The sequence below is a fragment of the Thalia democratica genome, chromosome 8 (genome assembly GCF_965202585.1).
Source record: "Thalia democratica chromosome 8, ktThaDemo2.hap1.1, whole genome shotgun sequence".
In the NCBI taxonomy this organism is placed as follows: domain Eukaryota; kingdom Metazoa; phylum Chordata; class Thaliacea; order Salpida; family Salpidae; genus Thalia; species Thalia democratica.
The window spans coordinates 18612009-18684097 of record NC_139172.1 but is presented as its reverse complement, the minus strand read 5'-3'; the positions used below and the strand labels follow the sequence as shown (position 1 = coordinate 18684097).

Genomic DNA, 72089 nt, shown 5'->3' with positions numbered 1-72089 from the left:
TATTAAACTGCTCGACGCTTTATAAATAAAGCGCAGCAAAATTAATTACAGTCACCTCTCGCGAATCGACGCACATTATATCCACAGCAAAAGTGCGTAATTAAAAGAGAGAACGTAACTAAACGAGCACTAGCAAATATACCTACTTTTTTGAGTGTTTTATTATAATGCATCTGATTAAATACATTTTTTTTTTCTGTGTTTATTAGATAGTGATTAAAAAATAACAACATTTTTTTGTGTACAAAAACAAGTTTAATTCAAGTTGTAAATGTGTATAAAATGTATTATTTTCAATAAGGTGAAGTTTGAACGATATATAAATACTCGATATATACGATATATATCAAAAACACGTTAGCTTATTATAAACTTTATGAAACTTTATCATGTTATTCTTATAACCTTGATGAAGTACAAGCAACAAGTTTAAACTCATTATTTATAATACTTGAATAACTAGAGAGCTTCAATAAACGCAAGTTTTCGTACTTTTAGACCTTAACACTTACAGTTATTATTTATTTTGAACAAAAACCATCTTAAACGATTCGTCTTTGTATTTATAAAAGTTTTATCCAGATTAAAGAATTGCAAATAAGTAATAAATATTTAAATAAGACTTATAGAACTCAATCAAAAAAGTAAGAGTCTTTAAACTTTAACGATGCACTTCGTGATCTTTTTTTTTGCTGCTTCTTTCTTTATTTCATCTGTCAATGAAATTCTATAAAACAACTATAACCTTTTTTTTTTCGTTTAATCTTTTTTTCTATAATACTTTTTCAACTGTTACAAACCTTCAGCTGCTAAAATAGAGATTCCAACTCCAACTCTTTTTTATCGGATTGGATCTTCGTATGGCTAAATTTTATTTTTTCATTTGGTATTTTTGGAAATACTCTCATTATCTCTTCAGCCATCTGCACATAATTTAATAAAACATTGATACTAAACTAAAGTTAGAGCCTTTTCTTGTTTATTTAGAATATTACATTTTTTAACCTCAATGACATGAATTTCTTGTTGCTTGTACTTCATCAAGGTTTTAAAAATCAATGACAAAGTTTCATAAAGTTTATATTAAAATAAAGTACTAACTAGCATTGTATAAGATTACGTGTTTTTGATATATATCGTATTATTTATATACCGCTCAATTTCTTGCCAACCTAAAATTAAACTTGTTTTGTATGGTGTTAGAGAAAACTATGGTGTATGGTGTTATGTATGGTGTTTTCTCTATTACTTTGCAAGATAAGTTTACTCGTAGGTAAGCAAGGAACAAGTTAGCTAAATATAAGAGAATTTTTCCGTTGATGTGAAACTCTATATCATTAATATTGCAAGGAATTGAACATTGTACCTTTTTTGATTTAAAGGTATAAAGGGGACCAAGAAATTTAAAATATAAAAAGCAAAGCCATAGAGTCAATAGGTTCCTTACCGAAGTTGCAAACTATAAATGCAAAAATTTCAATTTTATTAAATACCTATCTCTTCCTATTTTTTATAAATTAAATATATTCTAACTCAATAAATACAATAAATTAACAAAATGAATAATTAAAAATATGTTTGTTTTGTAATTTTTTAGAGATCAAAAATGCATAACTAAACGAGATTGCGTAACCAAACGAGTGCGTAAATTTGCGAAAGGTGACTGTAAAAATAAAATTAAACATTATTTTGTATGTTTTTCAGGACTTGTCTTTGAAAATGTTTGCTATAGATGGTTTAATATTCAACTAAACAAATGAATTACATTAGTTGCTTTTATTTTAATAAACTTTATATTGTATATATATTTCTATAACATTTTTATTTTAACTGAGTAATAAAATATGATTGAAAAATGTTTTTTTAGATACTCTTAAATAAAAAATACAGTCAAGTTTAGTGCGTGTCTTTTCATTAAATAAACTTTTTTACCGAAGCTTTGAAAAAAAAATTGTACTAGAATAAATATTTTGTTAAATAAGTAAACAATATAATTTTAATTTATTAGCTACATGTTTTTAATTGAGTATACAAGTACTATTTTATACTTACCTAATTGCATTTTTATAAATTTCAGATTAGTAATTTAAAATTAATCTAAAGTATTATGTAACAAAAAATCAAAAAAATAATAAAATACATTAAAAAGATTCAATATATTATGAAAAACCTTAGAGCTACAATTTTCAATTATTACTTGATAGTATTTTAGTAAAAAACTCAAATTATAAACTATTTCTTGGTATATCAAACTTATAAAAGTAGTAAAGGTCTTATTAAAATTTAGTTTATACTTTTTAGTTATTAATGGTACTCAAAAATTAGTAAGAACTATTATTTTTAAATTTATTTACTAAAAATAAACTTGTACAGTATACTGAGAAATATAAAATAACTTAACGAGCATAAAGTTAATTTTATAGGCAAACTTATAAATTTTTCAAAAAACATAAAACTTTAATGTCAATTATTTTCCTTATCTTAAAAGCTATTTAAAAATTTTTTTTTTATCTTATAGAACGCACCTTTGTCTTTAATTTAAGAAAAAAAAAATTGGTTTGGGGTTTGAATTATTTCATGGGGTCCCTCAAAAAATAAAGGTTTTTTTTTTCTTTTTTTCATTCAAATTGCTTTATAACCAAAAATATTAAAAAAATAAAAAAAAAATTTTTTTGATTTCCCTTAGTTTGCATGTTATATAAACTCTTAAATAGTTATTTTATAAATAATGTTAATATCTTTTACGATTTGGCCCCAAAACAAAATGATGTATATTACACTATCATTTGCCTTGGCCGTTTCCTAGATAAAAAATTGATAAAAGGAAAAAAAACGATTAATAAGAATGTAAATTACAACAAATTTAAATAAACTATAATAATTTAATTAAATTTCTTGTAATTCACATTCTTATTAATTGTTTTTTTCCTTTTATCAATTTTTTATCTAGGAAACGGCCAAGGCAAATGATAGTGTAATATACATCATTTTGTTTTGGGGCCAAATCGTAAAAGATATTAACATTATTTATAAAATAACTATTTAAGAGTTTATATAACATGCAAACTAAGGGAAATCAAAAAAAAAATATTAAAAAAAAAAATATTTTTGGTTATAAGGCAATTTGAATGAAAAAAAGAAAAAAAAAAACCTTTATTTTTGGAGGGACCCCATGAAATAATTCAAACCCCAAACCAAATTTTTTTTTCTTAAATTAAAGACAAAGGTGCGTTCTCTAAGATGAAAAAAATTTTTTTAGATAGCTTTTAAGATAAGGAAAATAATTGACATTAAAGTTCTATGTTTTTTGAAAAATTTATAAATTTGTCTATAAAATTAACTTTATGCTCGTAATAACTTAACACACAATAGTTGCAGCGCTTGTCTGGATAATATTTGCTTAGCACACTGCACGTATGTGTCATATGAAAGGCACTTCTTTCTTATCGCATAAACCAGTGCTTCTGAACCTTTTTTTAATGGCGGAACCCTTTTCCAAAGTTCAACTTTTCCGCGGAACCCCTAATTTAATTTTACATAAAATGTTTAATATAATATTTCCTGCAAAAAACAAAATAATTTCAGTGAAAAACGAACTTTTTAGCAAAACTATATAATTGTTAGAAATCATACCAATTGTAATAGTATTAAGTCGAGTCAAACTCAAAGTGCGACAGAGGCAATAGGTATTTTATGATTCTAAAATAAATAAACTAAAACAAACATGATTAATCGCAACGTCATAAAAATCTTTCCTTGCATAATAAAAACAAAATGAGAGATACAAACAATAACGAAATGAACATGATGCTAATCGAATTCACAGATTACTGTAATAAACGGGTAAGATGCCTAACGAAAAATAAATAAAAAACATTTAGTGCGAAACTTGAACTTGTCTCTTAGCAACAAGCATGTCAATGCGCGGCTGGATTTTGGATAGACTGAGACGGAGACCGGCAGATAAGGTTGGAGTCAGCATACAGTTTATTTGCTTCGTTTTAATGTTTGTTACATGCGAAAAGCCGGACTCGCAAAGATAAGTGGTGGTGAATGGTAAAAGAAATTTTACTGCACGCTTTACTAAGACTAAGCAGATCAATGAATGCTTTAATTATATGTGTTTTCCATTTTATGTGTTCCATTTTTTTTGAAGTTTTACGATTCATTTATTTTTTTTCTTTCAAATTTTTTTTTTTAATTTCGAAAGGCTTCGCGGAACCCCTGAGAGGCGTCGCGGAACCCTAGGGTTCCGCGGAACCCCATTTCAGAAGCACTGGCATAAACGGTTTACTGTTTCAAAACAGAAATACTTGTGGTTGGTTTTTGTTCGATCGATACATAAATATCAAAATTATAGTCTTGTTGTTTTAATTTTTTAAAGCATTCAAAAAAGTTTTATCTTAAATTTGCTAAATAAAAAATAAAATAAAGTTTAATAAAGATTATTTACATTGTTTAAAAAAAAAGCAAATTAATTAAAGATGCTCTTTAAAATACAATTGAAGTAGTTCTAGTAGTTCAACAAAACCTACATAAAAATTAAAAATAATATTTTGCAGAATAAATTTTTATTATCAAAATCAACTATTTACATTATATTGAAATTTTTAGAAAACTTTAAAATTAAGTTTAAAATATTCTATAGTTCTTGATTTACATACTAGCTGAAAAATATTCATTATAACTTTTTCTATATATTTATAATTCTTATAAATTTTTATTAACATGTATAAAAAAAAATAGTTGTAACTAAATTAAAACAATAATGTTTCTTGAAATCCTTGGAGTCTTTTCTCTATCCATTTTCTCCCTGGCCTACTAGGTTTACTGGAACAACTTCAGATTGAAACAGCTGCCAGTGGTCCCTGGCCCCTACTGCCCCATAAGAGGGCACGCCATAGGTCTTCCAACTGAAGAAGACCAAATTTTCTCGTATTTCATATCAAAATGCAGGGAGCTCGCCAATAACAAGATGAAGTTCGGTGTTCTGTGGTTCGGTCCTGTGGCCTACATCATCGCGGCCCACCCCGACGCCGCCGAGGTCCTTCTGACCAGCTCGACCAACATAACCAAGTCGGACGACTACAACTTCATGCGGCCGTGGGTCAGGGACGGGCTGGCCTTTTCCACGGGCAAGAAGTGGCGCAGGAGGAGGAAGATGATAACGCCCAGCTTCCACTACGACATTCTTAAGGACTTCCTGTCGGTGATGAACGAGCAGGCCAGGGTTTTCACCGGCATCGTTGGAAGGTTGGTGGAAAACAGTGAGTTCATCGACATCCGCCAAAGGCTGAAGCGGCTCTCACTTGACATCATCTGCGAGACTGCGATGGGAGTGAAAATGAACTCTCAGTTGGAAGATGAGAATTGCGAGTACATCCACCTTGTTGAAGAGTTAGTTGTTTGTTTGATAAAAAAAAAACTTTAAAGTTAAGTAGGTTGTTTTACCTAGCTTTACTAGTTATGTTTTTTCTATAGTTTAATTGTTGTAACCAGTGTTTTTGAAATTTTATTTAATTAAAACAAAGTGAATTTAATTTTGAATTTCAAAAATAGCATCAATTGGCATCTTAAATGATAATAAAACTATAAAATAAATCTATGCTGTTAAATGATTAAATGTTAGCAAAATAGTTTATAATGATATTTGTGGTTATTAAATATATAGTTTGTTTAAATAATAATTTCTTAAAATAGTATGTTTCAAAATTCACTCTGCAATAGTTTTGGCAACTCTATAGACACACTTTAGCTAGTAAATTTTTTTTGATCAGATTTGTCTAGTTTTGTTATTAAATATAAAAGCCTTTTCAATTTTGTTTTGTCTTCAATCAGACGTATTATTATTTATTTTGTAAGTTGATTTTTATACTTGTAATTTGGAGTATTTTGGTTTAATTGTCGTATTGAAAATATTTAAAAAAAAACAACTACTAAAATCAAGTTTTAATTGCCATTAAGCAAAAAAAATCAACATGCTTTTGTATAAAACTTCACACCTAATGTTTCTTAATTTTTAGCTTTTTTAAAGATTGTTCTGAAGTTATAAATCTTATTTGTTTTTGTTATGTAAAAATTTTCTACCAAAAAATTGTTTTTCCAAAATTATGAATTATATAGGTTAAAATAATATAACTGTTTATCTGATATTTTAAGTCTACAAATAAACATTTTTTTGATATTTATTGTTTATGGAACGACAAACAAAAAGTGTTCAAAAAGCTTGGTCTAAGGATCTGGTGTACGAAAAAACCTTTCGGTTATCAAGTCGTTAACCTGAAACGTTTACAATTTCTTACGAGCTAATAAAAATTAAATTTCTATAATCTAAACTTTTAAATCTTAAGAAATAAAACAATCAATAAAACGAAAGAAAATAAAACTAAGTTTTGTGTTTACTAAAAATATGTAATCATAATGTACTCAAAAACTTGTCTAATGAACGAAAATCTAAAATAATAGAGTGCTAATATACAACTTCAATCTTCTAAGGAAAAAGTACAAGCTTTTTTATAAAAGTTAAAAGTTTTAAAAGTGTTTTTCAAAAGGGATTATTATCATATAAATGTATTATAAAAATATTTTTACACAAAATTTGACCAAACCTACTTAACTTGTTTAAATTATTTTAGTTTCTTTCATATTCTTTCAAGGCTTGTAAATTGTTTATCTTAAAGTCAAGTATGTACAATGCGTAGTAAGTTTAAACTACATTACCAAAGTTATATCATACAGTCATTGAACAATTTCTACTTTTAATAATTGTTTTGATAGTTTTACATAAAAATCCTAAGTATAAAAGTTTAATTTATTATTAGTCATCTTAAGTATATATTTTTTTCAATTATATGAGTACATTATAATGAAATACAAAAAAGGTTATAGGCTTTATTAATCGTACTAAACGATGTCTCAACACAAATGTTTTATGTCCAATAACTTTTCCATGAATTTTTAGTTTTAACTAATAAACTGCTTTAAAATAAAAACTTGATAAAAAAAATATAACTAACAACTTACATAACTATGAAATATAGAATGAACAAAACAAATACAGAACGTATGATTATTTAAGAAGGAAAAAAACTGCAACAAATTGTATTAAGCCAGATATTTTTTACTGAATACAAATATTTTGTATAAAATTTACATATTAATAATACTCTAATATGTTAACTTATTGTTTATTATTTATAGATTTTCTACAACATTTTGATAACTTAATATTTTTGACTTTTATTCATAAAGTTAATAGTGTTCTTCAGAAATTTTAATTTGATAACTGTTTGTTACAATTATTTGTATACATACACTACAATTTGGTTGTCTTAAAAACAATCATAAACTTTAATGTATGCCCCTATAAACTGAATTTGTAAACTAGTGTTATAAAAAAATTAATTTAAAAAGCCCATGATAAATGTAATGAATTAACTAAATGAAACTCTGTTAGCCTGAGTTTCAAAAGACATATAAATGAGTTCGCTTGTGAAAAAGCAAACGGTGTAAAATAAACAAATTACTTACACAGGATGGGCATCTTCATCGGCAAGCGGATCATGAACCCGCTTCTTGCCTCCGACCTCCTCTTCAGTATGACGTCACTGAGCAGGAAGCAGCAAAATGTCGTCGAAAAGATGCACAAGTTCACCCGTGACGTCATCGACGCGAAAATTTCAAGCAGCCACCCAGAGACGGGCAGCAGGAGAAAGGCCTTCCTGGACATGCTGGTCGGAGCCGTGGACGAAAATGGCCGAGAGTTGACGGCGGAGGAGATCCAGGAGGAGGTGGACACTTTCATGTTCGCCGGCCACGACACCTCCGCTCTGGCCCTAACCTGGGCGTTGTACCTGCTCGGAAGGCACCCCGAAGCGCAGGAAAGATTGTTTGACGAGATCAACGAAAGCTTTGGCGGGCAATTGGATTGCGATGTGTCCCTGGACCAGATTTCTACTCTCGAGTACCTCGACCTAGTTGTTAAGGAGGTTTTGCGGCTCTACCCTCCCGGACCGGGAATCGGGAGAAAACTGGACGAGGACTGCGTTATCGACGGTCAGGTAATCCCCAAAGGGTCGAGCCTGTGGCTTTTCATTTACTACGTGCAGAGGCACCCGGACGTTTGGGAAAGTCCCGATTCGTTCATCCCCGAAAGGCACACTGCTCAGAGCAGGTTGGAGCAGAAGAGGTCCAACTTCGCGTACATTCCGTTTTCGGCGGGACCCAGGAACTGCGTGGGTCAGCGGTTCGCGGTTCAGGAGATCAAGGTGGTGTTGGTTTACCTGGTCAGGAAGTTCAGGATGAGATCGGAGGATGAGGAGGAAGATGTGAGGATAAGCGGACTGCTGACGATGAATCCCGCTCACAAGCTGAACATCCAGTTTCAACCGAGATAATTTCGTTGATAATTGCGTTTACTTTGTTTTAATACCTTCACCTGATAAGTCGATGTGAAATAAAAAAAAGATATTCGGTGAGTTTCAACATTTTAATTTTCAAATATCAATTTCATTCAGTTGTTTTATGATAAAGTTTAATAACAAATTTTTTCTATTAAAATTTGAAAACAAGCATTTTTATGACAAGGTACAATAAAGATTTATATTTCAATGCATAAAGTAAAACTTTTTTGTTTTGTAAAACCATAAAAAATAAACCCATTCAAACAAGCTTATTTTTATAAACTACCTATGCATTTTTAAATTTTTTTAACAGTTAACGTTTTTACTTCGTTATTTTATCATTGATGCTTGATCAATAGGTTGTTAAATGTTATTAATTTTAACTGATTAAAAAAATTTTTTATGTAGTTATTTAAATTAAGCTTGAAACGGTTGTTTACAGGACTAATAAAAATAAATAAATTTGTTTTTATATAAGTTTTATATCAGTTTTAGACTTGGACAAGTAATTAAAAAAAAAAAAAAAAAAAATGTTTTAAAATAGAAGGAAATTTGTTGTTCTTAATATCAATTTTTTCCTTATTAAAAGCATAAATTTTACAGTATTTATCTTCATATTTTATAAAAGTTAAGTTCAGTTGTTGTAAAAATCATTTCTTTAAAATTCTTAATAGAGTTAGAGACTTAAATTTTTTTAATTAAATTAGTATGTTTATATTAAAAGCCTTTTTATCTATTAATTAAAAAAAATCATAGTATTTCGAAAAAAATATAGAACCTAAGTGTTACTGCCATGCCTAAAATAAAAAGCGATAACAAATACTAGGTTCAATTTTATTTTTTACTAAAATTATAAATTTATCTTTTCTTTTGTTGATGAAATTCAGTGTGTATTTTCCCCCTAAAAATGGTTATTAACTTTGAGTTTGTTCTAAAAGTAACTTCAAACTATTTTTTAGTGCAGTTTGAGAGTTGACTAGTAAAATCTAATTTTGTCATAGAATATAATTAAAATACAAAGTATAAACTTTAATGAACTAAACATAAGCATTAAAGTTTTGTTTCCATATTTAAATAAGACAAAAAAATAATAGCTTATCTATAAGTTAAATATTTTTTTCTGTCTTGAGTTTAGTCTTAACCTAAAAATTTAAGAATTTAAAATTAACACTTATTAGTAAGAACAGTTTTTTTTTAGCTAGTATTAAGTACAAATAGCGTATAAAGCTTATGCAAATATTTTATTTACTAAATTTGATCGATCGTTTTAGTTTTATGCTGAGTAACGGGAAAAAATAATATTTTCTTTGTTATAATAATTTTTTTAGAAAATACAACCTTTTATTGTGGTTACATGTATTGTTATTTTTTTAAATTTTTAAACTAAAACTTTATTTCTCAAACTAGCTACCCTTTAAATTATTTCAAATATTTTTACCCATGGATGTTCAATTAAGTATAAAAATAAATTTTTGTAAATACTCAATTCAATTATAAATATTTTCTAACAAAATTTTGTTGATTTTCATATAAAAGATTTGTATTTTAAACATTTTAAACTTTTACTGAATAAATTTTCAGTTAAAGATGATTTATTTCAATATTTAAAATAAATAAGTTTCTTAGCGAACTAGTTTTAAATATGAAGGGTTTGTGTTTAAAAGACTCTAATGAAATTTTTTCATCAAAAAAAGTACATTTGTAGCCGTGCAAAAACAGTTAAGAGATATTGTTACTTTTAATAAAATCATCGCCATTTATGCGTAGCAATGTTACTAAAAATGATAAATAAAACATTTGCTATATATTTAGAAAAAAGTTAAAAAGTAATACAGCAAAGCACGTTGGCTATTAACACTTTAAAACAATTTTATTTTGAATGATTAAACTAAAGCACCATTTTTGTAATAAAAATAAAACCCATAAGTTGTAGTCAAATTGGAATATTTTTGAAGCACAATAAAGAATATATAAATTTTACAGAAAAGTATTTAGTATATTTCTATGTTCCATTATAATTGAAAATAAAAGCTTCATAATACTTTTTTTTCTTAACATTATGTTGAATCATAAGAAACTATACTACTGTTATATGTATGCTTTAAGTCCTAAGTAGCAAATTAGACAAAGTATTTTTGTAGAAACAAGTAAAAGTATTTTTGCTTTTTTGTGCATTTAAAGATTAAAAGACACTTAGATTACTTCAAAAAGTTTTAATTTTTCATAAGTTTTTATCTTTATTTTGAATACAAATTTTCCAAATAAACCTACTACTTAGTTAATTTTCGTTTAGTTTTATTTTTGTTTATGTTTTATTTTGTTTAAGTTTAAAACTTTAAATTTAAAAAACTTTTATTTATTAGGTCATAATGGGTTCTAAAAACATGTGGTGTACTACTCGTTAACAAAACGGTTATTTTGTACACCACTCAGACATAAAATTTTTGAGCGCTATTCTTTTGTCCTTCGATAAATAATATTTAATATAATGTATTGGCTATCATATAATCAGCTGATATAGTTTTCACCACTCTACAGTACAGCAATATAAATACTGATCAGTTTTGAGCAGTACATATTCGAGCAACAATTTTCTGCAGCTAGTACGATTATCGACAAGTAGTTTCCAGAAAAGGAGCCTTATATCATTTCTATTATGTTATACAAAGCATTTGTTTAACAATGCTTACTTCTTAAAAGTATTTTTTGTAATATGAAGTACAAGCGCTTAATTCTTATTTTAGTTTGAACATTCCTTAAAACTTATATATACCTTAAATTTTATTACTATGTAAAAGTTTAACTCAATTTAAAGTATTTTCTAGTACAAAGTTCTTTATATCTGTACAATTTTATGTCTTTATACAAAATATAACCACTAATTTGTTGTGCCGAGTTTGTATAAGTAGCATATCTGGTAGGCCTTAGGTATCAAATAGTTAGGTCAACGTTCTTGTTTATTTTTGGTTAATAGTTTTTGTGTAAGGTATACTTTATATTGACACCATACACATTCTATAACCACACAATTAAACAACCATAATATTCTCTTAAATTAAGTAGCCTACTTACCCAGGTAGGTGACAATATGTGTTCTAGCCTAAGAAAAAAGAAACTAGGTTTCTCTAAGCTTTTTGAGTTATATTATCTTCAGTATACAATACTCCATTAAATTGCCATAAATCACCATTTAGGTTTCAAAAAAAATTAAAAAATATTAATTGAAAAAAAGTACTAAAAGTTTTGAGTTTAAAAAAAACCTAAGACCGAGGGTAAGGGTTAAGGGTTATAGTGATTGTAAAAAAAAAATTAAAAAAATTAAAATAAAAAAAACTTACCGATCGAGGGTAAGGGTAACAGTGATTGTAATTAGAAAATGGAAATATTGTGTCATCGACAGTTTTTGTTTTTCATTTACTTTTATTACTATCGTCTTTAGATTTAACATAAACAACCATAGCTTCATTATGATAAACGTTGGTGTCTTTGATGTTAGACTTACCATTCATATTTTTAGTTGAAAATCGTCTGGTATCAGTTTAATTTCATCGCTGGATAAGTGAGAAATATATGGGGAGTAAAAAATTGACTTCTAAATGACTTCTAATTGTATTCTAAATTGTCAGAAAAAACATTCAGAATAATGAAAAAAGTTTACGTTGCCTATTTAAAAAAATACCATATGCTTTTTGTACTCCGTCTCGTGCCTTTTTAATATTGTCTGTTTCTGATTTTTCTTTTTTAATTTAGAGGAGTTTTCTTAGATTTTAGTCCTTTTCTTTTATTACTAATCATTTGTAGATTTAACATTATCATCCATAGTTTCATCACAATGACCTTTGAAATCTTTAACAATTGATTTATTATTTATATTTCTAGTTGATAGCTGATTGATATTATCTAGCTTTAGTTTAATTTCATTGCTGGAGAATGAACTTATCAAGGCAAGTTCCTTTGCTGCATATCTTACTTGATTGCAGTTCATCATTAGCAAGCTCATTCAAAGCTCATCATTTTTCATATTAATTATAATATCATGTAAATATATAAATTTATTTGCAAAAGCTAAATACAGCTGAAACAGAATTTGTTATAAAAAATAAGTTTTATTTTAATACTTTTTATTAAAAAAACCTGTATAAATACAAAACCAAAAGTATTATCTTTCCTCAATAAAAATACACCAGTTGACTTTTATTAGATTTTTTTGTCATATCTAAACATAATGTATATAATTTTTATTTAACTTGGGTTATTTTTTAATTTTAAAAATACCGATTTTGTTTATTGTAAAGTGATTAAAGGCTCATTTTATAAAAATAACTCTAAATATACCTTAGTTTTTATAGAAATAAATAGTCTACAGTTTTGGATAAGTTAAGTTAATCAATAAAAGAACTACAAATAAAGGATGAAAAGATTACAACTTTACGACTATTAGGTAATTAATTCAAGTAGACTTAAATATTTGTTTACTAATTACTTTTAGTAATTTTATAAATTTAAAAACTCTATTGAACAGCTAAGACTAATGTTGTTTAAAAATAGTCTTATTTTGTAGTAAACTTTTTAAAATTCTTTTTTAAGTTTTACATTTACTAAGCTTTTAGTGAATTTAAATATAAGCTAAAAGAAATTAAATTTTTTATCTATACTTAGATTTAACTAATTTTAAATTTTAAACTTTTATATTCAAGTGTTATACTATACAATAACTATCTTAAAAGCATATATTATTATCCTGTTTAACGAAACTGGCTATTACTTAAGAATAACAGAAACTATATGTTAAAAGAAAAAAAAGTGTTCTGTGTAAAAAACGTGAGTATAAAAAATCTTGGTCAAAAGAAGCTAAAAATTTCAGTAGGATATTTTGTCTTTTTACAAACTTAAATTAAGTATTTAAAAAGTGTACAATAGTTAACAATAATATAATAGTTCTAGCTAGTGTACAAAAAATTTTCTTAAATTCTAAATTGTGGCATAAAGAATCGTAGTTGTAATCATAATTTCTTTTATTGTATATGTTTAGACCACTGGGTTTCGTTCCTGAAACGTTCAAATCAGAAAATTTTTAAAGCTGTCATTAAGATCCCTATTCCATCAGATCACACATTTTCTGTATAAATATAAAAGTAAACTAAATAAACATATTTATACATTGTTTATAAACATCTTTAAAAAATAAGATCAACAACATAAAGTATTTTTGATGTTATCATCATTAAACTAATATTAAATTATAAATAACCTATCATGGTCAAAATGTGTTAAAGAATTGATTTTTAATCAAACAAAATCTAGATTATTTTTAATGGTTGCAGGATATTTGAAAACTGGTCAATTTAAAAATATTCTCTGTCTTATTTTACTTATACATAAATCTCTAGACTCTAACTACTTTTTTTCATCTATAAAGAATATAATGCTTACTAAAACTAAAACTTTTACCGCAAGTTATTTCTCTTTTTCTTTTTTCAAAGATTGTAAATACCCTTAAGCAGCAACTGTTTAAATTTAATTATATATTATTGTTATTTTTAAAATGCAAACCAACAATTTATACTTTACAACTGTCCTTTTACTGCTGTCAGTTGCAGTTGTGCTGATTTTATCATTGTTATCTCCTTCATGGAAATTTACAAGTTTAACTCCTGAAGATGTAGCAAAATACAATTTTTCTGAATTTTTAACTAAAGAAGAGTCCAACTTATTTGCAAACCATACATGGCTTGCTCAAGCAGGGGTTTGGAAACTTTCTTTTGAAGTAGGTGGTTTTATAAACATTAGTATTTTTTCAATAACCTTGGAAGGGTGGCTGTTAACTGTTGGCTTTGCTTTGTTTAGCCTGGGAGTGATTTTGTTTATTTTTTCATTTTATGAAATGAATTTGGACGAGATGAAAAATAGTACCCTTGCCAGCAAACTGCTGTGTAAGTCTGGTTCAGGTTTGACCAGAGGTGGAGCAGGTGTCTTAATTGCTGGCATGATTGCCTTCAGTTTTAAAAGGAAAGATTGGAATAAGTCTAGAGGTGTGTTGGATTACGTTTTCACTGAAGTTAGCAAACTCAACTTTATTTTAAACGATGGCGAAGAAAATGAACTGATAAAAAAGCTGATGTTAGATTGGGCTTATAAGCCAGTTCAAAACGGTTGGGCTTATATAGTTTGCTGGCTGATGGTTGTAGCTTCTCTGGTGGTTGGCATTATGGCATATTTTGTGAGTGATAAAATGGGAAAAATTGAAGATGAAGACGAGATTGAGTATGATCAGCCAAGTGAAAATCAAGTATGAATCAAATAAGGTAATTAAAGAAAATAGGTAATTACCTAGGATGATATTGCACCAATATCAAGCTGAAATTATGTCTGTTTTGATGTTTATTTGATGTCTGTTTTAACCATAATTTAATGCTAAAAATTCATATTTTATAAATAGAATAGTTAAATTAAACATCTTTATCATAAACTAATAAAAATTAAATATTTATTCGCTATTAATTTACAATAAAAAGCGATTGTATCACAACAATTATTTATATTGATTACTATATTGTAAGGTTAAATTGATTAAATATTCTAGTTTATGATAAATAAATTAAATTTTTACTATGCATTTACATAGCTTGTTTAAAACTAAGTATCTTTTTAGATTAAACATATTAGGCTTAAAACATTGATTTTTAACCTATAGTTATGGTTAAAAAAGACATCGATTATAATATAATTTCAGCTTGATATTGGTGCAACATCATCCTAGGTAATTACCAGAAAATATTATGCATGATTTTCACATTAAACAACATTTTTATTTATTAATTTGTTAGTAACTAAGCTTCAATACCTTTTTACAAAATCAAAATAAGTTTACAAGAGACTCAATTTGTTTTGGGTTAGTTTAAAGCTTTATAAAAATTCTGGCTTGCCCAGGCTGACTTAGGCTGGTTTAATATTATTAAATACTGCTTGAAAAATCTTTCTAACACTTTTCTAATACTTTAGCAAACTCAGGATAGTTTTTTTAAAAATCTCAGTCTAGTTTTCAGATAAATTAAGTTAGAATCAACATGTTTTCTTACAAATTAAATTTTTACTTTAGGAATTAAGTCCTTTTGTAAATATTATGATTTTCTCAAGTATTCAAGCTTGATTAGTAGTATTTATCATTTAGCTTTTGCTCTTACTATATAATTTTTCAATAAACTCATAAACTAAGGCTGATTCTGACCAGTCTGAAGTAAATTAAACAAGGTTTTGGTTAATAAGGCTGTTTATTTTTCTCTCAAACCCTGTCACAAATTAAATTTAGTTTATAACATGATTTTGAATAATTAAATACCAAAACATTTAAACTTAGTTGCGAAAAAGCTTTAAAAGAAACTGTTTTTTAATTTTATAACTTTATAAAAGAAATTATTAATTGTTTCATCTATGCTTTTCTTAGAGTTCATATTTATTCTTCATTAACCATTAGCTATAAATTTATACAAATCTTTTTATTTAAGATGATTATCAAAGATTTAATGTAATATTTTTATAAAGTGTTTGTAAACAAAAAACATATTGATCATAGAACATGGAAAGTCACAAATGGTATGATAAATATTTTTTCTTTTGCTTTGTAAAGGTATATAATGTGGTTTTTTTGTATTGTAATAACTGATAAAGTAGTATTGATTTTTGCTTTACATTTTTTCTATTTTATACAACTTTTCATTAGTTGTTGTTACAATAAAATCTAGTTTTTAGACTGTTTTCTGTTATGATAAGTTGTTTTCAATTTTGTATTGATTTTTTTGCTAAAATAAAAAGTAATTATAGTTTTAGTTTTTTTTTTAACTTTTGGAAAAAAATTGTGTAAATTTTATTAATTTAAAAGAACAATTTAAAAGTTTGTTTCTGTGTTTGTTTTTATAACATTTTCTTATATTTAAAGTACATATGTAAGTTTAGTTTTTTCTGACCTAATCAAAATGTTTTGCAGCTATTATAAAACGATCTTTTTATTGTTGTAAATGTCTAAATTGACCATTGACTGCCTACATTCAAAATGTATACTTAGAACTTATTGTTGTAGTCCTGCCTAATTTTACTTATGTTTTATTCTTTAGTTTGTAAATAATATTTTCTATTCTGCATTAGTGATCTACCGAATCCAAGATTCGGACTCGGATGCGGCCGAATCCTAAATTTCAAAATAAACTCGGATTCGGCTGAATCCAAAATTTTAGATTCGGTAGACCACTTTAAACTTTTTGACTTTTGCTTAATTGTTTGTCAAAAATTAAATGAAATGTAAAATTAATTAATGATTTAATGCTTGAGTGGATAAAAAATAACTTTTCACTCTTATTAAAGCCTTATTAATTTTGATTTAGAGTTTTGCACACAGTATTAAAACTATGATATTTGCTAGATTCTTAAATAAATTAAGTACATAATTTAGGCATTTAATCTCAGCTTTTTGGATAACCGCTCTTATTTATTCATTATATGTTTAGATTTTTATGTTTGCTCGTTGTAATGAACTGCTGCATTATTTATACAAAGAAAAAAAAATGCAACTTAAATATGTAACATTAAAGCAGATGCTTGCATAATTTTAGCTATACACTTTTTGTTAATGTTTTATTATTTATTTAATTGATAATTTTAATTTATGACATATATGTTATAACTTTAAACATATTCATATTTATTTTAAAAACAATGATCTAAAGAAAAAAATTTGTTAAAAATAAAATCTAAATTAATTTGTAATGAACTGCTGCAACTACTTTGATTATTCATTGTTTAACTCTGAATATTAAGAGAATATTTAGAGCTTGCTGCAGTTATGAGAAATAAGGCTTAAAATCAATGATGCAACATTTGATCAAAAAACTTTTGCTTAGTTATTTATAAAAGTTTTAAAAGCAGCTTATATTTTTTGAGTAAGAAATTTTGTAATATTGTTGTGTAATTCTTTTGTATAACATATACATCACCCAAACTGTCTTGCTTAATTTATATAAAGTAGTCTAGAATAGTCTTTAGTATTGATAGATAAAATTCACCGATACATTATAATAAGTTAGTATAAAAGCACTTTATATTTATTATGTCAAATTTAAGAAATACAAATACCAAGCTGCCCGCAGAGGGTCCTAAGCACAAACGTGCTAGAAAGTCACCCTTTCTGCAGTTAAAGTATGGGCAAAAGGGTCAGGCCCACCAACATCCACGTCTCACAAATTTTTATTAAATTGTTATTTAATTTGATGCTCTATGTTTATAATCACAATAAGAACTAACTCTTAAGTTACACGTAAAAAGTTTTAACTTTTTTGTGAACTGTTTTCTGCTTTAAGCATTTATTAAAGTCTATAGGTTATTTATTTTGCATAACAAAAGTACAACTTAATTGTTAATGTTGGTTGCATAGGCATCAAAATATTGAAACTAAGTTTTGTGTATGTAGCTTAATTTTTTTTCTAGCAAGACATTTGTTTTTATATTCGCTTTTAAAATAAATTGTTCTAAAATAAAAATGTATTTAATTATTAACACGTTATAAATATTGTTCAAACTTTCTTTACGAAATAAGTGACAATCTGATACGTAATTATTATTTATAAACTTATTTGGTATTTACATAATAAGCAGGTTAAATCTTTCGGATTTGAATTATTAAAACTTTTTGACTCGGATTCGGCCGGATCCAAATTTCAAAATTGAGATTCGGATCTGAATTCGGCCGAATCCTAATTTGAAAATAAGGTTCGGATTTGGCTGAATCTTAATTTGAAATTAAAACTCGGACTCGGATTCAGCCGAACCCAAAACATTTTTGATTCGGTAGATCACTTTTCTGCATCACTTCTGTATTTTTATTTCATTACTGTCAATATAAATTAATGAATAAACATAAAGTTTGCTTGTTTGTACTTAAAAATATTTTCAATTTGGTTTTGTATTGTAATTTTTAGATATTTGTAATGTAAATTATTCTATTTAATTAAGATATTTTACACATACATTATTTATAACTCTAAATGTATTATACCTTTTCTGATTTCTAAACCAAACTTTCTATAGATCTAAACTTAAGTTAAAAAAAAAGTGTTAGGTTAATATGAGTTTTTAATTTCTGCAGCAACAATAGTATTTGTTTAGTCTATATCTATTTTAAAAGTATAAAATCTTGAAAAAATTACTTTTATTTATTTTATTCTTTTGAATTGAAAATATTAATGATTAGGTATATATGTTTTTGTTTTTATTGTATCATTTTAAGACGTATTTTTTTAAAATTTTTTGAAATAGTTGTACCATAAACTTATGTACTTTTTATAAAAAGTGAAGGCAAAATTATAAATATATATTTGTACAAAATTTAAGATAATATTTTAAATTATACTTTTAAATAAGTTAAAATAACAGAACTAAAATTTAAAAATATGTTTCAGTACTGTATGAACAAAACCAAACCACAAATATTTCTGTATTGAAACAGTAAAGTATTTATGTGATAAGAAGTTTTTCATATGACACATACGTGCAGTGTGCTAAGCAAATATTATCCAGACAAATGCTGCAGTACTGTGTTTAAATCGAACATTTTTTTAAATATTTCTAAGTGTACTGTGCAAAAAATTATTAGTAAATAAATTTAAAAGTTGTTAGTTTAAAACTAATTTTTGAGTAGTTTTAATAGTTATATAGTTTCAAACTGTTTAAATAAATCTTTGTTTCTTTTGTAAGTTAAGTTTCCAAAAATAAAAATTTCACTACAAATACTATAGAGTAATATGTTAAAGTTGCGGCACTACCATATTTAAGTATATAGTTAAGATATTTTTTATTGATTTTTGTTTCCTTTTTATAACAATACTTAAAATTAATTTAAAGCTATTAAAGAATTAAAGATTTATACAAAAATGAGGTAAGTTTAAAGTAGTACTTTTTTATCTTATGAAAGATATGTAGTTTAAACATTGTGTAATGTACTATATAACACATTAGAACTGTATGTTCTATTTTGAATGTTAGCTTTTTCTATTTTTTGAAAGTAATTTGTTTTTACTTTAATAGCTTGACATTTATACTTTCACCAGTATTTATTACTGAGTTTAAAAAAAGTATATATATACATATAAAATACGTTTAAGTAAATTTAAAACAGATAATGTTTATCATATTTTTCAGGTTAAATGTTTATTCATAAAAACATCTACAAAAAATTTGTTTAAAGACTAAACCTGAAACATATGTCAAACAGTGTTTATTTTAATTTTAAGCTTATTTTTTTGCGCTTTATTTATCCACAACATTAATACCAAAATTTGACAACACATCGAAAAATCTAGATATTGTGTATGATACTCTTAGTTTGAGTTATTATTTTAATCACATTTAGAGACATATATCAGTCTTCTTTCTGTAGTAGTTTTAAGACGTCAAAGAAAATTCAAGGGACCTGATACATAGAAAGACCTTTCGGTTATCAAGCTGTACATCACTTATTTACTTAATCTATTTTGAGCTAAAAAAAAACTAATGGAAAAACAAAATTGAATACGAAATTTAACTCAGAAAACATAAAAACATACAATTTTTTAATATTGAAAGTTTAACTTTTTTTTTTTAAATAAAAAATAAATAAATACAACATATTGCTCTGAATAGCCTAACTTGAAATAATTAAATAATTTATAAAAGGTATATAAATTTTTCCTTAGAGTTATAAAATTACGCATATAACCTTGTTATTGATTTGAAATTAGATAAATATGTATAAGTTAAAACATACTTATATATAGAATAAAGAACATTTAGTCTGATTAAAACTGATAATTTATTTAGTGAATAAACTTTTGATAAAAAATACCTCAAAAATGTGTTGCCATTGGCGTAAGTTTCTTTTCTTCTTGAGTTTATATTGCTTTGATCAAATAAGTATCTAAGCTAATTTATATTTTGTATACTAAAGACAAATTAAGAGAAGTATTTACTAGTTACACTTTTTATTTAGTGACTTTAATAAATACAAAAAAAAAGTAAACTTTAAAATCCGAAGTATTATATCTAGGGGTTGGCAATGGTAATTTATTACAATTTTAATATATTATATTACAAGATTTATTATTTAAAACTGTTTGGTCAGAATTTTGTTTCTTTTATATTTCACCTATTGTTTATTGAACAACAAAAAATACGCTCAAAAGGTTTGGTCTAAGGACCTGGTGTACAAAAAACCTTTCGGTTATCGAGTCATACACCAGAACAGTTTAACGTGATGCCCAGGACAATATATATACTTAAGTTTTTTTGTAGAAGTTTATAATATTTTAATAACTAACAAAATAACAGAGATAATTGAACAAAGCTTATAACTAGATCAAAAAGCTTTATAGTTTTAGAAAAAAAGTTACTCAAAACATATTCAAAGTCTAACAGAAAATTTATTTATCTTTTTACTTTTGTAAATTAAAAAAATAAAATAAATTGTTTAAAAACAAAGTATGGTGTATCCTTTTCTAATATGATTTAAATTTTTCTTATAGAGTATTTGTTAAGTTTTAATACACAAAATATATATTGAAAAAAGTTTTAATTAACATTTTGAAGAAATATTAGTTTTTAGCACACTATCAAACTTAAATTAAATTAAATTTTGCGTTAAGTATACTTTTTTTGACATAAACACAAACATTGGCTTATTTTCTAGACAATAACGTAAAAACTTCTCAAAATCGTCAGTTATAAGTTTAAAATGTATCCATGGTGTGCGACTCGATAACCGATAGGTTTTTTTCGTGCACCAGGTTATAAAACCAAAAACACTTAGCGTATTTTTTGTCGTTTGATAAACTATGTTTAACAACTTTTTTTTGGTTAACATTTATTATTAAACGACAGGAAAAATTGTATTTTATTTTATAACCTCTTTTTTTAATTTTTTTTATGCAGTCACCTCTGTTTGAAAAAATCATTTGATTAATTAACTAAGCTTTTACAACTTGTGTTTTAAACATTGAAACCCGAAAGTTTCATGTTTTTACCACTTTTAAAATTTTAGTTTGCATTTAAGTATATAAAAATTGCCAAAAAAAATAACTACTTCAAAATAGTTTAACTCATTAATCTTATGGCTCTATTACTACTACATTATTTTCAGTTAAGTTTTATAAAAAAATAAATAAACTTTTACTTTTTAACTGAAGACGCGTGTAATGATTTACCGGATCCACTATTAAGGATCCGGATCTATCTTTTCAAATTAAGATCCGGCCGAATCCGGATCGTAAATGTTTTAAGCTTTATGTAGTTTCAATAGAGAAAAAACTTATAAGTTTTAATTATTATAATACACTATTTTTAGTAAAAATTGTTTATAAAAAAATCATAACATCATTGTCTTAATATTTTGTTTGAACACTAGAAAAAAGAAAGTTGTAAAAAACAAAGAAAAAATCTACCTATATGAAATCAAATCTCAATTTAAATGTTAAATTTCAAGCTACTTATACGACTAAACTTGAATTTTGTACCTTGTTCGAAGTAAAAGAAAAATAAATTAAATGTTACAATGCTTTAAAAAATAACAAACTTTATTTATTTTTTTATGATAAGCTTTACGTTGTACTTTTATTTACAAAAGTTCAAACTATAAGATGAACTATAATTTATTTAGCAACTGTTTACACATATAAAAGTAAGTAACTTAATAAATAAAGTTTATTCATATAAACGCCATTAAGCTACAAAGAATTCTAATTTGTTTTTTAAAGTTGTGATGAAGAAATAAAAAATTTCGCCGATTTTTAGAAACAATCGATTTTGATTTTGTTCGTACAATTTACCAGCTTCCGAATTAGTTTTTTTAAACTGGAGTTTGTATTAATATTTTTATTTAAAAGTAAACTAAGTTAACTGTAACATTTCAATGTTTTTTGTCTTTTTGTATTTAATTTCGTTGATTTTTAGGCCTGAAAACTGTGTTTAAGTTTACAAGTTCTTTTTAAATGATTTATTTTGCTAGGTAATTGTATCATTTTATCTCCTTTGTAGATAAAATATGGGAGGATATGTATAAGTATTTACCTAGTTTTCATTATATTTTGTTTTACAGACTTTATCATTCTTGTAATTAGTTTGTGAATAAACTTAAACAAGAAAGATATTTATTTAAATACATCTTTTCAAAACCTCTTTTTGCTTTGTTCATATTGTTTATACTAAACCTTTTTTTGACAAAGTCTCCACTTGATTTTAGTAGTTAAGTTTCTGTATTTTGGAACTTTAATATATAACAATACTGTTTTGTTGTAGAACACATAAAAAAATACTTATAATTGAAATAGTGAATGTCTAAATAATTTTTGCTCAATTATGCTAATTAGTATTAATTTATTGTTTTTTCTGATGAAACCTCTTACTATTTATTTACTCAAAATTTAATCTTAAAATTAGTTGCTAACAAAAGTAGTTGATAAGCGTCAGCCAAAATCGACTTTATTTGTTGTTTGTTTTAATGAAAATGTTTTTAAATGAATTCTGTCTTACATTTCTATGTAATATATGTAGAAGTAAAAAGTTATATTGTAATTAAGTAATAATAAAAAAGATATTTGATGCAAAAATTTAAAATTTCTTAGCAATTATAACTACTTTTTATCAAATAAAAACTATTCTGGTTCTGCTCAAGTTACCCCCGCTCGAGTTGTCCTTGCTCGAAATACTCCTGCTCCAGTTACCTCTGCTCACGCGAAACTTGTCATTACCTGTCTAATTGTTCTCGCGTTGTAATGAATTTTTAACAACGATCATGATTTTTAATAATTCACTGGGTGCTGAAGTTCATGCCGATCCTGCATTAAGCCATTTTTGCACGAAAAAACAGTTTTGCACGAAGCGTTTTGCATAAGGGGTCACTTTTTCACGAAGGGTAACTTTTACACTAAAACACTTTTGCATTGGTTAAAACTTTTCACTATTTTTTTTCTTAATTTTATTTTTTTATTTGTTTTTTTTTTGCTTTCACTGTTACCCCTTACCCTTACCTTTGGTCGTTATTTTTTATGTATTTCTCATAATTTTATTTTATTACTTAAATTATATTTTTGTTATAATTTTTCTTTATTGTTTTCAAGTTCTTTGTTACCTCTAACTCTTACCCTTAGTTGTTAACATGTTTTTTACTTCTAGCTATTTTTCTTTTTACTTTTTTTCTTTTTACATTTATTTTTATTTTTATCAAATTTTGTATAACATTGAAAAAATAACTATAGTAAAGGATATACCAAGTTTTGTTTTAAGAAAGTTTAGTTTTTATTATTTTAGATTGAAAAATTGAAAACCTTAAACTTTTTGTGTTAAACTTTAAATATTATTTGAGTAAAGTTGAATAGAAATTTGGATCACTTATCTCAGATATTATGTTAATTATGAAAATTCAATAAGCTTCTACACCAACACCTAAACAAAATAAAAATTTTGGAAAATAAAAAATTACTATAGTCAATAAGCCACTTGATTTAATAATTAAGGTCGATAAACATTATAATTTTTACGATAAAAATTCTAAAATAAGGGGAAATTTAAGTAATTTTTCTTAACTTAAAAATAAAACATAGTTACTTCTTCGTGCTTTGTTCTTAAATAATACATTTTACAGAATATAATAGCTAAAGAATACAGCAAATCAAATTATGCTTTGTTTTTGAGTTTGGGTCTATTGGGTCGGTGCTAGAGCGCATAGAAAAAGTGGGACACTTTGGCTTTTATTTAGTGTTCGAAACATATCTCAAAAAAACATACATTTTTCAACTAGTTAGATATTTTTTAGGGAATTGACTTTATTACTTTGTTAGTTTGTTTTTCATATAAACTGTATGAAAAATGGTTATTTTTGGTTTTTTCAGTTTTGGTCTTTATTAATGGAATTATTGTTAGGTCAAAAATATTTTTTTTAAATATAAATTCACTGAGTAATAAAGATATTTTAGTTAAACAGTAAAAAAAAGTTTATTTTTATCTTTAAAAAATATATGTAGCGAGAACATAGAAACACTTATAGACCTTTTCTGTATTTTAGTCACTACATAACGATTATGGCTATCAAAAAATTCTCTTAATTTAACTTCGGTAATACATAAATAAAAATTAATTTCGAAACTGATTAAAGTAATAACCATTCAAGATGAAAGGATTAATTACTTACGCCTAAGCCCTAAAGAAACACGTTTTAAATGTATTTTTTACCAAAAGTTTATTTCTTAAATAAATCCTCAGCTATATTCAGATTAGTAATTTTTTTTATATGTGATTTAAATTTAACTTTTACGATTTTATCTATTTTCTAATCGAAGTTTTTACGCGTGAATTTATTATAATAAGAAAATTTCTTATACCTTTTATAGAATATTAAACTATTTTAAGTTTAGTTAATCACAGTAAAGTTTCATATTTTATTATTTTTTAAATGAATGTTTTTTCTTTGTTAATAAGAAAAAGTTAAGTTTTTAATATAGTATATTTTCTATATGTTCTGATATCGTTTTTTGTCACTATAAAAAAAGTATGTTTTTGTATGTTCTGAGTTAGATATCATATTCTATTTTGTTTTTCAATTAATTCATATTTTCATCTTATGATCAAAAAAAAAACATCGGCGAAAGTCTACAGAGCCTCAGCCTGAACTTTCATATGCCGTGAGACAAGCTAAACTTAACAAAAGGTTTGAACACACCAAGTGATTATCAGACTAATGATCAAATTGGTGTGATCAAACCTTTTTTTCTTACGTAACTTTTTTATAATTGTACAAGTTTTTAATGTTAATATATTTATTTTTTTTCTGTTTTTAATCTTAATTTTTTAAAAATAAATAAGTTATGTGTAGCTCGATGACCAAAAGCTTTTTTGTAAATCAGGTCCTTTGACCATATTTTTGAGCGTCATTTTCTTTAATGTGTTTAAACAAATACATTACTATGACTGATAGTTTAAACTTGAACTCGTTTGTTTTCAAGTTTAAGATACAAAAAGGTATATGTCTAAACATGATTAAAATAATTACTAAATCTAAAAAGTATTGCACTTCGTAATTTGTATGCAAATACTTCGTAGCATTGTTAAAATTCGTTATTAAACTGCTCGACGCTTTATAAATAAAGCGCAGCGAAATTAATTACAGTCACCTCTCGCGAATCGACGCACATTATATCCACAGCAAAAGTGCGTAATTAAAAGAGAGAACGTAACTAAACGAGCACTAGCAAATATACCTACTTTTTTGAGTGTTTTATTATAATGCATCTGATTAAATACAGTTTTTTTTTTGTGTATATTAGATAGTGATTAAAAAATAAGAACATTTTTTTGTGTACAAAAACAAGTTTAATTTAAGTTGTACATGTATATGAACATTTAAAATAAAAGTTGTAGATGTGTATAAAATGTATTTTTTTCAAGAAGGTGAAGTTTGAACGATATATAAATACTCGATATATACGATATATATCAAAAACACGTTAGCTTATTATAAACTTTATAAAACTTTATCATATTATTCTTATAACCTTGATGAAGTACAAGCAACAAGTTTAAACTCATTATTTATAATACTTGAATAACTAGAGAGCTTCAATAAACGCAAGTTTTCGTACTTTTAGACCTTAGCACTTACAGTTGTTATTTATTTTGAACAAAAACCATCTTAAACGATTCGTCTTTGTATTTATAAAAGTTTTATTTAGATTAAAGAATTGCAAATAAGTAATAAATATTTAAATATTACTTAAAGAACTCAATCAAAAAAGTAAGCGTCTTTAAACTTTAACGATGCACTTCGTGATCTTTTTTTTTGCTGCTTCTTTCTTTAATTCATCTGTCAATGAAATTCTATAAAACAACTATTACCTTTTTTTTTTCGTTTAATCTTTTTTTCTATAATACTTTTTCAACTGTTACAAACCTTCAGCTGCTAAAATAGAGATTCCAATTCCAACTCTTTTTTATCGGATTGGATCTTCGTCTGGCTAAATTTTATTTTTTCATTTGGTATTTTTGGAAATACTCTCAGTATCTCTTCAGCCATCTGCACAGAATTTGATAAAACATTGATACTAAACTTAAGTTAGAGCCTTTTCTTGTTTATTTAGAATATTGAATTTTTTAACCTCAATGACATGAATTTCTAGTTGCTTGTACTTCATCAAGGTTATAAGAATAGCATGAGAAAGTTTTATAAAGTTTATAATAAAATAAAGTTTAAAAAAACCTTGTTTAAGCTTACGTGTTTTTTAATAAGGCCTAAAAGTACTAAAACTCGCGTTTTTTGAAGCTCTCTAGTTATTCAAGTACTAAAAATAATGAGTTTAAACTTGTTGCTTGTACTTCTTTAAGGTTTTAAAAATAAATGACAAAGTTTCATAAAGTTTATAATAAAATAAAGTACTAACCAGCATTGTATAAGCTTACGTGTTTTTGATATATATCTTATTATTTATATATCGCTCAATTTCTTGCCCACCTAAAATTAAACTTGTTTTGTATGGTATTAGAGAAAAATATTTCTCTATTACTTTGCAAGATAAGTTTACTCGTAGGTAAGCAAGGAACAAGTTAGCTAAATATAAGAGAATTATTCCGTTGATGTGAAACTCTATATCACTAATATTGCAAGGAATTGAACATTGTACCTTTTTTGATTTAAAGGTATAAAGGGGGCCAAGAAATTTAAAATATAAAAAGCAAAGCCATAGAGTCAATAGGTTCCTTACCGAAGTTGCAAACTATAAATGCAAAAATTTCAATTTTATTAAATACCTATCTCTTCCTATTTTTTATAAATTAAATATATTCTTAACTCAATAAATACAATAAATTAACAAAATGAATAATTAAAAATATGTTTGTTTTGTAATTTTTTAGAGATCAAAAATGCATAACTAAACGAGAGTGCGTAACCAAACGAGTGCGTAAATTTGCGAAAGGTGACTGTAAAAATAAAATTAAACATTATTTTGTATGTTTTTCAGGACTTGTCTTTGAAAATGTTTGCGATAGATGGTTTAATATTCAACTAAACAAACGAATTACATTATTTATTTTTATTTTAATAAACTTTATATTGTATATATATTTCTAAAAACATTTTTATTTTAACTGAGTAATAAAAAATGATTGAAAAATGTTTTTTTAGATACTGTTAAATAAAAAATAAAGTCAAGTTTAGTGCGTGTCTTTTCATTAATTAAACTTTTTTACCGAAGCTTTGAAAAAAAAAAATTGTACTAGAATAAATATTTTGTTAAATAGGTAAACAATATAATTTTAATTTATTAGCTACATGTTTTTAATTGAGTATACAAGTACTATTATATACTTACCTAATTGCATTTTTATAAATTTCAGATTAGTAATTTAAAATTAATCTAAAGTATTATGTAACAAAAAATCAAAAAAATAATAAATTACATTTAAAAAGATTCAATATATTATGAAAAACCTTAGAGCTACAATTTTCAATTATTACTTAATAGTATTTTAGTAAAAAACTCAAATTATAAACTATTGCTTGGTATATAAAACTTATAAAAGTAGTAAAGGTCTTATTAAAATTTAGTTTACACTTTTTAGTTATTAATGGTACTCAAAAATTAGTAAGAACTATTATTTTTAAATTTATTTACTAAAAATAAACTTGTACAGTATACTGAGAAATATAAAATAACTTAACACACAATAGTTGCAGCGCTTGTCTGGATAATATTTGCTTAGCACACTGCACGTATGTGTCATATGAAAGGCACTTCTTTCTTATCGCATAAACGGTTTACTGTTTCAAAACAGAAATACTTGTGGTTGGTTTTTGTTCGAGCGATACATAAATAAATATCAAAATTATAGTCTTGTTGTTTTAATTTTTTAAAGCATTCAAAAAAGTTTTATCTTATATATGCTAAATAAAAAATAAAATAAAGTTTAATAAAGATTATTTACATTGTTAAAAAAAAAAGTAAATTAATTAAAGATGCTCTTTAAAATACAATTGAAGTAGTTCTAGTAGTTCAACAAAACCTACATAAAAATTAAAAATAATATTTTGCAGAATAAATTTTTATTATCAAAATCAACTATTTATATTATATTGAAATTTTTAGAAAACTTTAAAATTAAGTTTTAAAACATTCTATAGTTCTTGATTTACATACTAGCTGAAAAATATTCATTATAATTTTTTCTATATATGTATAATTCTTATAAATTTTTATTAACATGTATAAAAAAAATAGTTGTAACTAAATTAAAACAATAAAGTTTCTTGAAATCCTTGGAGTCTTTTCTCTATCCATTTTCTCCCTGGCCTACTGGGTTTACTGGAACAACTTCAGATTGAAACAGCTGCCAGTGGTCCCTGGCCCCTACTGCCCCATAAGAGGGCACGCCATAGGTCTTCCAACTGAAGAAGACCAAATTTTCTCGTATTTCATATCAAAATGCAGGGAGCTCGCCAATAACAAGATGAAGTTCGGTGTTCTGTGGTTCGGTCCTGTGGCCTACATCATCGCGGCCCACCCCGACGCCGCCGAGGTCCTTCTGACCAGCTCGACCAACATAACCAAGTCGGACGACTACAACTTCATGCGGCCGTGGGTCAGGGACGGGCTGGCCTTTTCCACGGGCAAGAAGTGGCGCAGGAGGAGGAAGATGATAACGCCCAGCTTCCACTACGACATTCTTAAGGACTTCCTGTCGGTGATGAACGAGCAGGCCAGGGTTTTCACCGGCATCGTTGGAAGGTTGGTGGAAAACAGTGAGTTCATCGACATCCGCCAAAGGCTGAAGCGGCTCTCACTGGACATCATCTGCGAGACTGCGATGGGAGTGAAAATGAACTCTCAGTTGGAAGATGAGAATTGCGAGTACATCCACCTTGTTGAAGAGTTAGTTGTTTGTTTGATAAAAAAAACACTTTAAAGTTAAGTAGGTTGTTTTACCTAGCTTTACTAGTTATGTTTTTTCTATAGTTCAATTGTTGTAACCAGTGTTTTTGAAATTTTATGTAATTAAAACAAAGTGAATTTAATTTTGAATTTCAAAAATAGCATCAATTGGCATCTTAAATGATAATAAAACTATAAAATAAATCTATGCTGTTAAATGATTAAATGTTAGCAAAATAATTTATGATGATATTTGTGGTTATTAGATATATAGTTTGTTTAAATAATACTTTTTTAAAATAGTATGTTTCAAAATTCACTCTGCAATAGTTTTGGCAACTCTTTAGACACACTTTAGCTAGTAAATTTTTTTTATCAGATTTGTCTAGTTTTGTTATTAAATATAAAAGCCTTTTCAATTTTGTTTTGTCGTCAATCAGACGTATTATTATTTATTTTGTAAGTTGATTTTTATACTTGTAATTTGGAGTATTTTGGTTTAATTGTCGTATTGAAAATATTAAAAAAAAAACAACTACTAAAATCAAGTTTTAATTGCCATTAAGCAAAAAAAATCAACATGCTTTTGTATAAAACTTGACACCTAATGTTTCTTAATTTTTAGCTTTTTAAAAGATTGTTCTGAAGTTATAAATCTTATTTGTTTTTGTTATGTAAAAATTTTCTACCAAAAAAATTGTTTTTCCAAAATTATGAATTATATAGGTTAAAATAATATAACTGTTTATCTGATATTTTAAGTCTACAAATAAACTTTTTTTTTGATATTTATTGTTTATGGAACGACAAACAAAAAGTGTTCAAAAAGCTTGGTCTAATGATCTGGTGTACGAAAAAACCTTTCGGTTATCAAGTCGTTAACCTGAAACGTTTACAATTTCTTACGAGCTAATAAAAATTAAATTTCTATAATCTAAAATTTTAAATCTTAAGAAATAAAACAATCAATAAAACGAAAGAAAATAAAACTAAGTTTTGTGTTTACTCAAAAAATTTTATTCATAATGTACTCAAAAACTTGTCTAATGAAAGAAAATCTAAAATAATAGAGTGCTAATATACAACTTCAATCTTCTAAGGAAAAAGTACAAGCTTTTTTATAAAAGTTAAAAGTTAAAAAGTGTTTTTCAAAAGGGATTATTATCATATAAATGTATTATAAAAAAATTTTATACAAAATTTGACCAAACCTACTTAACTTGTTTAAATTATTTTAGTTTCTTTCATATTTTTTCAAGGCTTGTAAATTGTTTATCCTAAAGTCAAGTATGTACAATGCGTAGTAAGTTTAAACTACATTACCAAAGTTATATCATAAAGTCATTGAACAATTTCAACTTTTAATAATTGTTTTGATAGTTTTACATAAAAATCCTAAGTATAAAAGTTTAATTTATTATTAGTCATCTTAAGTATAAATTTTTTTTAATTAACATGAGTACATTGATAATGAAATACAAAAAAGGTTATAGGCTTTATTAATCGTACTAAACGATGTCTCAACATAAATGTTTTATGTCCAATAACTTTTCCATGAATTTTTAGTTTTAACTAATAAACTGCTTTAAAATAAAAACTTGATAAAAAAAAATAACTAACAACTTACATAACTATGAAATATAGAATGAACAAAACAAATACTGAACGTATGATTATTTAAGAAGGAAAAAAAACTGCAACAAATTGTATTAAGCCAGATATTTTTTACTGAATACAAATATTTTGTATAAAGTTTTCATATTAATAATACTCTAATATGTTAATTTATTGTTTATTATTTATAGATTTTCTACAACATTTTGATAACTTAATATTTTTGACTTTTATTCATAGAGTTAATAGTGTTCTTCAGAAATTTTAATTTGATAACTGTTTGTTACAATTATTTGTATACATACACTACAATTTGGTTGTCTTAAAAACAATCATAAACTTTAATGTATGCCCCTATAAACTGAATTTGTAAACTAGCGTTAAAAAAAAATTAATTTAAAAAACCCATGATAAATGTAATGAATTAACTAAATGAAACTCTGTTAGCCTGAGTTTCAAAAGACATATAAATGAGTTCGCTTGTGAAAAAGCAAACGGTGTAAAATAAACAAATTACTTTCACAGGATGGGCATCTTCATCGGCAAGCGGATCATGAACCCGCTTCTTGCCTCCGACCTCCTCTTCAGTATGACGTCACTGGGCAGGAAGCAGCAAAATGTCGTCGAAAAGATACACAAGTTCACCCGTGACGTCATCGACGCGAAAATTTCAAGCAGCCACCCAGAGACGGGCAGCAGGAGAAAGGCCTTCCTGGACATGCTGGTCGGAGCCGTGGACGAAAATGGCCGAGAGTTGACGGCGGAGGAGATCCAGGAGGAGGTGGACACTTTCATGTTCGCCGGCCACGACACCTCCGCTCTGGCCCTAACCTGGGCGTTGTACCTGCTCGGAAGGCACCCCGAAGCGCAGGAAAGATTGTTTGACGAGATCAACGAAATCTTTGGCGGGCAATTGGACTGCGATGTGTCCCTGGACCAGATTTCTACTCTCGAGTACCTCGACCTAGTTGTTAAGGAGGTTTTGCGGCTCTACCCTCCCGGACCGGGAATCGGGAGAAAACTGGACGAGGACTGCGTTATCGACGGTCAGGTAATCCCCAAAGGGTCGAGCCTGTGGCTTTTCATTTACTACGTGCAGAGGCACCCGGACGTTTGGGAAAGTCCCGATTCGTTCATCCCCGAAAGGCACACTGCTCAGAGCAGGTTGGAGCAGAAGAGGTCCAACTTCGCGTACATTCCGTTTTCGGCGGGACCCAGGAACTGCGTGGGTCAGCGGTTCGCGGTTCAGGAGATCAAGGTGGTGTTGGTTTACCTGGTCAGGAAGTTCAGGATGAGATCGGAGGATGAGGAGGAAGATGTGAGGATAAGCGGACTGCTGACGATGAATCCCGCTCACAAGCTGAACATCCAGTTTCAACCGAGATAATTTCGTTGATAATAGCGTTTACTTTGTTTTAATACCTTCACCTGATAAGTCGATGTGAAATAAAAAAAAGATATTCGGTGAGTTTCAACATTTTAATTTTCAAATATCAATTTCATTCAGTTGTTTTATGATAAAGTTTTATAACAAATTTTTTCTATTAAAATTTGAAAATAAGCATTTTTATGACAAGGTACAATAAAGATCTATATTTCAATGCATAAAGTAAAACTTTTTTGTTTTGTAAAACGATAAAAAATAAATCCATTCAAACGAGCTTATTTTAATAAACTACCTATGCATTTTTAAACTTTTTAAACAGTTAACGTTTTTACTTCGTTATTTTATCATTGATGCTTGATCAATAGGTTGTTAAATGTTATTAATTTTAACTGATTAAAACATTTTTTATGTAGTTATTTAAATTAAGCTTGAAACGGTTGTTTACAGGACTAATTAAAATAAATAACTTTGTTTTTATATAAGTTTTATATCAGTTTTAGACTTGGACAAGTATTCAAAAAAAAAGAAAAAAAGAAAATTTAAAATAGAAGGAAATTTGTTGTTCTTAACATCAATTTTTTTCTTATTAAAAGCATAAATTTTACAGTATTTATCTTCATATTTTATAAAAGTTATGTTCAGTTGTTGTAAAAATCATTTCTTTAAAATTCTTAATAGAGTTAGAGACTTAAGATTTTTTACTTAAATTACTATATTTATATTAAAAGCCTTTTTATCTATTAATTAAAAAAAGTCATAGTATTTCGAAAAAATATAGAACCTAAGTGTTACTGCCATGCCTAAAATAAAAAGCGATAACAAATACTAGGTTCAATTTTATTTTTTACTAAAACTATAAATTTATCTTTTCTTTTGTTATTGAAATTCAGTGTGTATTTTCCCCCTAAAAATGGTTATTAACTTTGAGTTTGTTCAAAAAGTAACTTCAAACTATTTTTTAGTGCAGTTATGACAATTAACTAGTAAAATCTCATTTTGTCATAGAATATAATTAAAATACAAAGTATAAACTTTAATGAACTAAACATAAGCATTAAAGTTTTGTTTCCATATTTAAATATGACAAAAAAATAATAGCTTATCTATAAGTTAAATATTTTTTTCTGTCTTGAGTTTAGTCTTAACCTAAAAATTTAAGAATTTAAAATTAACACTTATTAGTAAGAACAGTTTTTTTTTAGCTAGTATTAAGTACAAATAGCGTATAAAGCTTATGCAAATACTTTATTTACTAAATTTGATTGATCGATTTAGATATATGCTGAGTAACGGGAACAAATAATATTTTCTTTGTTATAATAAACTTTTTAGAAAATACAACCTTTTATTGTGGTTACATGTATTGTTATTTTTTTAAATTGTTTAAACTAAAACTTTATTTTTCAAACTAGCTACCCTTTAAATTATTTCAAATATTTTTTACCCATGGATGTTCAATTAAGTATAAAAATGAGTTTTTGTAAATACTCAATTCAATTATAAATATTTTCTAACAAAATTTTGTTGATTTTCATATAAAAGATTTGTGTTTTAAACATTTTAAACTTTTACTGAATAAATTTTCAGTTAAAGATGATTTATTTCAATATTTAAAATAAATAAGTTTCTTAGCGAACTAGTTTTAAATATGAAGGGTTTGTGTTTAAAAGACTCTAATGAAATTTTTTCATCAAAAAAAGTACATTTGTAGCCGTGCAAAAACAGTTAAGAAATATTGCTACTTTTAAAAAAATCATCGCCATTTATGCGTAGCAATGTTACTAAAAATGATAAATAAAACATATGCTATATATTTAGACAAAAGTTAAAAAGTAATACAGTAAAGCACGTTGGCTATTAACACTTTAAAACAATTTTATTTTGAATGATTAAACTAAAGCACCATTTTTGTAATAAAAATAAAACCCATAAGTTGTAGTCAAATTGGAATATTTTTGAAGCACAATAAAGAATATATAAATTTTACAGAAAAGTATTTAGTATATTTCTATGTTCCATTATAATTGAAAATAAAAGCTTCATATTACTTTTTTTCTAAACATTATGTTGAATCATAAGAAACTATACTACTGTTATATGTATGCTTTTAGTCCTAAGTAGCAAATTAGACAAAGTATTTTTATAGAAACAAGTAAAAGTATTTTTGCTTTTTTGTGCATTTAAAGATTAAAAGACACTTAGTTTTCTTCAAAAAGTTTTAATTTTTCATAAGTTTTTATCTTTATTTTGAATACAAATTTTCCAAATAAACCTACTACTTAGTTAATTTTCGTTTACTTTTATTTTTGTTTATGTTTTATTTTGTTTAAGTTTAAAACTTTAAATTTAAAAAACTTTTATTTATTAGGTCATGATGGGTTCTAAAAACATGTGGTGTACTACTCGATAACAAAACGGTTATTTTGTACACCACATAGTCCTCAGACAAAAATTTTTGAGCGCTATTCTTTTGTCCTTCGATAAATAATATTTAATATAATGTATTGGCTATCATATAATCAGCTGATATATTCGAGCAACAATTTTCTGCAGCTAGTACGAGTATCGACAAGTAGTTTCCAGAAAAGGAGCCTTATATCATTTCTATTATGTTATAAAAAGCATTTGTTTAACAATGCTTACTTCTTAAAAGTATTTTTTATAATATGAAGTACAAGCGCTTAATTCTTATTTTAGTTCGAACATTCCTTAAAATTTACATATATCTTAAGTTTTATTACTATGTAAAAGTTTAACTCAATTTAAAGTATTTTCTAGTACAAAGTTCTTTATATCTGTACAATTTTATGTCTTTATAGAAAATATAACCACTCATTTGTTGTGCCGAGTTTGTATAAGTAGCATATCTGGTAGGCCTTAGGTATCACATAGTTAGGTCAACGTTCTTGTTTATTTTTGGTTAATAGTTTTTGTATTATGTATACTTTATATTGACACCATACACATTCCATAACCACACAATTAAACAACTACAATATTCTCTTAAATTAAGTAGCCTACTTACCCAGGTAGGTGACAATATGTGTTCTAGCCTAAGAAAAAAGAAACTAGGTTTCTCTAAGCTTTTTGAGTTATATTATCTTCAGTATACAATACTCCATTAAATTGCCATAAATCACCATTTAGGTTTCAAAAAAAATTAAAAAATATTTATTGAAAAAAAGTACCAAAAGTTTTGAGTTTTAAAACAACTTATTATAACCTTTAAGAAAACTTTACTTTGTCAAAGAAAATTGTGAAAAATAACCATGTATTATAACTATTTTTGCGTAGTTTAATCCGGTTTTGATTCTGAAGTAGATTATGCAGTATTTTTCGGTCTTTTTTACCTTGAAAAAAGCAAAAATCAGATGCACTTCAACATTAACTTTAAATCATTTGGAGCAGAAAAAAATAGCTTTGAAAATAAGAAGTCAAGTTCTATATAACTGTGTATTTTCTTGGTTTGATTTTGCAGTCACTAAAAAAGTTAAAGACTGCTTGCAAGCCCACTTTGCTGTGCTTGTGTGTATATTTAAAACAGTTCTATTGTAAAGTTTAAATGTTTTATTTGTTTATATTCAAAATTATAAACCACATGACTTATAAAACGTTTAAAAGTTTGTTGAATTAAACATCTGTTATTTAAGTTTATAGGTTAGTTGAAATTTTATTAAAAAAGATTTAAATATTTATATGGTAAAAAATTATCTGTAATAGCTCGTAAGAAATTGTAGAAGCGTGTGGTGTACGACTCGATAACCGAAAAGTTTTTTCGTACACCAGGTCCTTAAACCGAAATTTTTGAGCAGTTTTTTTACCGTTCAATAAACACTGTATGTTTACTTTGATAAGTTTATTGTTACATGCATATGTAAGTATATCAAAAATATTATTGAAAAACTCATACGGTTATTTAGTCTCACCTCTAATGCATTTCAAACTGTGATTGTTGTTCGAACAGAATGTATTTAATTCTAATAATATGTCACTTTTTCTGTTTACTTCGTTTATAGATTTAACAAAACTTAACCAAAACTATCAATGAATCACTAATACGCACTATGCAGTACCAAATGTTAAATTTCTCTATAGGCATATTTTAGTATAAGGTTAATCGTTTCTAATTTTTTAGTAATAAGCTTAGTTGTCATAAAAGAATAATTTCTTTCATTAAGAAAACACGTATAAAAACAATGTAGACAAAATAATATTTATATACAAACAATCGTTTTATTTTTTTTTAAGTAAAAAGGGTAGAGAAACTCTAGAAGTTGAAGTTATAAAAAAAGGTGTAGTATATTAGTTGAGTAAAATCTTAAGTTTTTATATAGTATTAAAAAAAGTTTTTTGTAAATAAAACATTGTTTTTTCTTTAAAAGAATACTATTAAAAGCTCAGATGCTTAAAAGATTAACATTTAGTGTTAACAAATTTATAAATTCTTTTTACAAAAACTCATATTGTCTTTTATACAAAGCTTAAAGTATAAACTATAAATAAGTTTTTTAAATTTTAATTTATTTTTGAGATATAATAATGGCAACAATTTCTAGAGTTCTTTTCTTTATTTAATTTTATATGTTTCTCTGTATTAAAATTTTTTACATATATCCACAGAGAACTGTAAAAAGTAAATACTGAAAAAAAAAATTCTATACTAAATTATAAGCCATAATTATTACATATTAGTTATTAATAAAATATAACAATATATTTTATAAAGTCCGACTGTGATACATAGTAAAATTGAGTAAAATAAAAAAAAAATAATTAATAAATTTATGTTCTATAGTACTATGAAAAGTTATATGTTAACTATTTAATACAACAAAATAATTTCAAGCGGTAGTACATCTAAAAATAAAACGTTTGTTATTTAGTACAACGTAAAATGATTACTAATCTTATTAAAAGCTATATAAGCTAGGATTAATAAAAAAGTCTTAACAATATTTGCAAAAGTTAGAGTTAAATTACAATAAAAGTAAAATACAGACTACACTCACGTAAAAAATCAAAAAAGTGACTAAAATTTAAAGTAAAACAGCAGTCAAATAATAAAGCTTTTAAACCAAATACAGTAACCTGCCGCTTAGGTATGTAATTTAAAGATAAAGTGCTACCCAACCGGCAATGCGTACCTAAGAAATTTTGCTCATACCTAGAAAAAGCCTAATACATGTTCATTTTCATTAATATATTTTTTTATACGCTTTAAAAATTTATGTTTTAATAATAATTGGAATATAAATTACACAATACATTATTTTGTTTGTTTAAGTTTTAATTTAGATCTTTATGCAGTTTTTAAATTATTTCACATTCATTAAGTTTTTTGTATCAAATGCGACGGTCATTATTTTGGTTTATAAAAGTTTTTGAATGTGTTTATAAAACATTTTAATTCCTTTGTTTTAATTATGAGCCGTACAAATTTAAATTGCACTGTTCGTCATTTTCTTTAAATAAGTAAACTGTGTAACAGCAAAACTGTAATATGTTTTCTTTTAAATATTGGCTTCTGGTGTAAAACTTGTAAATTCAAAATAATTTTCTGGTTTCTTTAGTTTTTTACTTAAAATTAATAAGTATATTTTATTTAAAAAATATATACTTTTGTATTACCACTATTAAGTTTTTTCTAAATTTCTGAGCAGAAAGACAACATTTTGAACACAGCATTTTCTCTAAAATCTGCGTACCCAACCGGCAGTTCATACCTAAGAAATGCGTACCTAAGCGGTAGGTTACTGTTTTATGCTAAAAATATACTTGAAACTGTAAATACGCTTATGTAGTTTTGTAATTAGTCACCAGTTGATGTTTTCATTTAATACACATAAAATATATTTAGAGTGCATAGTAATATATTAAAGATTTATAACGAATTTAAGTATAAAGTAACGAGGAAACTATGTGTTAAATATAAGCCTGCAATAAAAAAACTCTCTAATCTTTTAATTGTAGTAGGAAAAAAATCACGGCTTATCTGTGATTTGGTACAGGTTTCAAATTATGGTTGGAAGTTAACACGTGAAAAAACAAGTAATGAGACAAGAGATCGACAATTTAAAAATTGAAATTATATTGATTGAAAAAAAACTATGTATTAATATAGGATATTAAGATAATTTAATATGTATAATTAAAATACGTATGTGTGTTTATGTAAAAACGTAAATGAGAAATGATAAAGCTCAAATATGTTATTTGTAGAACAACTGTTGGTTGTGTACACAGTTGTTTGAAGTTTTGACTTTTGTTCAGTAATTATTTTCTATCTTCGGGTACTACTCCCATGCGTTCGATGCTGTTGCCACGCGTGTTGCTTCGCGTGTTTTTGAGATAAAGCTAATTAAGTACAAATTCAGCTATACAAGCCACAATTCTTTCGCAATCTATTTACTCGAAAACTTAATTTTTTTAGTTCCTAGAAAAGAATTGTTTACTACTATTTTAAGAGATTACACCCATAAAGTTCGTAAAAGATTGCTTAAAAGCTGTTGTAGAAGGTTAACAAAATAGTAGTTTTAGCTTTAATTTGGCCTTTCAATAAGGATGAACTCCCCGAATTTGTCCTTTTATATCTAAATAACAATTTTTATGATAAGGAACGGTAAAAAGCAATTGTTAACTAAGTTTGAGATATTTAATGTTTTACCAACAAATTCGATTTCCTGACCAACATGATAAAAATGCCTCATCCCTTATGCCCTTAAATCATCAACTTTTTTTAGTTTTTTTAACAACTACAATGCTTTGTTGCAACCCTTTTAATCTAAAATGTTATAACTTTATTTCAAACTTGCTCGGAACACCAACGACAAATAATTTTTGAAAATTTTTTCACTTAATAAAAACAAATTATTCACAAAATATTATTGAAATCGAGCGTAACTTTTTATTGGCTTGAACAAATTTTATTTTAATAAGTACAAAATGTAACGCTACAGTTTGAAAAAAAAACTGTGTATAGGTCATTGTGGTTTAAAAAATTTACAATCAAAAACTGTAACTACAAATTTACTTGTTATTAAACATTGTGCACTACTGCAACAATCAATACAACATAATTTAACTCTAAATATTACTTCAAAATGTTTTAAATGAAAAGTTGCTTTTGCATAAAATTCCGTTCCACATCTTAGTTACGTGAAAAAATTCATGGTTTCAGATTTCCAATAAAAGCAGCTCCATATGTTTCTGTAAGTTCATAAACTAGTTATATAGTTACCAAAAATTGAAAGCGTTGCAGCATGATAGATTACGAAGCGATTGCCAAGCAAAAAAAGTTGTTAGGATATGTGCAACTAGTGATCCTTTTTATGTTGTTTTTCTCTCCACTGTTTGATGGATTCCATGCACTCTTACCTGTATTTGTCAACTATGTACCTAAGCACAGGTTAGTATCAGTAAAATTATTTTCAAAAATTTAAACAGTTTGAATGCTTTGTCTTTTTAATAAAAAATCAGAAAACATTTTGACAATGAAATAAAAGTTTACGAACTATACCGCTTACCTTCTGTAAGTTTATATACAAAAACATTTTAAGGAATTTATAAAATGAAAGTTAAAAAAGCTTTAAAAAATTTGTATCAGTTTGTAAAATATCGCTTGAAAATAATAATTTAATTCTAACTATAGTTTTAGTATAGTACTTCAACATATAATAAACATCTTCTTTTACGTTCGTACTTTTTCAAAGTTTTATATAAAAAAATATACTTCTAACTTTTCTTGATAGTCTGCATCCTTGGCAAAGCAAAAAAATACAACGTCATAAATCTTTTAAAATAACTATACTTTGTTAGTAAATGTACAAAAAAGTTGCAATAAATGCAAATTCATACTTACTTAGATATTTAATTTTAAAAGAATTATTAATATTAAAACTTTTTGGAAATCTTAAGAAATATTTAAGTGTTCTTTTAATATTTTCAAAAATTTCAGCTTTTAAAATTAAATAGTTGTATAACAAATTAAAATGATAATAACGAAAAGTTGTAGTGTTTTTTCAATGTAAATTGTAAAACAATTTTAAATAAAGTATAAATTGTTAGTTATAAAATGTTAATTAGATTAGTAGATCTAATTATGATATCAAGTTTTTTTACAACATAAAATTCTATTTTTACTGGTAAAATTTGTACTAATTTTAAGTTTAAGGTGTTAAATAAAAATGAAAAGTAATAAATAATGCTGATTAGATGTATTAGAAATTAAAACAACTTGGAAGAATATAAAGTGGTTGTTATTATTTAGGTGTAATGTTTCTCCACTAAGTGAGTATATAGAAAGTGAACAGCTCATACTTAACTATACGACTCCATTAAAAAATGGAAAATACAACGGATGTAAAAGGTTATTGGTGTTTATGTTTTATTTACTGTAAAAGAAAGTTTTTACATTTAAAAAAATACTATTAAACAAAAAAGTTATTTACTTAATTATTAGAAAATAATTCGTTTGTTTAAGTTAAAGATTGGTTTTAATACAATTTTAGTAATGAAAATAAAGCTTTGAAATAAAGAACTGTTTTTATTAGACAACTTTAAACTTCCTTTTTAAAGAAACTACTTTAATGTACAAGGTTTAAGATAGCTTACAAAAATATTTTATTGTTCTTTTTCTAATCTTTTCTAAATTATATGTAATAATAATCAGAAAAATTAATCAGTAATAATATATAATATTTTTAGTTATTGATCGACAAAAAAAATAAAGCTTTAAAAGTTTGGTCTAAGGACCTAGTGTACGATTTTTTCTCCGGTTATTGAGTCATACTACAGGAAATAAAATAAAAAAACAATTCTAAGTTAAAAAGTTATAAGGTTAAAAATACCTATTACGTTTACTAATTTGAAAAAAAAAATAATGTAAAAAAACACTTAAAAAGAAAACTACATTATATATATATTTTAGACAAGTTTAACTCGTAATCTAACATTTTAGTTTTCAAACTATTGCCAAACTTTAAACTTTTTTGTCTGTTTATACAACAGTGGTATGAAAAGGAAATAAGCAAAGTAAGTATTTTTCTTTTCCAGAAATTCAAACTAAGTTTTACATACTTTTATGTAAAAGTAGAATGCTTTGTTATAGATTGTGTACGATTTTTTCTGCATAAAAAGTTTTAAAAGTTTTTAAATTGCAATTTTAAAATCGAAAGATACTAAAATTCTTCATAACTGTTGTCAAAAAAGTTTAAACTATGTAAAAACTTAAAATTTTAGAGCTCTATTTATTAAAAAAGAAATAATTTCTTCAAAAGCAAAATGTAAATAGGCTGCAAAATATTGTTTGCAAAAATAAAAAAACAGTTTTATGTCAAGTACAAGGTTTTCTAAAAATGTACTTATACATTTTCTATTATACGTGCTCTAGCCTGAAAGAAAAATCAGGTGTTGTTTACAGTTTGAATTTAGAAATATATTGCCATTTAATGTACCTTAAATTGCCTTATAAGCTTAGTTTGATTTTAGAATAGTTTTTCTTGAAAATAAAAAACAACTGACTGTTTTGAGTTTTAAATAACTTATGAAATTTTCAATACAAACTATACAATGCAAAAAACGATAAAAAAATGTCATGTATAGGTATTTTTGTTTAATCGTTTAAATCTTTAATTTTAGCTCAAATTTTAGATTATTTCGGGTAGTTTTTGAAGTTTAAAGTAGCGAAAGTTTGCCGGATTTAAGCCTACATAGCTTATAAAGTACTACAAACAGAAAAAATCAAACGTATCAAAGAAGTTTTTATAAGAAGAAGTCGAGCTCTACACAGCTGTTTAAAAAACTTGGTTTATTTATTTTTTGGTCATGCATCTATATAAATTTTCTTCTATGTCAAGTCTAGCTACCGTCAAGTGGTTCAATCTAATGATAACTAACGGCTTAATCAATAAGGGTAAGTAAAAAATTAAGTTTTCTGCTGCTTGAATGTTGATATTTATTCAAATTATTGTGAACTTCAAACTTATAGTTTTATAAATTGTATACAACTTTATTGGGACACCCTGTATTTTATTAACAAATAATTTTTTTGCAACACAGAATTAAAAATCCTTATGCTTGTACAATAGTATAAAACTTAAAATTTTTTTAATTACAGTCTAAAGATTAGTATGATCTTTTTAGAAGGTTTTGATAAGTCATTGAAGTTTTACATTGAAGTTTCACTGTCCTGGACATGACGTTAAACTGTTCCGGTGTGCGACTTGGTAACCGAAAGGTTTTTTCGTGCACCAGGTCCTTGGACAAAAGTTTTTGAGCGTATTTTATTGTCGTTCCATAAACAATATATATAATAAATTGATATCAACAGCTATAGAAATAGTTCTACGATTTATCAAAATCTTGTATGATATAGCACTAATTTTTAAACTATTTAGAAAAATTAATTTCTTAAACAATATAAAGCTTTATGAGAATACATCTTTAAATTTTGTAAAAAAAAACTGATACTATTACTTTGATGTTTTAAAGTAAGTTTATTTAACTCTTAGTGACAAAGTTTAAAACGTTTTGTATAAAAGTTAATTAATATTTTTCATAAAACTTTAGTTTTTGAAATAATGTAAAAAATAAGGTATGGCTACAACTTATCGGTTTGCAACTCAACAAATTTGAGTTGTGTGAACAAGTCAGCACCAACTGTTGATTGTGACAATGGATATGTCTACGATGACTCTGTCTTCTCTGAAACTGCTGTCACTGAGGTATTTTCAAAAATTCTTTAGATATATTACAGTAGACTACCGCTTAAGTACGCACTTTTTTTGGTACGCACCCCGTCTTAAGTACGCACTTATCCAGAAAGACAAAAAGAAATACTAATTTTTTATATGTTTTTAATAAAGAGGATGTTATATTAGAACTTCTAAAAATTTCAGTTTTTTTGCCTAAATTTTCAATCATCAAGTTTTTTCAGATTATTTTATGTTTCCAGGTAGAATGGCCAACCTGCTAGGTTAGCCTGAGACTTTCACAACTTTTAAACTAGGGTGAGTAATCCTAGATTGCCTGAAATTGCGATAGTTCTGTTATTAAATGTTAATAAACTAAAAACTTATGTAGTGGTTGCAGAAAAGTGAAAAGAATAATGATATTTGAGCTGTAATTCTATAAAATAAATAAATCTAGATGACAAAGTTAAAAAAACCTACAAATACAACATAGTTAAGTCATAATTTAATTTAAATGTACACACATTGATGTTTTAAAAATGTTTGGTAAACACAATGTAGTTTGGTACTTTCTCTCTAACAAAACAAAATATGGAAAATATGGCTAAATATTCTTTTTTATATCATTGACTGACATTGACTTTCTATATTAAATGTATGTATTAATTATGTCAAAACTTTTTGTAGAATTAATAACTCATTTTAAAATCTGTTAAAAATTTTTGCAGATTAGAACTATGTATTAAATGTTATTTAAGATAAAAAGACTTGTTTATTTGGCTTAATTATTTGGTGGCTAGTTGTAAGAAAGAAAACAAACCACTAAATTTCATACTATACTATGTCGTCAAAAAGTACGCACTACCCGTGCTAAGTACGCACTTTTTGGTCGGGTTCAACTTGCGTACTTAAGCGGTAGTCTACTGTACTTTAAACTAATGTTCGTACAATAATTTTAAAACACTGTTAATAAAAATATAGATAATTAAATACACATAAGATTACTTAATAAAATTATGTCTGTAGTTTGACTTGGTGTGCGATAGATTTAGTCTGAACTTTCTTACAATGAGCTTGTATGAAGTCGGTCATCTGTTTGGTTCTATTGTTTTTGGAAGCTTGGCTGACAAGTAAGTGTATTAAACACTGAAAACATATTAGCTTTTATTTGAAAATAAAAAAATAGTACGAAAAAGCGAAAAAATATTCTTCAACCAATAGTTAAAAATTTATAATAAAAATTTACAGATTTAGTAAAGCACTAAATTTTAATTTTATATTGTTTCTAAACTTTTAGATCATCATTGAAATTTTTAATTTGTTTAAAAATATAACTCTGATTAAATGCTAAGTAAAAAAAAGTTGAACATGGGAACTAAAAGTATTTATAATAAGACCATTTAACATTAATTAACAAATTTCTTTTTATTTTTGAAACGCACATAGATTTTGTTATAAAAAACACAATGAATTACAAAAATAGACTTTTTGATCTTATACACAATAAATTTATTTATTTTAATACAATGTTTGTATATATAATTAAGCAATGTAAAAAAAAAACTATTGGTATGTATAAAAGTATAACTAGCTATATACACAAAATAAACATAACAACAAAAAAAAGCAGATTTCTAAAAAATATCATATGCTTTACTATTTTTATAATTAGTTTTATTGCACAGCTTTTTTTAGAAATTGTTAAACATAAAACCATTTTTCTACTTGAATAGTTACAATTTTGTCATTTTTCTAAAGATTTAAAGCGTTCAAAGTATGTTTATTGAATGGTTTATATATTGATGTATTTTTTAGTTTTTAAAGTACTAAGTATCAAATATTATAAATAAATAGTTTTGACAACTAAATAGTTTTTACTTTAATTTTTTTCTTGTACAACTTTTCAATGCTTTGTTTTGTGATATCATTATAACAAAAAAAAACAGGATTGCTAAAAACTTAAAACTGTTTCCAAATTTTAGTTTAATTCAATTAGGTCAGAAGGTATGCAAATAGTTTAGTTAATAATTGACCCTCAAATATATGATTAAAGAGCCTAATGTATAGAAAGACCTCAGAGTCACCGAACAACACAATACTTATTAATTTAAATAGTTATAGCTGAATACAAGTGTTTTAACATTTAAAAGATAAAAAGTAAAACAAAATATGACACTTATTAAAAATTTCCTTGACAACTGTAGTAAATCGTTGTAGAAAGTTACAAGCTTTGAAATTACATAACCTTAATAAAGGATCGTTCATGCAGTTTTATAATATTTTTCTACACAGGATAGGCAGAAAATGGACTTTAATGATAACATATTTTTGCACTTTGGGTTTCAGTCTTGCTACACCGTACAGCACAACTGTTGTTACTTTTATAATGTTAAGGTGTTGCACTGCAGTATTTATCATTGGCATGTACATCAGTACCTTTGTTTATGGTAAGTTGTGTCTTAATGTAAGTTGTTTATTTTTAAAGTTTAAATTTGACGATAGAATCTAAGGTTTACTTTATTTGATATGTTTTATTAAAAAGTTAAAAAATGTCAACTAAAATTGTATTTCAATTAACTTGACAAAAATTTTTAGCCACAGAACTAGTAGATTCTAAATACCGAGCAAAAGTAGGGTTACTTCATACATCAATGTTTCCAGTTGGATATACAATAGCAACATTGGTCGCAAGAACATATAGAAATTGGAAAACAATTATGGTATAACATTGTTTACTTGCTTAAAACAGAAAACTAAAAAAAAAAACTAAAAAAAAACATATTAAATGAAAGTTTTGCAACTAAATTCTGGTCATTTTATTTTTTCAGCTTGTAATAAGTCTTCTATCAACTCCACTTCTTATTTTTTCGTTTATTCTTCCTGAGTCTCCAAGATGGTTGTTCGCAAACAGAAAAGATGAGGAAGGAAAAATAGTAAATAAATCGTTGTTTTTTACCATTATAAAGTTTATATAAAAGTAAAAGTTAATTCTTACATTTTGATTAACTATAAAATATAGAGAAATAAAATATTATCATTATGATTAATTTTTTTTTCTAAACTCAAAACTTTGTTTCGTTGTCATCAATAAGTTTTGGTTACAGTACTAACTAAACAGTTTTGATTTAAAATACTTCAAAGTAACTGTCGAGACTAAAACCTATGTCTATAAAACATTTGTTTGAAACTATTGCTTGTTTTTCATAAAAAAAAGGTTTTGCTATATTTTAATTTAAGTTTTGTTAGTTTAATTGATAAATAAATATAAATTAAGGTAATAAGAAGATTGGCTCGTTTAAACAAGCAAAAGATCGATGAACATTTATGGGAAGAAGTAAAGTGTAAAAATATAACTAAAAAACAGGTCTGATTACTTTTAACATGTATATCTTTTATATTTATTCACACAAACAAAGTAAACAAAATTACTTTTAGACCACGCTCATCAGTGTCTAAATCGTGTTAAAAACTTCTGTAAAAAAATTTACTAATATTTGTATTAACTAACAAACATTTCAGTATTTAACAAAGCAAATTACAAGGCTAAATTAAGTGAACTTTATGAAGTAAATAAATTGATCGAATAAGCAATCTTTTTGCCTGCGCTGTTATAGTTTTAGGCATAAATTTAAACTCATTCTAAAATCTTAAAATTGAAATTATTGCAGTTCTTATATGTTAATTTGCAGTTACCCTCATTTTAATTTCTAAAGCGATCCGAACTAACAATAACATTTTATGACTTATCACTAAACTAATTAAATTTTTATACTCTACCCCCTACTGCCTTTTAATTACTAAAAACTTTGATTTTGCTGAGTAAACTTTTTGTTATACGATAATTATTTCTGCTTTTAGACTTAGATTCTGTTTTAAAGTCTTTAGACTCATGTAGAAAAAGTTTTGGCAGCAGTTTCATTTTTAAGCTTGAAAATAGAACTCTGCAAAAAAAAAACGTCCAACTTATTTGTTTACTTCGTATATTAACTTTGATTATATGTATGGTTAATTAAAAATCACTATTAAATGTTATATTAGTTTGTTACATTTTATTACTTAATTTAGCCTTGTGATTTACTTATTCAAATACTTCTTAGTTAATCCTAATACTTGTTTATTTTACTATACCAATTACAATACAATTCATAAGCGTGGTTGAAAAGTACTTTTTCTAATTGTTTGTTTGTTTGTGTGAATAAGTTTTAAATGATATCTCGTTGTAAAATTTTATAATGTATAAGCAAATTTTCCAATACTTTATAGCCTAAACTAGTAATTAATTTTAGGATCTAAAAAGCGCAAAATATTCAACAGTAGATCTATTGAAGCTTCCGTTTACAAGAATAATTACTTTAAAAGTTATGTTCACCTGGTTAGGAAAATTAATTCTTAATCCTATTAGCATTTCGACTTCATAAATCGTAAACCTTACTTATCCTTCAAACAACATGATAAAACTATTTATAATGTGCTTGATAGGTTTGACATTTCTTTAAAAATAATAGCTAAGTAGAACTTAAACTTGAAAAGAAAAAATTTAAACAAATATTAATGAAGTTATAACTTGAAGCTTTAACAAATATTTATTGGTTTATTTTATGAGCTATCACGTTTTATAACTAAAACAAGTTAGAATACAACTGTAAGTTTTTCCATAATTGAATTTAAAATACACAGGTTTGCATCTTATATGGTCTTCTTTGGAATTTCATTAAATGCTGGAAGCTTGTATGGAGACTTTTATATAAACAGCATTATAGGTGAAATGGTTTTATTTAAAGAAAATAAAAGTAAAAAGTTGTCCATCATATTCATTATTTATTTAGATTTAAAAATGTTTCTCATAAAATTATTTTAATAAAACTATAAGTTGAAACAGTATTAGCTTTGGTCAAAATAAACTGTCTAAATACAATTAAAACAACATATTTTGCATAGTAACCTCTTTATATCAGTTTAAGAACTTTTTATCTAAGCTCAGACTTTTTTAGTTCGGAGTAGAGTTTGTAAAAACAGGAACGAATTAATGCAGGGTTAAAATGTATAAATTTGAGACAAACCTGGAATACGTGCTAATGGTTAAAGCAAAGGAAATTTTATTAGCGTTTCATTAGGTCAGGGGTCGGCAAACTGCGGCCCTCCAAACCAAAAATTTTAGCCCGCGAGGTATTCTTTAGCTTAATACATACTTTTTTAAAGCAATAGAAAAAAAGAAACTTGAGGTAAAAACTTACAATTAGGCTCTTAGGTAAGCTATAACCCATTACTAGTGCTTTTTAAAAGATTATTTTATCACATTATTGCAATTATTCAATAAAAACTGCGGCCCGCGAGCATTTTTTTTCAGAGAAAACTGGCCTGCAACTTATAAAAGGCTGCCGACCCCTGCATTAGGTAAACCAAACTTAAGTATATTTTTTAATAGTATAGTAATTATGTTAAGCGCATAAATTTAGTTTTTTAACAGCTGCAAATGACAGAACACAAATTTACATTTAGTTGAAATAAAGTTTTATATTTAATTTTAAATAAATTATTGTATACTTAATTTGTTTTAAAGTTGTCTAAGCCTTAATCATAAGCTCAATCCGTAGAAAATTTGTACAAGTTTATTAAATGTATCGCTTAATTTTTAAAACGTTGTAAATAAAACTGGTAAAAAGAAAAAAAATATTTAAATACAGTAGAGACAATGTTTAGGTAAGTATATTGAACCTAGAAAAAATGGGTACATCACAGTTTTAAAACAAATTTTACCCTTATCAACAAAATATCAATTAATTGTTTTTATTTTTAGTAAAAGTAAGATTTTAATCTAGTAAATTTTAATGTTACTATACTTCTACAAGTAGTAATTGTGTTATATTCACATTGTAAAATTAATACTTTTGGTTAATTAATTTTATTAGCATATAACAATGTCAACATTAAAAAAAATATTTAGTATCATTCTTCTTAAAGATTTAGTGCGTATGTTATCGATTATTCTACTAAAGACTTATTTGGTAAAAAATATTTACATGAAATTTAAGTATTTAAGTTTGTAGAATATATAAATCAAAAACGATTTCTTGATTAAGAAAAAAATAACTAAACCAAAGTATAAAAACCGTCGCAGAAAAAACAAGTTTTTAACAAAAGTATAAAAGCAACTAAAATTTTTATCCTCCAACAAAAACTAATGTAGATCAAAGGTAAAAAGTTAAAGTGTATACTAAAGTACATAGTATATATATATACTATTATTATTTTTTGCATAAAATTTTGGTCATACCACTTGGATAGACTAAGACCTAAGTTTCGTTTTTGTTAAAGCTCATCAGTTAGTCATAAAGGAAGAAACTTTCAGTAGTCAGTCTATTGAAACTTAGCAACCAGCAACCGAAGAACTTTGCTGTCGTCAATTATTTGAAACTAATCAGTCCATGAGCTTGTCTCACGGCGCATTAAAGTCCAGGCTTTGGTTTTGTTGACTTTTATCAATGCTTTCCTTGATACTATTATTTTAAAATATGAAAACAATGGTTGATTTCATATAAACAAAAAAATTTATACTGAAATGAAGGATTTTTTACTAGGTTTTTTTTTTTGCAAATTACTATTCATAAAGTCAAAGATGAAAAACAAGCAAACTATTGGTATAGTCAGTACAGATTTAAGGTATTATTTTAACTTAATTTTTTTTTGAGTTTATTTTATTTTCTATGGGCTAAAAAAATATTAATTTTTTGTTAAAACTGGATATTAAAAATATACAAAGTACTAAAGAAAAATTACTTAAGTGTACCCAGTGGCTTCGCGTGGTCTTTTTGTTAGGGAGTGCTGCAGGTTGATATTGTCAAATTAAAACATCCCTTAGTTTGAAGCATTTAGATTTACATCATAAAGGTAATATGAATAAATAGCAAGCTTTTCATTAAAAAAAATTGAACATATTTGTTTGATAAAATAATAAATAAGATATAAAAAAATAAACTAAAAGAAAACACATATCTCATACCCATGTATATCATCACCCTTTCTTTATAACTACTTTTATTTTTATTTATGTCCTTTTAAGTTTCTGTATTTGCACAATTACAAATAATAATACAAACAAATAATAAAATATGATAACAACTTAATTTTATAACTTTTCTAACTAGTAATAAAAAACAAAAAAATCATGCTAGTAACTTAAAAAAACGAGGTTGCCCCTGCTCGAGTTTTTTCTGCTTGAGTTTTTCCTGTTCAAGCTGCCCCTGCTTGAGTTGAACTTGTCTTATTGTTCTCGCGTTGTAGTAAATTTTCAACAGAGATCATAATTAAATTCACATGGTGCTGAAAGTTCATGCAGCTCAAGAATTAAACTTTTAAACAATTTTTGTATTTTAAACTTGTAAACATTTAAGATGCAGCTGACACAGATTGAGCTTGCAGCTCCAATTTTACGAACATTTTGAACATCAAATATAAAAATTCGAAAAAAATTAATTTAGCAGCGAAGTTAACGACGTTCATGTACACATTTGGCTTTACTTTTTGTTCAACTTCAGGATAACATAACTTTCTTTTTTTTAAGCTTATACAAAACATTTTATGAAATTTAAAAGCTCAATTTCTCAGCTTTAAAATAAAGTTACTTTGACGCAGTTTGACAGCTGAAGCAATAGCCCATTTAAAGCAGCGTGTTTAAAGGCTTAAACTCTAAAATTAAAAAAAGAAAAGCATAATTTTTTAGGTGGAGCTACAGCTTCAGCGTTCCACCCCACACGAAGCCCCTTGGTATACTAATATTTTGATACAAGCTTATAGTTAGATTTTTAAAAAGATTTTTTTTTGTTTTATTATGACAAAAAAGAAGAAACACTATTGAAAGCATAAATATTTACAGTAAAGATATTTTCTTCTTAGTTTTGATCTAGTATATTTTTAAAGCTGGTATTTTACAACTTGCGTCGATTTTACTTGGTATGTTTATGTTTGAGAAGATCGGGCGCAAAAAAACAATGTCAGCGAGTTTTTTACTAGCAAGTGTCGGTCTTTTAGTTTCGATGTTGCTAAAGGAGTTATCAGGCTATAGTGCAGGTAAATGAGAACAATTTTTTTACTAAACTTTGTACTTAGCTTTTTATCAAATAAAGTATATTCACTCTTTTATATTTGGAAACTTATTTTTGAAAAGATATGAATACAGTCGTTACGATATAATATACATATTTTTAAAATTTTTAGATGTTCAAAAAGTGGGAGTTGCTTTTGCTTTTATAGGAAAATTTGGAGTTTCTGCTACATTTGCATGTATATTTACTCAATCGTCTGAACTTTATCCAACTGTAATAAGGTCTATAGTAACTAAAAAAAATTTTAGATTAAAACTATTAAAGACACAAAGAACTTTTGGTTTGTTGTTTGATATAGTCATATAACTAGGTAAATGTTTAATTAAAAAAAATTAACTTATACAGTCTTTTTTTTTACTCAAAACCTGAAAACTCAAAAAAAAAACTTAAAAAAGAAACTTTTATATCTTTTAATTATCTTTTATTAAATTTTTTATAAATTATACATATTGTAATTTTTTAGGTGTCATTTTTATTTGAAAAATAAAAAACAGCGCCCATCACTAAAAACTTTTAGAAATAATTGTGTAAAAAAAGAGAACTGTAACCAAAGTCTATTAATTTAAGTATCAATAAGCTAAACTAAATTTGAGATTTGTTGTATTACGAAATTTTAGTATACTTTCAAGCTGTAAACGTCGTGTTGTTTGCAGAATTTTTTCCGCGAAGGGTAAATTATGGTGAACGAACTTATTCTATCTTAAATGGGATGCAGCCAATTAAATGTAAAATCTGAGTCCCGCGAACGTGCAAATTTAGCCGGCAAAAATAAGTAAAAAAAAAATACATTTGATATAACGGGTTCATTATAAATAGTTTAAACTAAAACTGCAACTGCGGCCTGCAAGTATTTTTGTCTCCGAAATTTGGCCTACGACCAAATACCTTCCGATCCCTAATAAGAATATAACAAAACTAATATGAGTTTAAAAATAAAATAGCAGTATTTTTACTACTAAGAAATATAGCTTATTGTAATTAACGGAGATAAAAGTTGTGGTAAATAAAGTATTTTATATTAGTAAAAGATTAAAAACACCTACAGATTAACTTTTTTACAACGAATGTCGGTTTCTTTATACTATAAAAATTATACAAATTTAACACAACTTTTAGATGTAACTTTATTTGTTCTAAGTAAGAGTATAAATTATTCAGCAGATATCATTAACAGTTACGGTTCAAACTTAAGCTTTGAATAATACTCAAAATTATTGCTAAGTTTTTCTAAATACAAATAACAAATACAGAAGTAATGGTATTGGCTTAGGAAGTTTTGCTGCAAGGATTGGAAGTATTTCTGCTCCTTATATTTTAGGATTAGAATCCACTGCTACATGGTTACCTAATACAATATTTAGTATTTTAGGTTTGTACTTTTGTTTTACGATGAATTTTGTTCATTTAATGAAACTATCTATTTCAAGTATTCTTTTATGATTAACTTATTAACACTGAAAATACTTACTAATAATGATAAAAAAAATCAATGCAATAGTTTTTCAGGAATCTTGCTAGTTATAATTATAAAAGTTCAATAAAATAATCTAATTACAGGATTTGCTGCTGTGTACGTTTCATATACTTTTCCAGAAACTCGTAATATTGATACCATGGAAACTGTTGAAGAAGCAGAATTTTTCTACGAACATAAAGTTCCTCTTAAGACTAAAATAGAAAGGTTTAAACAAAAAAATATATAATCAAATCTGTTTAGCATGAATTTATTCAGATAGAGATTTTAAAATATAATAACAAAATAAAAATGCTTAAAAGCAATTAGCTTTATGAGATTTTCACGAATTCCTATTTCACATTAGTAATTTACTATAAACAACATATAGCAGTCGTGGTTTTATTTTTAATATACTGTTTATTTTTATAGAAATTTTTAGTATTAAAGGTTTAAATTACTGTACAATTTGATTTGATTTCGTTCTTTGTTAAAAATTTAGCAAAAGCTTTACTATAAATAAAGTGTTTTCCATACTAAATAAAATACTTATTATAATAACAAATATAAAATGATACAGTAGAACCAACATCAAAGATGTGTTTTCAATTGAAGAAACAATGAAATCCAAGGACTGAAACTTAAGGAAACTATTTACATTTAGTTAATTTCGATTCTAAAATATATTTTCTTTCTTTTTACATAATGTTTCAAACAAATAAAAGTTTTATTTTTTTATAAATTTTTTATCAATATTTTTACAACATCATTTTTAGTCCTAATTAAGTTTAAGCTTAAAAAATTACGAGTAAATAGAAAGTTACTTTTTAGTTTGATTGTATTTACCAGAGTTTTATATGTGAAAAGGATTAGTAAATTATTCTACAATTAAGGTATTGTTAATAGTATTTATTGATGTTTTATTATATTTTCTAAAAAATGTGTGTTGTTTTTATTTAACTTGCATTATTTAGATTCATCAGTCACTCGTAGCCGAAGAAGCTTGTAATATAAGCTGAGATAATAAATTGTTTGTAGAATGATGAATGCAAGTAATTAAGTTTTAGGTACGACTGACTGATAAGCATTAAAAAAAGAAACTTAGGTCTACTAAAAACTTGTGATCTGATAATCAAATTATAAGAAAAAAATTACTTGTTAACTTCAGCTTATCTCATTAAAATTAATGTCTAGACTTTTGATATGATGACTTTCGCTAATGTTTTCTAAAACCCTTTGACAAAAATAAAACTTTTTGTCTGATTACAGAGATAAAAACTTTGCATCAAATTTTCAAATTAGACTAACTAGGCCAATCATATCCAAGTATAGATGGTTCCAGACCAGGGGCGTGTCTAGACATTTTCCAAAGGGGTTTCACAATTTTTTTAATCTTAATTTGCCGCTTAAGTACGCATTTCTTAGGTATGCACTGCCAATTAAGTACGCAATATTTAGCCGAAAAACTCTGTGTTTAAAATGCTTTTTTCTACTTAAAAAAAAACATATAAGTAGTAATAGAAAAATATTATTATTTTTTATTTATTATACTGTATTAAATTTAGATAAATCAAAACTAAAAGAACCTGAAAAGTTATGAGCTTACAAACTGTATATCAAAATTCATATCCGTTATTTAAAACAAATATATTACATACAGTTTATCTAATTAACGAAAATAATGAACATTGTATTATTCTATTTGAATAAGATTTTATTCAACTGATGATCTCGTTTGAAAATTTTCAAGCGAGTGAAACATTGTATTGTTTAGAAAATTTAAAATTTATAATTAATCATTTTCCTTATATTTAAGTTGAGAAACTTGATTGTCATCCTTAAAGTAAAAAGTACACAACATTGTATTATGACTAATATAGGTGATTAAAAACCAAAACTTGCAGGTAGTCCTAGTGTACTATAATCATTGGTTTAAACTTTGAAAAAAATAAACTTAATAAATCTGTTGTATAATACAAAAGTCAATAAAAAAGTCAATAAAAAAGCTACCTAAATTTACTGTTTGTGCTACTAGGAAGAGAGAGAAAATATATTTAGCCGTCTTTGTTTGGTGTAATTCCATGCGTTTCTTGTAATTCTAGACTTTAGTCACTCTTTTCTTACCAAACCTTCAGGAGAATGGATTCCCGACAAACATTACTTAGAAGCAAAATCATTAGAAAATGAACGACGTTGCCGAACGAGGTGTTAAACCTGACAGAAATTTATAAAACTACTCAAGAAATGAAGACTTGTTTTAATAAAAACTTAAAATTGTCAAGAATGATAAAAAGAGCTAAGCCTCAGAGTAAAACAAAGCTTTAGAACAAACTTATTGTGAAAAAATTCATCAACTTGTTTAACTTTCTTTTTAAGTAATTAAATTCTAAATATCTGTCTAAATATGTTTGTAGAACAGTAAAAACAAATTCTAAAAGTTATTGTAAACAATATTTTTTTTAAATATCAACAATAAAAACAAAAATAAAATTTAAATGCAATATACGCAAAATTGACCATTTCTAAGAAGTAATTTTTTATTTCCGTTATTAATTATGATACGTCATCTGAAAAAAATTTATAAAGGTCTACTATAAAGTTTAAATTTTTCACGGACACGAGATACACCCTAAAATGTACATATAAAACAAGAGAGTACCAATATTTACGTCCAACTTTAAAAATATGTATACTTGCTTATACTAATCAAAAAATATAATATAATTTAAATAATATTATATAAGCTCTTTTCTCAAACGAAATATTGTTAGGAAAAAAAACCATTCTTAAACAAATTTTAACCATATACTTAAATAGTAAATAATTAACAATAATCTACCGTCAATTTTTATTTAACAAATAAACATGTGTAGCAATAAAAAAAGTAACATTACAAAAATGTTTTTAAAAAGTAAATAATTATAAATATAAGGTGTAGCATTCGAAAGTAATTACAGAACAAAAAAAAAAAAGATCAAGTTATAAAAATAAATATGTGTTTTTTAATAAAACGAGTTTAATCATTAATTAACATTTAATAATTCACAATAGATAAGGTTTGTTGTGCTACGATAGACAATGCACTTAATTAATAAAGCACATTAATGAATCTACTTAAAAACATAATAACTTACATTTTACAAATACGTTTATAGCTCTAAAAAAGTGTTGTGTTGTATCATACCGCTTTAATATTTTTTTTTTTCATTATCACTTTTTTTAAAGTTTATTATATATATATGTTTGTGATTTCGTTGTTGATAACTTATGCCGTGCTTTTAGTGCTTAATTTTTTTACATTAGTTTAAACTGAAGTAATATGTTTAATTGTTTATGTTTAACATACAACCCTGATTTTTAAATCAAGCCTTTTTTATTTAAAGCTATTTTAAACTACATAGTAGTACAACTCTATACTAAACAACTTAATTTGTAAACATCATACAATAAATTTCGCTTTATTTATATGATTTACATAAATTCTAACTTAACTTTATGTATACTTGTTTCTCTTTATTAATACTTGCTTCTAGTTGTGTACAAAAAGTTTATTAACCATTATATAGTGACTAAAATTTGTACAAAATGTTTTTCTTAAATTGAAAAAACTATATTTTTTTGAATTTGTGCATAGTTCGTGATTTTATCTTATTTTTTTTGTTACAGAGTCGCAGTTTGATATGCCGTTTAGCGGGGTAACTTAATAACTGTCTGAATCTGTAATAAAAATTTAAAATATAAGAATAATCGGCTTGATTTGATTCCATTCTTAAACAAATTTTAACCATATACTTAAATAGTAAATAATTAACAATAATCTACCGTCAATTTTTATTTAACAAATAAACATGTGTAGCAATAAAAAAAGTTGCTTTCGCTTTGCAAAAGTCAGAGCTTAAAGTTAGCTTTGAAAGGCTCTTATTAACTAGTTATATTTAAACTAACCCATCAACTAAGTAAGTTCAAACGGTCACTTTAAGCGTATCAAACAAAAAAAGACCGCGTTGGTTGAACAGCAGTAAACGTTCAACACCCGAATAGGGTTGTTTGAGTACCTAAAACAGAATGAGCCATATTGGTAGTAGTTCAACATCCGAAGCTAGGATGTTTTAGTGTTTGAAACAAACAGAAAACTATCTTTAATAAGTCATATTTAAGTCAGTATTTCAGTTCGAGAAAACATTAACATCACGTTAAACAACGTAAGACTGCCTTGGTTGAACAACAGTATTTGTTCAGTATCTAGAGGAGACCGTTTTGGTATATCAAAAAGTCAAGTATAAAACAATTACAAATACTTACATTATCACTGTTTTAGCTGGTTGATTTTTGTTAAGAAACCGCTTTTTCCTTCAAAAAATTAAACTTTTAGTAGAATTTCACTTTAGACTCGTTTTGATCAAAAATAAATTTTTATACCAGCATTACGTTGTTTATAAAGTCATTTATTTTTGTAGCTAATAATAAGTTCTGACGGAAAGCTGTATAATATATAAAAAATACAATCTAAAATAAATTTTACAATAAAACTCAATTTGACTTAGTAGTAGATGTTTTTTACTTAAGGTTGTTAATAATCAGTAATGGTACCTTCTACAATTCAAATTTGTTATATTAAACAAATTTATTACGTTCTTTTCAAATTATTGAACCTTTAGTTAACGGAACCCAAAGATAATAGTACTATTATTCATCAAAATTCGATGTGTATACTTTATTAAGTAATTAAATTGGGTTGACAAAAGTTAATTCAAAATTGTTTTAGATAAAACTGATAAAATAGTAACAAAAACAGCCAGTTTTTTATTTCATTTCGCCGAACCAAAATTTTACTAATCATGTACACATAAAAAATTCAGCAAAATACAGCTAATTTAAAAAATAATATCTAATTTACTTATAGATTTTCAGCTTAAATTTAGGACTATAACTTTAAAATTTATTTAAAAACTTTGATAACATGCTTTTAGATAAATCAACCTTAAAACAGTTTATAATATCATGTACATAAAAAGATTATGTTTTTTTAGAATCAAAAATAACTTCTTGAAAAAATCCAAGTTTCAGTTTTTGAATTTCATTGTTTCATCAATTGAAAACACTTTATTATTGTTGGTTTTTCTGTTTTATTTACAAACATATTGTTATTCTAATAACTACATTTAGTTTTTCTAAACTTTATTATGTTTTAATAATTGTATAAATGTTTATATAATATTTAACACATAAATGTTTATGAAGTTAAAGATCAAATAAAATTTTGAATAATTTAAAGCCTTAATACTAAAAATTCTTTAAAAAAAGAATCCTTTTAAAAATAGATTTACGACTTATATATGTTTGTTATAGTTAATTATTTAGTATAAGGAGTATGATAACGAATCATACAACTAATCAAATTTTAGTAAAACTTTTAATTTTATTATTAAAAACAAATAATTTTTAATAAAATGTCTTTTATTCATATTTTGCATAACTCTTTATTTTAACCTTTCCAATTCAGTTTTAAGAGGAACTTTATGTTCGTAGAAAAATTCTGCTTCTTCAACAGTTTCCATGGTATCAATATTACGAGTTTCTGGAAAAGTATATGAAACGTACACAGCAGCAAATCCTGTAATTAGATTATTTTATTGAACTTTCATAGTTAAAAGCAGCATGTTTTTTTCAAAAAACTTTTTATTGTTTTATTTATCACTGTCAATAATTATTTTTAAAGTTGATAAGTTAATCATATATAAATAATAAAATAATAATCCGGTACAAGGAAATTTTACAAAATTCATTGTTAAATGCTGGTACAAACCCAAAATACTAAATATTGTATTAGGTAACCATGAAGCAGAGAATTTTAATCCCAAAATATAAGGAGCAGAGATAGTTCCAATCCTTGCAGCAAAACTTCCCAAGCCAATACCATTACTTCTGTAATTGTTATTTATTTTTAAAATAAGTAATTAAAAATATTAAGCATTATTTAAAGCTTAAGCTTAAACAGTAAATTTTATAAATATTATTTAAATAGTTTTTTGCTTTAATTTGATTAAAATCAAAACAGCTTCATCTTAAATTGAAACTAAAGTTTTAAGTTCTTGGTGATATATGAGGCGTTGGTAACTATAAGTTTTCTAAGAAAAGTATTTCAAATTTTTTTTTCAAAGTTTTGTAATAAAAAGAGCTTTTAAAAAGTTTTAGATGAATAGGCTACTTAAGCTAACTGCTTTTGTATGAAAACAAGCATTCATATAATAATTTCACTATATTAAACACAAGACAATTTTTTTGTATTTACTTTACTATTTTTCAAAACTTGATTTAATAGTAAAAAAACCTTATTACAGTTGGATAAAGTTCAGACGTTAAGATATATATACACGCAAATGTAGCAGAAATTCCAAATTTTCCAATAAAAGCAAAAGCGACTCCCACCTTCTGTACATCTAAAAATTTTAAGTTTAGAAAATTGGCAGATTTTTCTGTAGCATAATTAAGATCCTTGAGAAGATTTGTTTAATTTTAAAAAACGAAATGTTTTTTTTCTTCAAAAAGATTAATATTAAGTAGTATAGAAACTATTAAGTAATTAATTTACCTGTATTATAGCCTGATAACTCGTTTAGCAACATTGAAACTACAAGACCGACACTTGCTAGTAAAAAACCCGCTGACATTGTTTTTCTACGCCCGATCTTTTCAAACGAAAAGCTACCAACAAAAACTGACGCAAGTTGTAAAACTCCAGCTTAAATATAAATATTAGATCAAAAGTCAGAAGATGATATCTTTAGTATAAAAAATTATGCTTCTTATGATAAATTAATTTGTTTACAAAAAGTAAAAAAACAATATAAATTTATGCTAAAGATTTTTTTCAAGATCTAATCATAAAACTTGTCTAAAATAAGAACTATTTTCATATTTTTTTTTATTCGTTTTTTTACAGAAATATCCTTTTTCAACAAGTTTTTCTTTGTTGTAAAAAAAAATCTTAAAGATATAACAAAAAATTTGTAGTTATATAGGTTTTGATATGATTAAAGTACATTTAAGAAAGAACTAATTGAAGTTGAAGACTCTTATATTGAAATTATTATTCGGACAGTTACTAGGTTTCACCGCTTAACGAATTGTAAGACTGCGGTTATTATTCAAAAAAAAGGTACTTATTGAACAAGAAACGCATTTTGATAACCCGTTCATCGGTGGAACTTATTAACTGACTGAATTTGTTAAAGAATATTATTATAATTCTTACTGGCAAAACCAATAATATTCTTATAGTTTCATGACTAGTTTTTTGCAAAGAAGCCTATAAAAAATAAAGCAAATAAATTGATATTTAATGTTTTTATCTAACTAAATGAAATTAACCATCGTTTACGAATCTTTCTTACCAAAAATTATATTTTTCAGATAAAAAGTTGGCTGAAGTTGTTAAATCTCTTATATAATTTTGTTTATTCTTATCCAAACTTTATTCAGAATCAAAAAAGCAAAAAAAGTCTTAATTTAGATAAAAAGGTTAAAAAATATATCAAGATATAAATATCATTATAAATTATCAGATATAAAAAGATAATAATAGTTTAAAATTTGATACTATTTGTTTGATTTAATTTTCCTACTTTGAGGTAAATTTGTTTTATATGACCTAAGCTACAACTGTTTTTACATACAGTTTTATGAATATTTTTACATTGAAATAATTAAAGATACCAATAAACAGATTTTGAAAAAAAGAAAAAGAATTTTTTACACTCTTTTTTTTAAACAGAAATATTTTACCTATAATACTGTTTATATAAAAGTCTCCGTACAAGCTTCCAGCATTTAATGAAACTCCATAGAAAACCATGTAAGATGCAAGCCTGTGTATTGTAAATTTAGTTGTAGAAAAGTTAAAAATTGTTTTTTCGTTTGCTTTTGTTGTAAATTTATAAGAACTATAAACAAAATTAATAAAGTAGTTTTAAAGCTTCATTTGACACTTTTATTAAGCATTTTTAAAATTCTTTATCAAGTTTTTAAATTCTACTTAGTTATTACTGTAAAAAAAATTTTGTACAGATGTTTTAAACATGCACTTTATAGTTAATTTCATCATTTTTTTGAAACATAAGCCAATTTTTTTTGTGGTTAATAAAAAGCAAGTCCCTTTTAAAAACTTTCCTTACCAGGTAAACATAATTTTTAAAGAAATTATTCTTGTGAATGGAAGCTTTAAAAGGTCAACTGTCGAATATTTCACGCTTTCCTCATCCTATAGTTAATTATTAGTTTAGATTTTGAAATACAAATTTAAAAAGTAAACTGACTTGTGATGCATTTATATTCATACGCTCTAATTTTTCCCACATTTTTTCATCGACCTTTTGCTTGTTTAAACGAGCCAACCTCCTTATTACCTTTATTATTTTATTTATTAAGTAAAAAAACAAACACTTAAACTAAAACATTCATAAAAACAGCTTTTTTGTATGGAACGACAAACAATTATTTAAAACAATTTTTTTATAGACTAGGACAAAGTAACAAAAGTTTCTCAAAAATATTATAAGCTCAGCTCAGATTGTCTAGTCTAGTGAATATTATATTAAATAAATAATTACGAGAGTGAACTAAAGTTTTAAGAATTAAAAAAATATTTAAATAAACCAACAGTTTATGTTTTCTGTTTTTGTATTTCTTAAATGGATACTTAAAATCTACACCTTGAAGTTATTTTGGTAAAACTTTTTTAATATTAAATAAGTTAAGTAACTATTTTTTTTTTTACTTTTTTTCCTTCTTTATCTTTTTTGTTTGCGAACAACCATCTTGGAGACTCAGGAAGAACAAACGAAAAAATAAGAAGTGGAGTTGATAGAAGACTTATTACAAGCTAAAAAAAAAATAATGCACAGTACTTGATTAAAATACTTTTATATAATGTGTAACTTTTTTACATACAGTTGTTGAGCAGTTTTCTTTTTAAACAAGTAAGTAATGTTATACCATTATTGTTTTCCACTTTCTATATGTTCTTGCGACCAATGTTGCTATTGTATATCCAATTGGATAAATCGATTGGTGAAGTAACCCTACTTTTGTTCGATGTTTAGATTCTACAAGTTCTGTGGCTATAAAAAATTAACAAAAGTTAAAAAATAAACATATAATTTTAACTCTGTTCTTTCTAATAAAATCATCAAACAAAGCCAGCTCTTAACTTATCGTCAAGTTTAAACTTTAAAAATAAACAACTTCCATTAAGACACAACTTACCATAAACAAAGGTACTGATGTACATGCCAATGATAAATACTGCAGTGCAACATCTTAACATTATAAAAGTCACAACAGTTGTGCTGTACGGTGTAGCAAGACTGAAACCCAAAGTGCAAGTGTACGTTATCATTAAAGTCCATTTTCTGCCTATCCTGTGTAGAAAATATCATAAAATTGCATAAACGATCGCTTATTTAAGTTTTTTTAATTCAAAGCTTGTAACTATCGATTATAGTTATAATGGAAACTTTGCATAAGTTTCATAGCTTGTTTTACTATATAAAAAAATATTTTAAAGAATTTTAAAGAAATAAAAATAGTTCAACTAATAAATAGTGTGTAACTTGATGACCGTAAGGTCTCTATACTTTAAGCCCTTTGTTCATATATTAGAAGGTAATTTTTTTTATAGTGTTCAAACTAAACTAGAGAAAACCTTAGGATTTTATTTACTTAGACTAAAAAATTAACCAACACTTTAAAGTTATTTTTTGTTACACTAGTAATAAGAACACAAAACAAAACTTTTAAAAGATATAAAGTAAAAATTTAAATTAACAACATTTTAGATTAAAAAAAATAGTTTATCAATTTATACTAGCACTATAAAACTTTTTAAAACACAAAACAACTTTCAATTAATAATATATAAATTTTCAATTTTTATCTTTCAAACTCTTTATTTATCAAAAAAAAAAAAATGAAAGCTATAAAAGCGTTTTATGTTAATTATAAGGGAACGGGTCTAAATTGCACGTAGATAAAATTGCACGAGGTTACTAAATTGCACGAGGGGACAAAAGTGCACAAACTCACAAAATTCCACGAAGCCAAATTTGCACAACGGCACAAAATTGCACGAAGATGATTCTGCACCAACGGTCAATTTTGCACGAATTACATTTTTACGCAAGAGTAAAATAATAAAAAAAAAAAATTATAGTAAACAGAAAAAAAAGACTAAAAAATAAAAAAAAATGAAAAATAAAAAGTTACTGACGGAGGGTAAGGTTTAGGGGTAACAGCAATAGTAAAAAAAAAAAAAAAATTACTAAAAAAAATTGAAATAAAAAAAATTAATAAAAAAAAAAAAGCTACCGACCGAGGGTAAGGGTTAGGGGTAACAGTATTAGTGAAAAAAAAACTAAAAAGTAAAATTAATAAATTAATAAAAGAACTAAAAAATAAAATAGAAAATTTAATCCGTGCAAAATTGTCTGCTCGTGCAAAAGTGTTTTTGTGCAATTTTATCTTCGTGCAATTTTATCTTCGTGCATTTTGTCCACTCGTGCAATTTAGACAGCTACCCTAATTATATATATACACAACTGTAAGCTGTGCAATAAAATTAGCTCGAAACAATAGTTAAGCACATAACATTATTTAATTGTCAGCTAAAATTTATACAATTCGTTAGACTATATTATTTTCTAAAAAAAGCTTAAAATATTTTTTAAACTTCAAGAAAAATTGTTTTGAGTATTTTAGAAATAAAACATAAAGCTCTCTTAACCGTCTTAAACTTGGTTTTTGTTAGCACTTAGTTTAGACTTAAGATTATTATTGTAGAAAAATGTAAACTTTATAATGATACTCTATAATTCTAAAAATACCCTTTTACAAAATTCATAAGTATTATCTCGCTGTATTCTTAAAATTTTTATTACGCTTATAAAGCTATCGTTTATATTTTCGTAGCTTAGCTTTTTTTGTATTTTTTAATTGAAAACTAATTCAACTAAAAAATTTTTTAACATACTTACTTGTCAGCCAAGCTTCCAAAAACAAAAGAACCAAACAGATGACCGACTTCATACAAGCTCATTGTAAGAAAGTTCAGACTAAATCTATCGCACACCAAGTCAAACTATAGACATAAATTTTATTAAGTAATCTAATGTGTATTTAATTATCTATATTTTTATTAACAGTGTTTTAAAATGATTGTACGTACATTAGTTTAAAGTAATATATCTAATGAATTTTTAAAAATACCTCAGTGACAGCAGTTTCAGAGAATACAGAGTCATCGTAGACATATCCATTGTCACAACCAACAGTTGGTGCTGACTTGTTCACACAACTCAAATTTGTTGAGTTGCAAACCGATAAGTCGTAGCTATACCTTGTTTATTATTAAAAAAATAGTTACGTATTGTTTGATAAATCGTTGCTAATTGTAATTTTGTCATTATGAATAAGTTTTTTTTTAAAGATTAATATTATAAAATCAACTTTTATTGTAACACATTAAAAAAAGACTCATACGACTTTATACCGCTAAACAGATACCAAAATTAGATTACTACTTCATGTATTTTTGTGTTGTTATGGTATGCCACTTTTCTCTAGTAGTTTTAACTTTGGTGTAAAGTATGTACAAGAAACTAGAGTTTAAATAATAGTTTAACTAAAAAAATTTAAACTTATCTTTAAGAAAAACAGCTTTGCTTTTAAATCTTTGGTTCTTCAGAAATTTATTACAAATACTAATTTTAAATCGATTAAGGTAACGGATATTTTTAAGTTTATAAAATTTGTTACTGCAGTAAACTTATATTAAACAACAAAACTAATCAAAAAAAAAAACAAATAGTTTATTAAAAGTAAACTGTTTATTTTTCTAGGTGAATCAATTGATTATTTTTAATAAGAATAATGTATTTTTGAAGTTTTATAAAAAATAATCTTCATGACAAAATTTTTTTTTTCTAATATGAACAAATGATCTACTACTTAGTTAGTGTATGTATAATTTTATAAAAAAACTATAAAGTAGACTTTTTTACAGTAGACAAGATAAAAATACCGGTAACCTTTTACATCCGTTGTACTTTCCATTTTCTAATGGAGTCGTATAATTAAGTATAAGCTGCTCATTTTTTATATACTCACTTAGTGGAGAAACATTACACCTAGTTAGAGAAAACTGTTTGTTAGTTTTTTCAAGTTTTTCTGATTACTAAAACTTTTAAAACTAGCAGTATATAATACTTAAGTTTTTGTTAAACACGTTAAATCAAATACTATTAAAATATTTATTAAAAGCTAAAACAAACATTAGAGTTATAGAAAATTTTTCTATATCTACTAATCTAGTTATAGTTTTTTAGTTATTTTATTTTTTGTTTTAATTTTAAAGTTACATAACTTAAGATCAAATATTTTTGTGAATAATATTCTGAATTTTTTATTAATATTTATGTAAAGCTAAAAAATTTAATAAAAATAGCAAAAAATACTTGAAAATTTCTCATCATTTTTAGTAGTTTTGTATTCTTTAAAATTTTTACAAAATAAAAGTTATAGTTTTATAATTATAATTTTAAGATATCAAAATAAAACATTTAAAAACTAGATTAACAACACAATTTTTAAGGTTAGTAAGTTTATGAAATCTTAAATTTTAAATAAATATTACAGCACACAATTTTCTAAATATTTTTTAACTTTTGATAAGTTCAAACTATTGTGCAAATTATTTTGTAAAGTAAGTTAGAATTAAAACTAAAGTTTTCAAATAAAAACAAACATAAGTAGTTTTTTAAAAGTAAACTTTCCAAAAAAATCTTAGTTAGGTTTAATGCCCTCAGAGTTTTTAAGTTATACTTTTTGCTTACTACAGAACTGAATGCACCAATTAATGATTTCGTGAAACTCTTATACTAATTTATTTTTGAATTTATTTCAAAGAATCTTAAGATTTTGAAATAGTTATGGTAAGCCGACAAATAGTTTTGTCCAGCGACAACAGTTATGTAATATGTTTCATTTAAACATTGATATTTTTACTTTGGTCTAATTTGTAAAGCAACTTTTTGAATTACAAAAAATATACTTTTATTGATTTAATTTTTGAAAAGTTTTTTGCTATATTCTAAACTCTAAAGTACTTAACTTCAACAATAATTAGTATAAAAATATAGTCTTCTAGCAATTTTATATCAACTTTTACAAACTTTTTTCTTACAAAGTTAATTTTGATTTTAATTAACAGCTTTCATTAGAAATAATTAAAATTTTTAAGTACTGTTTTTTAACGTATATATTTCTAAATTTATTGAAGGTTTATAAATTGTATTTCTAAGCTTTTAACTCGTTGTCTAAATATTCGCTGATTTATATTAAAAACACTACTTTTTTAACTATTTAAAATTTTGAAAATAATTTTACTGATACTAACCTGTGCTTAGGTACATAGTTGACAAATACAGGTAAGAGTGCATGGAATCCATCGAACAGTGGAGAGAAAAACAACATAAAAAGGATCACCAGTTGCACATATCCTAACAACTTTTTTTGCTTGGCAATAGCTTCGTAATCTATCATGCTGCAACGCTTTCAATTTTTGGTAACAAAAAACAAGTTTATGAACTTACAGAAACATATGGAGCTGCTTTTATTGGAAATCTGAAACCATGCACTTTTTTGCTTTTTTTTTGACCTACTAATTTGTGGAACGGAATTTCTTTAAACTAGCAAACCTTTTTTTGATTGACGTTTTTATGCAAGTCATATCTAAATTAAATAAAATAAGTTGTTTTTTATACTTTATATTTTTAATCTTAAGTTCTTGTAATAACCAAGGGTTCTAAGTACAATTTATATAACTTTTTGTAAAGTCTATTTACTTTTACATAACTAACCTTAACGCAACTTATCTAGTATGAGTAAACTTATTCTCAATATTATTTCTATTAAAGTTCTTATTTAAGTAATATTTTTTATTTCTGCAGATAGAGAATCACTCAAAATTTATTTATTATAAGTTATATGAGCACAGTTTAAATTTAATATAAACAGCATTAGGTTAAAAGTATGTTACAATAAACTGTTCTGGAAAAGAAATTAAAAGGTATCCGTAGTGTGAGACTCGATAACCGTAAGGTTCTTCGTGCACCAGGTCCTAGGAATATTTTGAGCTTTTTTTTACCTTTCAATAAAATAATTAAAATTGTAATTGATTATTAAAACCTACAATATAAAAATAGTTATAAAGAAATGTGTTAACTTAAAATGTTAAACTCTTGAGTTTCTGAGATTTTTATAAAAAAATTTTATGAACAAATTTATAATAATAAAACTTGTGGAAAAATAATTTATGACAGTTTTATGTTTTACTCAACAAATTAAGAATATAGCTAAACATTTCTTAGTAACTTCAACTTTTAGAGTTTGTCTACTCCTTGTACTTAGTAGGAATTCATACATGTAAAATGCATGTAATACAAAACTTTCTAAATAAAAATCGTATAAGATGTTAAGTAGCAACAAACATTTAAGCGGTTTCTGAAATCATGTGGTAAAAATTTAATTTATTAAACAGTTAAGGTTGTAATTTTACAAAAGTATAAAATAAATATACAGCACGGTTTACTATCTTTTCTAACCCGATCATTTCTAACAAGATAATTTCTAGACCGATCATTTCTAACAAGATCATTTCTAACCCGATCAATTCTAACACGATCATATCTAGCCCGATCATTTCTAACCCGATCGTTTCTAACCCGATCTAACTCGACAATTATTAACCCGATCTGTTGTAGTATGTTTGTTTATTACTGTTTTAAAATAAGGGTTTGTTTTTAAAACAAATTAATCTCAACAAAGTTGTTTAAAAAAAAATTTAGTTTGTTTGTTTAAAATAAAACTTAGTGTTCAGATAGCTTTTGTTAGAATCTTTTTTTCAAAATTTATTGCTAAAGGAAGTTTGTTATCCTACACTAGACCCAGGCATCAAAATCTGGGCCACTTAAACTGAATGACACTTAATAAAGAGACAAAAATTTATATACCTTAAAATCAAAAACTTCAGTTTTATCTAATATTTAAAGATTAACAGCAAAAAATATCATCACTTTAGTATAATACTAAATGACTTTTTTATGATTTGAAGGAGAAGGTTTTTAACAAATTTGGTTTTAACTCAATAATAAGCTAGTTTAACATCAATTCTTTAGATAATTAAATAAATATAATTAAAATACGTATGTGTGTTTATGTAAAAATGTAAGTGAAAGGTGATAAAACTCAAATGAATCATTTGAAGAACAACTGGTAATTGTGTACACAGTTGTTTGAAGTTTTGACTTTTGTTTAGTAATTATTTACTGTCTTCAGGTACTATTCCCATGCGTTCGATGCTATTCGTTCTTCCCTTCTGTTGCTTTGCAAGTTTTTGAGATAAAGTTAATTATGTAAAAGTTTGGCTCTGCAAATCGCAATTCTTCCGCTGTGTATTTACACAACATTAATTAAGCTAAAGCTATCAATTTACTTTAAAAATTACATATTCACAAAAAATATTTCTTCTTCGTTTTCCAAGCTATTTGACCTCAAGTTTCTCGAAAATATTCGTTGCATTTAATAATAATTCTATTTTAACAACTAAAAAAAGTTAAATTTTTACTCAATGTTTTTTTTAACTTCTAGAAAAGAATTGTTTACTACTAACTTAAAATTACACTTATAAAGTTCAAGAAAGATTACTTAAAAGCTTTTGTAGAAGGTAAATTCTAATGAAATAGTATTTTTAGCTTTAGTTTAGCTTAATTTTGATAAGGGTAAAATCTCCCAATTTTTCCCTTTAATTTTTATAATAAGAAACGATAAAAAGCAACTTTTAACTAAATTTAAGATATTTAATATTTTACCAACAAATTCGACTTTTTGACCAACATGATAAAAAGTTCCTTATCCCCTTAAATCATCAATTATTTTAGTTTTTGTAACAACTACAATGCTTTGTTGCATTCGTTTTAATCTAAAATATTAATATTTAATTTCAAGTTTTTTCGGAACACTTACGATAAATAACTTTTGAAGATTTTTTTCTCTTAATAAAAACAAACTATATAACAAAATATTATTTTATAAGGCTAATATGTAAAATCGAGCGTAATACTTTTTTGGCTTGAACAAGTTTTATTTTAATTAGTACTTAATGTAATGTAAAAATTTGAAAAAAAATTATACTTGTGTATAGGTCATTGTGGTTTTAAAAGTTTACGATCAAAAACTGTAAAAAAAAAATACTTATTCTCAAATGTTGTGCACTACTGCAACAACCAGTATAACCTAATTTAATGCTAAATATAACTTTGAAATATTTCAAATGAAAAAAGACTTGCTTTTGTATAAAAATTCCGTTTCACAAGTTACTTGCGTAAACAAATTACTTGCTTCTGGTTTTCAATAAAAGCAGCATTCATTCCAGTTCGCATAAACTTGTTTTTTGTTACCAAAAATTGAAAGCATTGCAGCATGATAGATTACGAAGCGATTGCCAAGCAAAAAAAGTTGTTTGGATATGTGCAACTGGTGATCCTTTTTATGTTGTTTTTCTCTCCAAATTTGATTTATTCTTTGCAATCTTAATTATTATATATAAAGTAAAAAAATGTTTGTAATTTTTTCTTGACAATCTGCATCTTTGGCAAAGCAAAAATACAATATCATAAATCTTGTAAAATAGTTAAATTTTGTTAATGAAATGTATGAAAAAGTTGTTTACAACTATTAACCAATTAACTAATTCAAAAAGCATCTTCTGAAAAAAAAAATAAGTTAAAACTCTGAGCATACTAAATTACAGATAATTTTTTTTTGAAAAAAGTTAAAACATACTATCTTTTTTCTTTAAAAACTAGCCTTTTAGTTCTAATTTGGTTTTAATTTTCTTAAGCACTATTTGTATCTTATCATAAGTCAAAAAATATATTTTGAAAGTTATTTGCTTAAATGTTCGTTTAAATTTATAAGTTCCTAACGACTTATAAATATTTAATAGTTAATTAACATCTAAATGTTAAACTGTAATAAATGCAAACTCAGATAACAATACTTAAATATCTAATATTTAAACTGTTTGGAAATCTTCAAATATATTTAAGTGTTCTTTTAGTATTTTTAAAAACTTCAGCTTTTAAAAATAAAACATTTGTATAACAAACTAAAATGATAATAACAAAAAGTTGTAGTTTTTTTTATGTAAAATATAAAATAATTTTAACTTAACAATAAATTGATAGTTATAAAATCGTAAAAAGATAAGTAGATCTAATTATGACATCAAGTTTTTTTTATAATTTAAAAATCAAATTTTACTCGTAAAATTTATACTAGCTTTAAGTTTAAGGTTTTTAACAAAAACAACAGTAATAAATAATGGTGATTTGATATATTATAAATTAATTAAGCTGGAAGATTATAAAAAGGTTGTTATTATTTAGGTGTAATGTATCTCCACTAAATAAGTAAACAGAAAATGAATAGCTCATATTTAACTATAGAACTCCATTAGAAAATAGAAAATACAACGGATGTAAAAGGTTATTGGTGATTATGTTTTATTTACTGTAAAAGAAAGTTTTTTTTTTTTTTTAAAAGATACTAGTCAAGAAACAAGTTTTTTACTTAAATATCAGAAATTAATTATTTTGTTTAAGTTTAAGATTGGTTTTAACATAATTTTAGTCGAGAAAATAACATTTTAAAAAAATAACATGTTTATATTAGATACCTTTCAATTTGCTTACATAAAAAAATTACTTCAATGTAGATGGTTTAAGGAAGCTTCGAAGTTTTCTTATTGTTCTTTTTCTAATTATTTTTTTAATAAAATGTATCAGTAATTATAACTATCTATTTTAGTTATTGAGTGACAAAAAAAGCGCTTATCTTTTTTTTACATTATATTTCAAACTATTAAAAGTTTGGTTTTTATATAAAAGTTTTATCAATTTTTTTACAACATTTTTTATAGTCCTAAATTTAAGCTTAAAAGATTACGAGTAAATAGAAAGTTAACTTTTAGTTAAATTTTATTAACTAGAGTTTTATATAAGAAAAGAATTAGTAAATTATTTTACGATTCAGTTATTGTTAGTAGTATTCATTTATATTTTATAGATTTTCTAAAACTTTGTGTGTTATTTTTATTAAACTTGTATTATTTAGATTCATCAGTCATTCGCAACCGAAGAAGCTTTTTATATAAGTTGACATGATAAATTGTTTGTAGAATGATGAATGCAAGTATTATCGGTTACGACTGACTGATGAGTATTAAAAAAAAGAAACTTAGGACTACTAAAAACTTGGTATCAGATGATTCAGTTGTAAGAAAAAACTAGTTATTAAATTCAGCTTATCTCATTAAAATGAATTTCTAGACTTTTGATCTGATGACTTTCGCCAATGTTTTCTTTAACCCTTTGATTTTTTTTTGTCTGATTACAGAGGTATAAAGTTTACCTTAAATTTTCAAATTAGATCAACTAGGTCAATTATATCCAAGTATATATGGTTCCAGACTGCTAACTTACTTGCAAGTACTCCTTTGTTATGAATCAAATCGGCAAAATATGTTCCTAGATTTTTTAATATTATTAAGACTAAAAACTATTAAGAACAGTATTTCGAATTTTGTTTTAGTTGATTTGTTTAGATTTGAAAGTTATATATTATTCACAGCGTATTCATAAAATAAAAGTTAATGCAAAAAGTTGCTTAACTTTTTAACAATAAAGTCGCTAAGTAAACTTGTTTATTGTTTTTTTCACAACGTATCATTAAAACAATCTAATAAAAGTTTGAGTTATTGAGTTTCAATAGCCTATAAACTATTTGTTAATGTTTTTTTTTTTTATTATCAAACAAATTTATACCAATATTATAGAAAATTATAAGCATGCAAGTGCTTTATTTATTATTGATGGTGTGAAACATCTTAACTTTGTTAATTTTGGCCGTAATAAATACTGGTTAATACTGATCAAACGAGCGTAGACTAAAATCTCACTACAAGCTGACAATTTTTTAGACCAGGGGTCGGCAGGCAGTTGGTGCTCGCGGACCAAATTTCAAGTTTCCAAATTTCCGCAGGCCGCAGTTTTAGTTTTAGTGACATTTAAATAATATTTTGGTTTTAGCTTAGTCACACTAGAGAAAGTTTTACTTTCATTCAATTATTATTTTAAATGACTCTTAGCTACACATAGAATGCCTATTTAAATTATGAATATTTATTGGTATAAAATTTACTTTGACTAATATACTTAAGTCTTAATGAACTATGTACTTTTATAAATACTTACAGTAAGAATATTTTAGTTTTAAGTATCTCAAATCTTCCCTTGGTTGTGTGTTGTTCTTCGTGATTTTTTTATCTTTATCAAAATCGTTTTAAGTAAAAAAGTTTTTTAAACAACAAAAAAATCTACAAATTTATTAGTATTCG

General features: G+C 25.4%; 2 protein-coding genes and 1 pseudogene across 2 annotated transcripts; all 3 read left to right on the top strand.

Moving 5' to 3' along the window:
• The window catches only part of LOC145842959 (cytochrome P450 4V2 pseudogene), a 22684-nt pseudogene extending 14219 nt beyond the window's left edge, over nt 1-8465 (top strand).
• Nucleotides 8466-14286: 5821 nt separating this feature from the next.
• Nucleotides 14287-32628, top strand: LOC145842958 (cytochrome P450 4V2-like). Its single transcript, XM_082950431.1, has 3 exons — nt 14287-14691; nt 28710-29335; nt 31475-32628. Exons 1-3 carry the CDS (start codon nt 14287-14289, stop codon nt 32334-32336), a joined length of 1893 nt encoding a protein of 630 aa, XP_082806557.1. The 3' UTR covers nt 32337-32628.
• A 6967-nt stretch (nt 32629-39595) lies between these two features.
• LOC145842957 (solute carrier family 22 member 16-like) lies at nt 39596-53217 on the top strand. Its single transcript, XM_082950430.1, has 12 exons — nt 39596-39741; nt 42928-43057; nt 44051-44154; nt 45317-45471; nt 45620-45744; nt 45853-45968; nt 47702-47784; nt 50942-51091; nt 51239-51347; nt 52377-52495; nt 52684-52807; nt 53160-53217. The coding sequence occupies exons 1-12, from the start codon at nt 39596-39598 to the stop codon at nt 53215-53217; spliced, it is 1419 nt and encodes a 472-aa protein (XP_082806556.1).
• Nucleotides 53218-72089: the final 18872 nt, after the last annotated feature.

Bases quoted from the DNA above. Each gene is read 5' to 3' on its own strand.
- LOC145842958 (XM_082950431.1), top strand. From the start codon at position 14,287: ATGAATTTGGACGAGATGAAAAATAGTACCCTTGCCAGCAAACTGCTG. The intron at 14,692-28,709 runs GTATGAATCAAA...AAAACAATAAAG, and splicing joins ATCAGCCAAGTGAAAATCAA to TTTCTTGAAATCCTTGGAGT. The intron at 29,336-31,474 runs GTTAGTTGTTTG...TTACTTTCACAG, and splicing joins TACATCCACCTTGTTGAAGA to GATGGGCATCTTCATCGGCA.
- LOC145842957 (XM_082950430.1), top strand. From the start codon at position 39,596: ATGATAGATTACGAAGCGATTGCCAAGCAAAAAAAGTTGTTAGGATAT. The intron at 44,155-45,316 runs GTAAGTGTATTA...TTTTCTACACAG, and splicing joins TTTGGAAGCTTGGCTGACAA to GATAGGCAGAAAATGGACTT. The intron at 45,472-45,619 runs GTAAGTTGTGTC...AAAAATTTTTAG, and splicing joins CATCAGTACCTTTGTTTATG to CCACAGAACTAGTAGATTCT.